At 41.0% G+C, this 59,407-nt stretch overlaps 2 protein-coding genes across 2 annotated transcripts in view; both read right to left on the reverse strand.

Annotated features, from left to right (window-relative positions):
• Positions 1-12,519: 12,519 nt before the first annotated feature.
• LOC131229438 (cytochrome P450 81Q32-like) lies at positions 12,520-38,580 on the reverse strand. The gene is made up of 3 exons (XM_058225399.1): positions 37,569-38,580; positions 24,101-24,596; positions 12,520-12,898 (listed from the first exon to the last, which is right to left on the reverse strand). The coding sequence occupies exons 1-3, from the start codon at positions 38,502-38,504 to the stop codon at positions 12,597-12,599; spliced, it is 1,734 nt and encodes a 577-aa protein (XP_058081382.1). The 5' UTR covers positions 38,505-38,580; the 3' UTR covers positions 12,520-12,596.
• A 20,674-nt stretch (positions 38,581-59,254) lies between these two features.
• The window catches only part of LOC131229172 (cytochrome P450 81Q32-like), an 11,327-nt gene continuing 11,174 nt past the window's right edge, over positions 59,255-59,407 (reverse strand). Inside the window, exon 2 of the mRNA XM_058225062.1 lies at positions 59,255-59,407. This exon is cut by the window's right edge and continues 750 nt beyond it. The gene's annotated coding sequence lies outside the window, so the exon portion shown is untranslated.

Below are 59,407 nucleotides of genomic sequence, written 5' to 3' on the forward strand. Positions count from 1 at the left end.
ATTAATGACTAAAAGAATTTCTTAAATCAAAACAGAGTCAATCAGTTCAGTTCAAATCAAACCTGTAGAAGCTCCCATCACGCCACAAGCTTCACCTCTTAGCCCTAGCTAAGAGGTTTAGCCTAACATAGTCATAGAAAAAAGAAGAAAAATAAAGAAAAAATACATAAAAATTTCAAACACTTCTCTCTCCGCCTCTCTTTCTCTATCTGACGTCCCCTATTCAAGCATACCCTCTTCTCCACGTTTGGAACTCTTTTTATAGCTTTTGGAGTGGTGGAAATCAGATTTGGGAAGCTATCGCACGCGCAGCGAAAGCCTTTTGCAGTCAAGTTTGAGGCTTCATAACTCTCGCGTTCCTTGCATTATTTCTGTAAAATCAGCGTCTCTTGGAAGTATTTTGGCTGGCCTACACGATGGATGGTTCAGATCTGCCATATGATCAAAGATGGTGAGCTACAACTGCCTGGAAAGTCAGATTTCGCGGACGTGCGTAGCCTTTCGCACGTCCGGCGCTGACGTGATCGGTGGGCCCCACAGAGGTATTTTCAGAGAAATCCACCCTGTCCATTAGATTCAGGACGAAATTTCAGTCAAGAATAGGTGATTTTGAACGTCCATTGACGCGATCCAGAGAAGAAATCACCCCAAAAATCGTTTTGAACATCGCAGGACCGCCTGTTTGTGGCCTCTGTATCGCGCACGTGTGCTTGCATGGGTCCAAAAGTTCAGCAAGGTTTTGTAGTAGTCGAGGCCCTTTACACGATGGACGGTTTGGATTGTCCACTGGGACAATGTGTGGGGCCCACTAGCGTCCGTAAAAACGGACAGTTCTGCCGTTTTACAACGCTGAAACGGCAACTGCCATGCTAGGAAGAAGACGCGGGTCAGCAGCGCTGACCCGCCTTACACGGTTCGGTGCGGCTCGGGACGTGTGTACCTCATGTACACACGTTGTATATACGGGGCCCACTGTAATGTATATGCAAGAACCGATCCATCCATTTGTTTCCTAATCTTATTTAAACCGCCGAGACCAAAGTTGAAACAGTTCCAGATATCAGGTGGGCCCAGAATCAACGGTTTATGGGCTGATCTGTCAGTTGGGGTACTTCCATAGTGAACCGAGGGCTGAAATTTGATATGTACGGTTAATTTATGGTCCTCAGGCCATGTATGAAGTTTCGAGTCGAGTGGATGGTGAAAACCCTGTGATCTTGCATTCTGACTAACTTTCAGGCCACTTAAGCTTTAGTTTCTCAATTTTCTCGGATCTCTGGCATATATATCCATCGATCTCGGTCCCCTGGAGTCCATTCTTTGCTCTGGTGACTTCGGAGCGTTAAATTCATGCTTTTAATACTCTTTTTCAATCAAAGCTCCTTATTACATCCTGCAACAAAAACACGATTAAATTATAATATTAGGCATTATCGTGTACGTAAAATCAGGCAGTAATCGGGTTTTGATATGCAATATTCGACCCTCAACACAACCCCTAACTACCATTTTGCTAGTCCCGAGCAAAGTATGCGAAAAATAAGTCGAGAATTACAGGACAATCTCTATGAACTCAAGTGATTTTTGAAAAGCAATCTAGATACGAAAATTCTAAGATGCATGACTGGTGGGCATTACTTCCTCCTGGAATCAAGCGCACAATAAATTTCATAATCAAGTTTAAAGTATTTATGCATTAATTAGAACAATTCTAAACAATGAGTACCATGAGTGTATAATGAAATCTCGGCTTATCATCATTAAGAAATCCAATAGATAATTTCTATGATAACATTGATAATCAAAAGAGCATTCAGGACACTCAAAACCTAAACCAGAGCTTGCCTTACAATTCTTTCTTTTCATTTTTCTCGCTTTTGATTTTTCCATCGAGGGAGAGGAGAATCGAATGCACACCTATAGGGAGCAAACCTATGGTAAAGATCGTACACCCAACCCTTTTCACATATCATCTATGGGGAATTAAATCTACACCTATAGGGAGCAAACCTATAATGAAGATTATTAGTACAACCCTTTACAAAGGTATCTGTTTTTTTTTTTTATAGGTATTTTCTTTTTCTTCAATTGATCATGACGGGCAAATTTTTCAGGCTAGTTCCTTATATGCTTAGTGATTACCAAATTAACCCTTCCATATCAAACTGAAACCTTTATGTGAAATCAAGATGTGTCTTGTGAAATCATGACTCAATCAATGTTTAAAACCTCTAATCATGGATTAACAATTCAAACTTAACTGTGAAATCTAAAAGATACTGAATCCAAGAGTCATAAATTACCAACATCACTTATCTTGTAATTCTAAATCCAAGATGGCCTTCAAAATCACTTCGAATTCATACGAAATTCCAGAAAAATTTAAAAATTTTCACAATTTCTGCTCAAGACCAAGAAAACACTGATTAGGTAGCCCAATCTCCCACCCCCAACTAAAAATCTACATTGTCCTCAATGTAAAAGAAATAAGCATGCAATGCACATGGGACAACGAAAATATAAGAGGAGTGATGGAAAGATAGTACCTGGACGAAAGAATCAAGAGGCTTTCCAAAGATATCTAGGTAAGAAGCGAGTTAGCAAGAGAGAAACCAATATAAGTAAGACAAAAATAATAAAAATAAAATCCTACCTACACCACTTTCGCAGGTGCTCTCGATTGCATTTAGCTTATGCAACAAGCCTTTAAACCCCTAGGTTGCCCCTAGTGGACGAGTTGTAGTCTCGTGAGGGTTTGCAGCAATGTTGCCCACAAACATTGAACTAACTAACTCGAAAAATGAAATGGAATGAAAAGCTGGGTTGCCTCACAGGAGCGCTAAGTTTAAGCCTTCAGCCAGACAACAAATTAACCTAGAACAGCATGAAGCAAACTACCCTAGTCCTATGAATGCAGGGAAAAACTACTCGATCATACCGCAAGGTTCCTCTTCCGGCCAATATCTTGATAAGTTTCTTAGTAAGTTCCTCAACAGGATCATCCAAAAGCCCTTTTTGCAATAGGCTTGGACGCTCTGGAGCATGACTTTCCAGAGAAACTTATGTACCTCATAAGAAATTTTTCACTGAATTGCTTGAGGTATCCAGAGTATATACGATTCACCTGTGACAGAAGAAGTTTCAACGTTAGTATCCCATGGTGAATCAAAGACTACAAGTAAATAAAGTTTAGAAAACTTCTTAAGAAGTGATGTAGTCTCAACACATTCTGAAGTTCCAAACTTCGGTTCAATTTTCAGCTCCTCTTCCTTTACTGGTAGACGTTTAAGATTAGGGGAAGAAGGGGCTTCAGAATAAGGGTTCTCTCGGTCAGTGATGACTACCGAGATGTCGTCTTGCAAGGCATCCACTTTATCTTTTGACATGAGATCATTTGAATCTGCAAGGTATGCCAAGCAATCATCCAAAGAGTTAGGAAGTTCAGCTGAGTGTGACTTATTTTTTACATTGTAGCTCGCGATGATCTGCCTAAGGAAAGCATCATCCTTGAAAGTAACCAGATGTACGCTTTCTTCCTCCAGTCCTACACCGACAGATTGAAAATCAATAGGATAAGCATCGATGTGATCACTTTGTCTATTGAGACTACTCAATCGAGGCGTTGAATTGTTAAACGTGTACAGCTCAGATGATGGCCTCAATTGAGTGGTTTCAAATTCCAGGGTCGTAGCGAGCAACTCGTCCTTCTCTTGAATCACATCATCATTCGATTCAAAGGTGTGGTCCAAACATGTTTTACAAGAGTTAGAAGGGTCGGTTGTAAGGAGCTCATCCTCCACCTTTAAATCAGACATGTCAGGTGAGGGGAGTGACTCATTATGACCGACCACTTTGTGTACATCTTGATCATTGACCTGGACCAAACTTGAGATAGATTCCAGGGGAACTGTGGCTGCACATTCAGGATCGCTGTCCCAATATTCATCATATTCTAGTTTAGTGCAGTGCACATTTGGGATGGGATCGCCTTCCTCACATTCTATTCCTAAATTCGGTTGAGGTTCAAAACTAACCTTTACCTCATCATTGAAATCCTGTGTGTCATGTAAGGAAGGTGTGTCATCATCACTATATTTAAAAGACACCCATGTATCTTCACCATTCCTTTGAACAGTCATCGAGATCTTCTCATCAGGAGATTGAACCGCATGCTCATTAATGGAATCCAACTCCTCATTCCAAATTCCAGATTCCTTCAAAAGTGAGTGAGGATCACTTTCCTTGCATTGTATTTTTAGATTGGGTTGTGGTTGGGATGAGAAAGCTTCCTCTATCTTTTCGAGGCACGAAGTGAGTGTTTCCATTGCTTTTCTAATTTTCGTAAGACAGGCCATGTCATGTTGAAATGAATCCTCTTGGGTCGTTTCTGGTTGGATTTTAAAGGTATGGGATCCAAGAGAATTATTATAACATGTTGATGGTTCATTTACCCAATTTTGATGTTCCCACCGGTTATAGTCATACTGATCATAGGTGGGAGAATCTGCTGGTTGGTAATACTTATTATCGCTCATGATATAATCACGCATTGTTTTCTTTTTATCAGATGGGTGATAATAATTCTCACAACCATAATTATGATAACCCCAATACTCACGTACTGTTTTGTTAATTCGTGGGGTGTATTTGTTCTCCTGCATATAATCACGTAAGGACTTCTTAGCCGGTGGATCTTTATATTCTGATCGGTTCTTACTGATAGTTTCAGAAAAGTTTTGAGGCATAGGTTGATTTATATCTTCATCATCCCAAAATAGGTTATTCTTCTTAGCATACTAACGTTCCCATTCGTGCATATACATGATGAAACCCTTAATCTGAATTTAATCCTAAGAAAAACAGAAGAAAAGATCCTACAACAATGTTTAAAGTAAGAGGAGGAGAAGTTAGAAAGAATGTACCAAATGAGAAGTTCCTATGTTAAGATCCTATAAAAGAAAACAAAAGAGATTAGTTTCTAAAATAGAAAGTCTAAAGTTAGAAAGTTCCTACAATTGAAATAGAAAGTTAGTTTCTAAAAAGGAAAGTTCCCTAAACCTAAAAGCTAAGTTAGTTTCAAAAAAGAAAACCTAGAATTAGAAAGTTTCTAAAATAGAAAATCTAAACCTAAAAATAAACTAATTCCTAAAAATAGAAAAATACTAGAAAATAGAAAATTTCTAAAATTAAAAGAAAGCCTAGAATAAGAAAATTTCTAAAACTCAAATAATAATTCTAAAAATAGAAAAAGTAGAGGAATTAAAAAGAGATTACCAATTTAGAAGTTATTTCAGGATCCTACAAAATAGGAAAACAGGTTAGTTTCTAAAAATAAAATAAAAACTTTTAACCTAAAGTTAGTAAAATCCTAATCTTAACCTAATTCTAAAACTAATTAATTTCAGAAAAACATAGCCGTCAATCCCCGGCAACGGCGCCAAAAACTTGTTCACTCCCCAAGTATAGGGTTGTGATGTAGTAATAAACTCGGTAAGATCGAGGTCGAATCCACAGGGACTGAAACTTGTACGTTTCCTGAAACTAATTAGAAATAGAACTAACCTAAGATGAAATCTAAATCTAATATAAAGTGATGAATAATGGTGAAAGATTAATCTAAAACTTAAGAGAAATCAGAGATAAGAAACTAGGGATTCAGAGGATCCACTTGTAGAGATCAGGGAGATCTTATGCCTGCTTCATGGATATTATACTGAACTTACTTGATGTAGTTTTCAAGAGATGAAAGGTATAAGAATTAGGTATGATTCCATCACAAATTCATGCCTAAGAGACAAGGTAAACAACAGAACTTAGACCAATCCATACCCAACTAAAAGATGTATGAGTGTTAGGAAGGATTCCATCATCCAACCATGTCTATGAGACGATGGTGAACAACAGGGTTTCCGAACATCAAAATAAAAGGAAAGGAATTATTCAAGCCATCACAGATCTACTGTAATTTAAATCACAACAAACCATTAATGACTAAAAGAATTTCTTAAATCAAAACAGAGTCAATCAGTTCAGTTCAAATCAAACCTGTAGAAGCTCCCATCACGCCACAAGCTTCACCTCTTAGCCCTAGCTAAGAGGTTTAGCCTAACATAGTCATAGAAAAAAGAAGAAAAATAAAGAAAAAATACATAAAAATTTCAAACACTTCTCTCTTCGCCTCTCTTTCTCTATCTGACGTCCCCTATTCAAGCATACCCTCTTCTCCACGTTTGGAACTCTTTTTATAGCTTTTGGAGTGGTGGAAATCGGATTTGGAAAGCTATCGCACGCGCAGCAAAAGCCTTTTGGGCCAAGTTCGGGGCTTCATAACTCTCGCGTTTTTTGCATTATTTCTGTAAAATCAGTGTCTCTTGGAAGTATTTTGGCTGGCCTACACGATGGACAGTTCAGATCTGCCATATGATCAAAGATGGAGAGCCACAACTGGCTGGAAAGTCATATTTTGCGGAAGTGTGTAGCCTTTCGCACGTCCAGCGCTGACGTGATCGGTGGGCCCCACAGAGGTATTTTTGGAGAAATCCACCCCGTCCATTAGATTCAAGATGAAATTTCAGTCAAGAATGGGTGGTTTTGAACGTCCATTGACGCGATCCAGAGAAGAAATCACCCCAAAAATTATTTTGAACGTCGCAGGACGACCTGTTTGTGGCCTCTGTATCGCGCACGTGTGCTTACATGGGTCCAAAAGTTCAGCAAGGTTTTGTAGTAGTCGAGGCCCTCTACACGATGGACGGTTTGGATTATCCACTGGGACAATGTGTGGGGCCCACTAGCGTTCGTAAAAACGGACAGTTCCGTCCGTTTTACAACGCTGAAACGGCAACTGCCATGCTGGGAAGAAGACGCGGGTCAGCAGCGCTGACCCGCCTTACACGGTTCGGTGCGGCTCGGGATGTGTGTACCTCATGTACACACGTTGTATATACGGGGCCCACTGTAATGTATATGCAAGATCCGATCCATCCATTTGTTTCCTCATCTTATTTAAACTGCCGAGACCAAAGTTGAGATAGTTCCAGATATCAGGTGGGCCCAGAATCAACGGTTTATGGGCTGATCTGTAAGTTGGGGTACTTCCATAGTGAACTGAGGGCTAAAATTTGATATGTACGGTTAATTTATGGTCCTCAGGCCATGTATGAAGTTTCGAGCCGAGTAGATGGTGGAAACCCTGTGATCTTGCATTCTGACTAACTTTCAGGCCACTTAAGCTTCAGTTTCTCAATTTTCTCGGATCTCTGGCATATATATCCATCGATCTCGGTCCCCTGGAGTCCATTCCTTGCTCTGGTGACTTCGGAGTGTTAAATCCATGCTTTTAATACTCTTTTTCAATCAAAGCTCCTTATTACATCCTGCAACAAAAACACGATAAAATTATAATATTAGGCATTATCGTGTACGTAAAATCAGGCAGTAATCGGGGTCTGATATGCAATATTCGACCCTCAACAGTGGTCGAGCCATGTCGAGCTATGCCAAGCTCGACTCGGTTTGACTTGTGTACACCTCTAACGGTCCACATCAAGGTGGTCCTCACATGATAGACAGTCCGCATCAAAGGTTGGCCCTAATGGAGTGACCCATATCTAAGGCGGGCCCAGCATGATGAACAGTTCACATTAGAGGTGGGGCCCACATGATGAATGGTCCACATCAAAGGTCGGCCCTAATGATGAGTGGCCCATATCCAAGGCTGCCCCTACATGATGGACGACGCACATCATAGGTGGGGCCCACATATGGACAATCCACATTAAAGGTGGGCTCCACATGATGGGCGGTGGATATTGAAGGTTGGCCCCACATGATGGACAATAACATTGATGGTGGTCCCCACTTGATGGACAATAACATTGATTGTGGTCCCCACTTGATGGATAACCAACATCAAAGGTGGGCCATACACAATGAATGGTGACATCCTGCGTGGCAAAACTTTGTGGACCCCACCATCATGTATGTGTTTCGTTTTCGCCAATCATTCATTTTGTCAGATTATTTTAGGGCATGAGGAATAAAAAAGAGAGAGATCCAAAGCTCAAGTGGCCCACAATTGAAATAATGACATCCACCATTGAACCCGCTATTTTATGTGGTGTGGTCCTCTTGAGCTCTGGATTTGCCTCATTTTTTAGCTCAGGTCCTAAAATATTTTGAACAAATGAATGAACTGTGTAGATTTAATGCATTCATCACGGTGTAGATTTAACACATTCATCACAGTGGATTTCCACCTCTTCCAAATAGTTACCAAATCCACCATAGTGTGTTTACCGCCCATTACCATCATTTACCTCTAATCAAATAGGCTCTTAAAGAAACAAGATACTTCCCCATTGATGATGACGGAGAAAGCTAGGCTAGAAATAAAGGAGACAATCCACTCAATCCATCAACTATGGAAGGTGAGGGTTTTAAATGCCTAACAGGATATTTCATTTATCGTGGTGAAAAGCCTTCTTTATATCTACCTTTTAGGCCCAAGCTAAGAGGATAATGCAGGAAGGATATGTTGAGGTCGAGCATAACTATTCTGAATCCACGGAACTTCTCTGGACTTCTCATACCTCGAATCCATGAGAATAATAAGAAAAGATAATAATTTCTAGAAATTTGTAATAAATTGATTGATGATTAAAATGAGCTTATAACCTTCTTAAATAATGACATGAAACCTAGGAAGAAGTTTCGGAATTAAGCTACAACTAAAACTCCTAAAAAATGCGACTTACTATAAATAGTAAACTTACTATTTATATACAGTTGTGATTCCTACTAGACCTAGAGGTGGGCATTGAGTTGAGTCGGACCGGATTGGGTCCAACTTGACTCGGTATGAACTTTTCAACGCACTGACCCGAACTCGATCCAATACAGGACCACGTTTGGGTCCTCTAACTCGATCCGATTTGTTGCACCGTTGGCCTGACCCAAACCAAGTCCGACTCGGTCAAGGAAACCGAGGCGGGTTGGGTATGGTTCGGATCAAATCTTATGTTTTATTTTTTTATTTTTTTGAATTTTTTTTTCACCGTTAAAAAATTCATAGGGCCTACTATAACATTTATTTTTCATCCAATCTGTTAATAAGGTCACAACTACATGGATGAAGAGGAAAAACAAATTTCATATTGATCTGAAACTTCTAGACCCCTAAAAGAGTTTCAATGGTAGACGTTCAACCCCCACTGCCTTTTGCAGTGTGGTCCAATTGATCTTTAGATATGTCTTATTTTTCGGCTCAAGCCTTAAGACAAGCCTGCCAAATGGATGGACAGTGTGGATATAACACATACCTCATGATGGGACCCACAAAACTTGCTAACGTCGATACACTAGCTGGCCTGGTACGTGCCTGCGTGGTACACCTGCCATTCCACTTCCTTTAACTTCTTTCTTTTCTTGTGTCAGGGACGCGGATTTCGAAGTTCCTGCGCAAGGATGCAAGGTGGGGTCCACTGAAATGTATGTGAGAAATCCATTCCTTCCATCTATTTTTTGAGCTCATTCCTTCTACTAAAGCCTAAGAGGATAGATCGGATCAGCTCGATTCTTGGATCAGATTGGTCCAGATTGGCCACTTATCCGAATTCGACTTGATGTACGGTCGGATATGAGTAGGCCTACTCGATCCAACCTGATCCTGGCCTGCGGTTTGGATCGAATTAGGTCGGATCCGTTGGATTGGGTTGGATTCTGCCCAACTCTAACTAGACCTCATGGTTTTCGGCCAAAAATAGTAAGTGTCATATTTGGCTCAACCATATTATTCTCCTAATTATTCTAAGCACTTTTCATGTTGGACGCAACTCCTAAAGCCCAACGGATGAAGAGTTATAATCAAACTAAAACTTACTATAAATAGTAAAAACGAAAATAAAATGGAAATCCAACTATCGATCCGATGGAATCTCGCAAATTCAGTGTGTGCAACCTGGCATAGTGGGGTTGGGTGGCTAAAGTAGCTTGTCCTACCCCAAAATCATATATGGCACGTCGGATATATAGCTCATTCTAGTTTGCGAGATACACCCATTTTAAGGTTTTGACAGTCCGGATCACTTCAGCTTCCGATTGGGCCTTTTCTTGTCGATCTTGGCCATGAAATTGTACGCGACCCGCTCTACATCAAAGGACTAGACTTGAGGTGAATTCCACGCGGAAAATCATGACTGAACATGATGCTACTAGATCTATCTCTACGAGGAATAAAAGCTGACTCGGAGTGGCTGATGATGATGAGGGGCAAAACAGATTTCATCCTGCAAACCATTATTCAAACGATGATATTATATATCTCATTTGTGAGGGAAATTGGCCAAGGGTCATTTGGGGAGGATACAATTTCACCCTTTAGCCTAAATTAATAAAGGCAGTGTTGACTTGTTTTAAGAGCCTGGAAAAGTTACTAAAGAAGTTCAAAATAGCAAATGTACATAAAAGCTATCTTGCCTAGGGCTTTGTTGGGATTGGTACATTTTATAGCCTTCTCAATTTTATGGATGAAGACTGCATTGCAGAGATCCTACCCTTGCTCTTGGCTTAGGACACATTCTCTATTTGGCTCAAGTCTACTACTTTAGTAGGTGAAGATTTAAAGACAAGGATCTCATAAAAATGGTCAACATGGACCTGCACCTTCCAGTCAACAGGGGAAAGGGAAAAAAAAAAGGAGAGAGAGAGAGAGAGAGAGAGAGAGAGAGAGAGAGAGAGAGAGAGACATGGACTCTCTTGACAAGACAACAGCGGCTGTTTGGATGGATGTATTCTGTAAATAATCATAGCCGCTGGTAGTTAATAAAAAAATAAAAAATAAATAGTACATCAAACAAGATGATTGTTGTCCTGTCCTAATGACAACCCTGAAAATGGAATCCATATTTTAGCATTGTTAAAGGTAAAAATCATTAGGTAGTCATGACATCTACACCTCCGATTCATGATATCAAACACCCCTGAAAAGATGAAGAGGTCTGATAATTCCATGCTATATGTTTTGTGTAGTCTAGCCCATCCACATGCACGTGTGCAAGAGCCAATTTAGTGCACGTGTTAGATCCAAGTTGCAGACCAGAATGCACACATTGGCTGGATGTCTTGGCCTAAAGAATCAGGGTCTCTGGCTTGGTATAGTAAGTTACTTTGGATAAGCTACTTATGTCACAGGTAGCTTATCTTGGTTTTTTCTTATTAAGCAAATAAGCGTATTTGGCAAACAACATAATTATCAATCAAAATGTAAAAAAGCATGTTTGGTCTCCAACATCATAAGCATTTTGTTTGGTCCTCCTCACATTCACCTCCATCATGTGGGTCCAACCTTTAAAGTGGACCGTTCATTGTGTGGGCCCCACCTTTGATGTGGACCATCTATCATGTGAGGCCTACGTTGGATGTGGGCCATTCATCATTATGGGCCGATCTTTAATGTGCATCATCCATTATGTAGGGCCCACCTTTGATGTTGGTCATCAACATGTGGGACCCACCATCAATGTTACTATCCATCATTAGAGCCGACCTTCTATATCTATCACCCATCATGTGGGCCCCACCTCTGATGTGGGCTATCCATCATGTGAGATTCATGTTGGATATGGGCCATCATTAGGGCTGACCTTTGATGTCAATCGTCCATCATGTGGGGCCTACCTTGATATGGACCATCCAATGTGGGGCCCACAAGTATTATTTGCCCATCATTTGGAGCCCTCTTTTGATGTGAATTGTCCATCATGTGGGCCACACCTTCAATGTGGGTTGCCATTGTGCAGGGCTTGTATTGGATGTGGGCTATTCATTATTTGTGGGGCCATCTCGATGGGTGGCCAGGTACAAAGTCCATTGACCATCATGTGGAGCTCACCTTGGAAGCCGAGAGTCCATTGTGTGTGCTCCACTTTTGAACTTGGTCATCCTTCAGGCCTGCCCATTTTAGACGTTGGTTATTTATCATTAGGGGTGACCTTTGATATGCACCATGCATTATGTGGGCCCACGTTAATATGGGTGATCCATCATGTGGGGCCACCTTTGATGTGGATGATCCATCATGCGAATCTCACCTTCAATGTGGACAGTCCATCATGTGGACCTCCTTTGATATGGACCCTAGGGAAGAGAGAAAAGTAGAAAAGTTAAAAAGTTAAAAGGCCGTTAAAAACAAGAAGCATAACAAAACTTATAAGGATAAATAGCTTTAAGTAGGTAAGTTACTTTTGCAATCATATTTACCAAACTAAATTAAGTGAAAATATTAACTTAATAGCTTAACATAAATTAAAAAATAACTTATTTGGTGGTATCCAAACATGCCAAAGTGTCCAATTGTTTCATACGAATGTATTACACCTGATGACTAAACGAGTTTGATTTTTGATGGAGCAGTTAGACGGTGGGACCTTCCTAATGAACAGTTTGGGTGTTCAATACTGCCAAATTGGCATGTGCAGTAGCGGGCATAGATGCACACATGTGGTTGTTATACAACAATCAAACATCCAAATCACAGACCAAACTGTATATTGTAGCCCCACTGAGTACATGGACCAGTTCTTACAAAGCGTACAACGTTAGAAGATTAGGCCTGTAGGATGCTTAATACAAGGGATGATCTCACACAGGCGAATGCCGGGTAATATCCTCGGCATGTCAAACACTGGACATAGATAGTCATTACAACTGTAATCTACCATAAAATAACCATATAGGGTCCATATACCATCCAAACCAGCCCAAAGCCATGTATGGTATTCAGAGCTGAGAAAGTACACTGAACATGGTGTGGCGTGGTTTATAGACACCAAAGGCTGAGCCTGAGGCATGGTGAGCCCAGGCCCTTCAGTCATATCCACCTTTTCCTCTCCTACTCTTTCTGACGCAGGGATGAACATGATGAGGATAACTACTCCGAATCCACGGATCTTCTCTGGACTCCTCACAGAGACTTCTCGAATCCACGAGGAAAGAAAGCATAAAATAGAAATAAATTCTAAGAAATTCGAAATTGATTAATTGATGAATAAAAACGAGTTCGCAACCCTTTAAATAGGGGTACCAAGCAATGGGAAAGAAATTAGAATCAAACTACAACTCAAACTCTTAGAATCCGTGACTTACTATAAATAGTAAACTTACTATTTATAGACGGTCATGATGTCTACTAGTGCGCAAGGTTTATGGCCAAAAACAGTAAGTGTCCTATTTGGCTTCACCAAACCGTTCTCCTAATTATTCTAAGCTCTTTTCACGTTGGGCGCAACTTCTAAAGCCTGACAGATGAAGAGTTATAATCAAACAAAAACTTACTATTTATAGTAAAAATGAAACTAAAACAGGGAAACGACAGTCGATCCAGGGGTTTTTCGCAATTCTGGGAAGTGCAACCCGGTGTAGTAGGGTTGGTTGGCTTCAGTAGCTCGTTCTACCCCAAAATCATATATTTTACGTCAGATAACTCATTCCGGATTGCAAGATAACGCCTGATTTAAGGTTCGATGGTCTGGATCACTTCTATCGTCGACCAGGCCTTTTCTGATCCATCTTGGCCATGTAACTGTCCGCGACCCGCTCTACATCAGTCTCCTTTACTTCAAAAGAACTCGTTCTCGAGTTCTCGTCATGCTCTGGTTCATGATACTCAGTCAGATCCGCGACATTGAAAATCCGTGAGATTGACATGTCATCTGGAAGATCAACAACATAAGCGTTCTCATTAATCTTTCGGATGATTGGTATTGGTCCAATATTCTTATTTTTCAACTTATTGTACGTCCCAGTCGGAAATCTCTCTTTACGCAGATGGACCATAACACGGTCGCCTACCTCGCACACTTTTTGTCGTCGATGCTTGTCCGCTTGTTCCTTATACTTTTCGTTCGAGGCATGTAGCTTAGTCTGCACTTCTGCATTGATGCCCATGATCTTATCTGCCATATGTTCTGCTGCAATGCTCGTGCCTCGGTGCTTGGGCAGAGTGACCAAGTCAAGTGTGTGGCGAGGCACTCGTCCATAGATAATCTGGAACGGTAATCTCCCTATCGAGCAGTTCACCATGTTGTTGAATGCAAACTCTGCTTGAGACAAGGCCAAATCTCACTGCTTCGGTTTTTCTCCTTAAATATAGCGAAGGAGGTTTCCCAACGTGCGATTCACAACTTCAATCTGCTCATCAGTCTGTGGGTGGTAAGCACTGCTGAATTGAAGTCGTGTATCGAATCGATTCCATAAAGTCTGCCAAAAGTGGCTAATGAACTTCGTGTCACGATTGGAAGTAATGGTCTTGGGGACCTCGTGTAGTCGTACGACCTCCCTGAAAAATATATTCACCACGTGTGTTGCATCGAGGGTCTTCTTGCATGCGATAAAGTGCGTCATCTTGGAGAAACGATCTTCCACCACGAACACCGAATCTATGCCGTGTTGTGTTCGTGGGAGACCAAGCACGAAATCCATTGATAAATCCTCCCAAGGACCGTTAGGCACAGGTAATGGGGTATAGAGGCCCGTATTCTGAGATTGCCCCTTGGAGGTCTGACAAACATAGCAATGTTGTACGGCTTTTCCCACATCGCGTACTAATTGCGGCCAGTAATACCGCTCTTCCACAAGAGCTCGCATCTTGTCTCGCCCCAAGTGTCCACCGAGGCCACCTCCATGTAGCTCCTGAATAATCTGCTCCCTCAGAGAACTTTGGGGGATGCACAATCCATTCCCTTTGAAGAGAAAATCGTTCTGTATATGAAGGTCACTGGGGTGACCTTCTTGGCACTTCATCCAAGAATCTTTGAAGTCCTCATCCTCGGCATACAACTTCTTGAGACAGTCGAAGCCGACCACCTTGTTGCTCATCGTAACAAGTAGTGATGCACGACAGCTAAGTGTATCAACCACCCTGTTCTGCTGCCCTGACTTGTGCTTCAGAACGAATGTGAATTCCTGTAAAAATGCAACCCATCTATCATGCACACGATTCACGTTAGTCTGACTATTAATAAACTTTAATGCTTGATGGTCAGTGTACAAAATAAACTCTCTTTGAATCAGATAATGCCACCAATGTCGCAGCGCCTGAACAACTGTGTACAACTTAAGCTCATAAGTCGACCACTTCTTTCGGGCTTCGCTGAGCTTCTCGCTATAAAAGGCCACTGGCCTGCCTTCCTGTGATAATACTCCAATTCTGAGGTATGAAGCGTCACACTTAACCTCAAACAATTTGTAGAAATTAGGAAGCACCAAAACTGGTGTTGTAGACGAACGATGCTCGATCTCATGAAAGCTCTTGTCAGCTTTATCGGTCCAGTGGAACGGTCTTTTTTTCATACAATCTGTTATAGGCATGACTATGGTGCTAAAATCTCACACAAATCGACGATAGAAAGTCGTCAACCTGTGAAAACTCCTCACCTCATGAATGTTTGTCGGGAGCGGCCATTTCCTAATAGCTCGCACCTTTTCATTGTCCACACAAATGCCTGTGAACGTTACAACAAATCCTAAAAATAATAGGCTGTCAGTTAAAAAACTACAATTCTTCAAGTTAAGGTACAACTTGTTAATTTGTAAGACCTGCAACACTTGCCTGAGATATTTCCTGTGCTTCACCTCATCCTTGCTATATATCAATATGTCATCAAAATATACTATCACAAATCAGCCAGTGAACGGTTTTAGAACTTGATTCATCAAACGCATAAAAGTACTTGGTGCATTCGATAGGCCAGAGGGCATGACCAGCCACTTATACAATCCTTCCTTGGTCTTGAATGCCATTTTTCACTCATCACCAGGTCGAATACGAATCTGATGGTACTCGCTCCTTAGATCTAGTTTAGAGAACACATTGGCCCCTTCTAATATATCAAGCATGTCGTCCAACAGTGGTATTGGGAACCGATATTTGATGGTAATTTTGTTGATTGCCCGGCTGTCAACACACATGTGCCAGCTTCCATCTTGTTTTTGGCGTTAATAATGCTGGTACGACACATGGGCTCATGCTCTCTCTCAAGAGACCCTTACGGATCAATTCCTCCACTTACCCTTGAAGTATCTCACACTCCTTCGGACTCATCTGATAATGAGGGCAGTTGGGCAGGCTAGCCCCAGGGACGAGGTCTATGTGATATTGGATGTCTCTCATGGGGGGCAATCCATCAGGTAAATCCTCAGGCCAGACTTCTTTGAATTCGTTTAGTAACAGTTTTAAAATTGGAAGGATGTTTGAGGGTTCCACTTCCTCGCCCTTCACCACTACAGCGTATACCTCGCTGGTTTCCTTAGATTCCTCCATAAAATCCTGAATGGTCAAAAGGAAACTCTCCTCCACTTTAGAGGCTTTAGGGTGGTTCTCTGGTGCCATAGGAGCAAGGATTATTTTTCGACTATCCTTGAAGAATACGTAAACATTATCTCGTCCCCGATGGGTCGCATCACGGTCCGACTACAAGGGTTGACCGAGTAACATATGACAAGCTTCCATATCGACCACGTCACAAAGTATTTGATCCTTATAATTTTTGCCAATTGAAAACGAGATAGTGCATTGTTCAGTTACCTTGGTCTCATTCACCTTTCTTATCCAGCCAATTGAGTACGGGGAAGGATGTTTCATTGTTGGTAGCTGTAACTTGTCCACCATCACTCTCGAGATGATGTTCTCGCTACTACCACTGTTTATGATCACATCACAGACCTTTCCGTTGACAGTACACCGAGTACGAAATATATTGTGTCGTTGTGGATGTAATTCCTTTCGTGGGGCATATAGCAATCGCCTCACAACTAGAAATTTGCCACGATCCTCGCTCGTCATTTCATCGCCACATACTATTTCTTCAGTGGTTTGTTCATGTTCATCAAAGCGATGGTCTTCCTCTGCGGCCTCATCTTCAGTGCCCCCTTCATTTATAATCAAGTGTGCTGTGGGACGTTGAGGACAAGTGTTTGATAAGTGACCTGGTTGGCCACTGCGATAACAATTGTTCGACCTTGGCCGAGCATAAGGATTTGGAATCCTACTCGGACCCGCTGTTGTGGGTGATACACGTTGAGGTCTGGATGAGCCTCTCCCCGTATCACGGTTCGCGGTTGTAGGAAGTTGAGGTATTGGGTTTTTTCCTCGTGGCAGCACTGGATCCTGCGTGGGACCCGTCATGGGGGGGTCGAGTTGAAGGATATGGACGAGCAGGAGCTCTTACAAGTTGTGTTTCTGCCCTACCCGCCAATTGAACTGCTTCATCCAGTCTCGACTGGGTACATCTGAACTCGGTCCTGAATTATCGGTCGCAACCCACCTATAAATCGTGCCTCCATCTGTGACTTAGATTCTGACAGATCGTTTTGTGTAGCCAGCCGTTGAAATTCTTCAGTGTAATCTGTGACTGTTCGATTTTCTTGTCTGTAATTTTGATATTGCTGGAATAATATCTGCTCATAATCACTGGGGAGAAATCGAGATCGAAGAAGACATCTCATCCGTGGCCATGATGAGATGGGCGCCTTATTCTGGCGATCTCGTGAGAGTTGTAATTGTTCCCACCATGCAGAAGCACCAGATTTTAATTTAAACGCTACCAATTTTACCTTTTTATGATCTGGCACGTCCATGTAATCAAAATATCTCTCTACTTCGGCTAACCAATCGAGAAAATCTTCTATACGTAATAAACCGTTAAAACTAGGAAGTTCAGCCTTACCTCGATAGTATCTTTCAGCACGATCTAGATGATCACCTCCATGGATTGGTCGTCAGGCAAAACACTCATTAAGGTTCTCGTCGCTAGAACTTGAATCATCTGGTGTAGCCCTACGGTTTGCCATTGGTAGTGCTCTACGAAAATCAGGGTTGCGTCATACACCAACCATGGGTAGTGGAGCCACCATGGGTGGGGGATCAACCAAAGGCGGTGGAGCACCGCCTAGGGCTCGGGACGGGAGTAGCACATTCGCAAGACGGTCGAGAGTTGCCTGTAGCCCTTGCATGGTTAACTGACTCTTGCGGTGGAAAGCTTCCATTCTTTTCGAAAGATAACGAATCCCTGAATCACCGTCCACAGGATTTTGATTCATACCTTCATTGTTTACCATCGGCCCGAGGGGAATCCTCACTTTGATACCAATTGACACAGGGATGAACGTGATGAGGATAACTACTTCGAATCTACGGAGCTTCTCTGGACTCCTCACAGAGACTTCTCGAATCCACGAGGAAAGAAAGCAGAAAATAGAAATAAATTCTAAGAAATTCGAAATTGATTAATTGATGAATAAAAATGAATTCATAACCCTTTAAATAAGGGTACCAAGCAATGAGAAAGAAATTAGAATCAAACTACAACTCAAACTCCTAGAATCCGTGACTTACTATAAATAGTAAACTTACTATTTATAAACGGTCATGATGTCTACTAGTGCGCAAGGTTTTCAGCCAAAAATAGTAAGTGTCCTATTTGGCTTCACCAAACCGTTCTCCTAATTATTCTAAGCTCTTTTCACGTTGGGCGCAACTTCTAAAGCCGGACGGATGAAGAGTTATAATCAAATTAAAACTTACTATTTATAGTAAAAACGAAATTAAAACAGGGAAACGACCGTCGATTCAAGGGCTTTTCACAATTTTGGGCTGCGCAACCCGGCATAACAGGGTTGGTTGGCTTCAGTAGCTCGTTCTACCCTAAAATCATATATTTTACGTCTGATAACTCATTCCGGATTACAAGATACGCCCGATTTAAGGTTCGATGGTCTGGATCACTTCTGTCGTCGACCGGGCCTTTTCTGATCCATCTTGGCCATGTAAATGTCCGTGACCCGCTCTACATCAGTCTCCTCCACTTCAAAAGAACTCGTCCTCAAGTTCTCGTCATGCTCTGGTTCATGATACTCTGTCAGGTCCGCGACATTGAAAGTCCGTGAGATTACCATGTCATCTGGAAGATCAATAACATAAGCATTGTCATTGATCTTTCGGATGATTGGTACCGGTCCAATCTTCTTATTTTTCAACTTGTTGTATGTCCCAGTCAGAAATCTCTCTTTGCGCAGATGGACCATAACACGGTTGCCCACCTTGAACACTTTGTGTCGTTGATGCTTGTTCGCTTGTTCCTTATACTTTTCGTTCGAAGCATGTAGCTTAGTCTGCACTTCTGCATGGATGCCTATGATCTTATCTACCATATGTTCTGCTGCAATGCTCGTGCCTGGGTGCTTGGGCAGAGTGACCAAGTCAAGTGTGTGGCGAGGCACTTGTCCATAGATAATCTGGAACGGTGATCTCCCTGTCGAGCGGTTCACCATGTTGTTGAATGCAAACTCTACTTGAGACAAGGCCAAATCCCACTTCTTCAGTTTTTCTCCTGAAATACAGCGAAGGAGGTTTCCCAACGTGTGATTCCCAACTTCGGTCTGCCCATCAGTCTGTGGGTGGTAAGCACTGCTGAATTGAAGTCGTGTATCGAATCGATTCCATAAAATCCGTCAAAAGTGGCTAATGAACTTCATGTCACGATCGAAAGTAATGGTCTTGGGGACCTTGTGTAGCCGTATGACCTCCCTGAAAAAAAGATTCACCACGTGTGTTGCATCGAGGGTCTTCTTGCATGCGATAAAGTGCGTCATCTTGGAGAAACAATCTACCACCACAAACACCGAATCCATGCCGTGTTGTGTTCGTGAGAGACCAAGCATGAAATCCATTGATAAATCCTCTCAAGGACTATTAGGCACAGGTAATGGGGTATAGAGGCTTGTATTCTGAGATTGCCCCTTGGAGGTCTGACAAACATAGCAACGTTGTATAGCTTTTCCCACATCGTGTACTAATTGCGGCCAGTAATACCGCTCTTCCATAAGAGCTCGCATCTTGTCTCGCCCCAGGTGTCCACCGAGGCCACTTCCTTGTAGCTCCTGAATAATCTACTCCCTCAGAGAACTTTGGGGGATGCACAATCGATTCCCTTTGAAGAGAAAATCATCCTGTATATGAAGGTCATTGGGGTGACCTTCTTGGCACTTCATCCAAGAATCTTTGAAGTCCTCATCCTCGGCATACAACTCCTTGAGACAGTCGAAGCCGACCACCTCGTTGCTCATCGTAACAAGTAGTGATGCACGACGGCTAAGTGCATCAGCCACCTTGTTCTGCTGCCCTGACTTGTGCTTCAGAACGAACGTGAATTCCTATAAAAATGCAACCCATGTAGCATGCACACGATTCATATTAGTCTGACTATTAATAAACTTTAATGCTTGATGGTCAGTGTACAAAACAAATTCTCTTTGAATCAGATAATGCCGCCAATTTCACAGCGCTTGAACAACTGCGTACAACTCAAGCTCATAAGTCGACCACTTCTTTCGGGCTTCGCCGAGCTTCTCGCTATAGAAGGCTACTGGCCTGCCTTCCTGTGATAATACTCCTCCAATTCAGAGGTATGAAGCGTCACACTCAACCTCAAACCATTTGTCGAAATTAGAAAGCACCAAAATTGGTGTTGTAGACAAATGATACTTGATCTCATGAAAGCTCTTGTCAGCTTTATCGGTCCAGTGGAATGGTCATTTTCTCATGCAATCTGTTATAGGCGCGATTATGGTGCTAAAATCTCACACAAATCGACGATAGAAAGTCGTCAACCCATGAAAACTCCTCACCTCATAAATGTTTGTCGGGATCGGCCACTTCCTAATAGCTCGCACCTTTTCATCGTCCACACGAATGCCTGTGGATGTTACAACAAATCTTAGAAACAACAGGCTGTCAGTTAAAAAACTACACTTCTTTAAGTTGAGGTACAACTTGTTAATTTGTAAGACCTGCAGCACCTGCCTGAGATGTTTCCTGTGCTCCGCCTCATCCTGGCTATATATCAATATGTCATCAAAATATACTACCACAAATCGGCCAGTGAACGGTTTTAGAACTTGATTCATCAAATGCATAAAAGTACTTGGTGCGTTCGATAGGCCGAAGGGCATGACCAGCCACTCATACAACCCTTCCTTGGTCTTGAATGTCGTTTTCCACTCATCACTAGGTCGAATACGAATCTGATGGTACCCGTTCCTTAGATCTAGTTTAGAGAACACCTTGGCCCCTTCTAATATATCAAGCATGTCGTCCAACCGTGATATTGGGAACCGATATTTGATGGTAATTTTGTTGATTGCCCGGCTATCAACACACATGTGCCAGCTTCCATCTTTTTTTGGCGTTAATAATGCTGGTGCGACACATGGGCTCATGCTCTCTCTCAAGAGACCCTTACGGATCAATTCCTCTACTTGCCCTTGAAGTATCTCACACTCCTTCGGACTCATCCGATAATGAGGGCGGTTGGGCAGGCTAGCCCCAGGGACGAGGTCTATGTGATGTTGGATGTCCCTCATGGGGGGCAATCCATCAGGTAAATCCTCAGGCCAGACTTCTTTGAATTCATTTAGCAATAGTCTTAAACTTAGAGGGATGTTTAAGGGTTCCTCTTCCTCGCCCTTCACCACTACAGCGTATACCTCGTTGGTTTCCTTAGATTCCTCCATAAAATCCTGAATGGTCAAGAGGGAACTCGCCTCTACTTTAGAGGCTTCAGGGTGGTTCTCTAGTGCCATAGGGGCAAGGATTATTTTTTGACTATCCTTGACGAATACGTAAATATTATCTCATCCCCGATGGGTCGCATCATGGTCCGACTGCCAGGGTCGACCGAGTAACATATGACAAGCTTCCATATCGACCACGTCACAAAGTATTTAATCCTTATAATTTTTGCCAATTGAAAACGAGATAGTGCATTGTTCAGTTACCTTGGTCTCATTCACCTTTTTTATCTAGCCAATTGAGTATGGGGAAGGATGTTTCATCGTTGGTAGCAGCAACTTGTCCACCATCACTTTCGAGACTATGTTCTCGCTACTACCACTGTCTATGATCACATCACAGACCTTTTCGTTGACGGTGCACTGAGTACGAAATATATTGTGTTGTTGTGGATGTAATTTCTTTCGTGGGGCATACAGTAATCGCTTCACAACTAGAAATTTACCACGATCCTCGCCCATCATTTCATCTCCACCTGCTATTTCTTCAGTGGTTTGTTTATGTTCATCAAAGCGATGGTCTTCCTCTGCGGCCTCATCTTCAGTGCCCCCTTCATTTATAGTCAAGTGTGCTGCGGGACGTTGATGACAAGTGTTTGATAACTGACCTGGTAGGCCACAGCGGTAACAATTATTCAACCTTGGCCGCGCATAAGGATTTGAAATCCTACTCGGACCCGCTGTTGTGGGTGCTACACGTTGAGGTCTAAATGAGCCGCTCCCCGTATCACGGTTTGCGGTTGTAGGAAGTTGAGGTACTGGGTCTTTTCCTCGTGGCAGCACTGGATCCTGTATGGGACCTGTCATGGGGGGTCGAGTTGAAGAATATGGACGAGCAGGAGCTCTTGCAAGTTGTGTTTCTGCCCTACCCGCCATTTGAACTACTTCATCCACAGTCTCGACTGGGTACATCTGAACTCAGTCCTGAATTGTCGGTCGCAACCCACTTATAAATTGTGCCACCTTCTGTGACTCAGATTCTGACAGATTGTTTCGTGTAGCTAGCCATTGGAATTCTTCAGTGTAATCTGTGACTGTTCGATTTCCTTGTTTACAATTTTGATATTGCTAGAATAATATCTGCTCATAATTACTGGGGAGAAATCGAGATCGAAGAAGATGTCTCATCCGTGACCATGATGAGATGGGCGCCTTTTCTGTCCATCTCGTGAGAGTTGTAATTGTTTCCACCATGCAAAAGTACCAGATTTTAATTTAAACGCTACCAATTTTACCCTTTTATGATCTGACACGTCCATGTAATCAAAATATCTCTCTACTTCAGCTAGCCAATCGAGAAAATCTTCTATACGTAATAAACCGTTAAAACTAGGAAGTTTAGCCTTACCTCGATAGTCTCTTTCGGCACGATCTAGATGATCACCTCCATGGGTTGGTCATCGGGCAAAACACTCATTAAGGTTCTCGTCACTAGAACTTGAATAATCTGGTGTAGCCCTACGGTTTGCCACTAGTAGTGCTCTACAAAAATCGGGGTTGCGTCGTACAACAACCATGGGTGGTGGAGCCACCATGGGTGGGGGAGTAACCAAAGGCGGTGGAGCATCGCCTAGGGCTCGGGGTGGGAGTAGGGCATCCACAAGACGGTCGAGAGTTGCCTGCAGCCCTTGTATGGTTAACTGACTCTCGCGGTGGAAAGCTTCCATTCTTTCCGAAAGATAACGAATCCCTAGATCATCGTCCACAGGATTTTGATTCATACTTTCATTATTTGCCATCGGCCCGAGGGGAATCCTCGCTTTGATACCAATTGACGCAGGGATGAACGTGATGAGGATAACTACTCCGAATCCACGGAGCTTCTCTGAACTCCTCACAGAGACTTCTCGAATCCACGAGGAAAGAAAGCAGAAAATAGAAATAAATTCTAAGAAATTCGAAATTGATTAATTGATGAATAAAAATGAGTTCACAACCCTTTAAATAGGGGTACCAAGCAATGGGAAAGAGATTAGAATCAAACTACAATTTAAACTCCTAGAATCCGTGACTTACTATAAATAGTAAACTTACTATTTATAGACGGTCGTGATGTCTACTAGTGCGCAAGGTTTTCGGCCAAAAATAGTAAGTGTCCTATTTGGCTTCACCAAACCGTTCTCCTAATTATTCTAAGCTCTTTTCACGTTGGGCATAACTTCTAAAGCTCGACGGATGAAGAGTTATAATCAAACTAAAACTTACTATTTATAGTAAAAACGAAATTAAAACAGGGAAACGGCCCTCGATCCAGGGGTTTTTGGCAATTCCGGGCTACGCAACCTGGCATAGCGGGGTTGGTTGGCTTCAGTAGCTCGTTCTACCCCAAAATCATATATTTTACGTCATATAACTCATTCCGGATTGCAAGATACGCTCGATTTAAGGTTCTATGGTCTGGATTAGTTCTATTGTCGACCGGGCCTTTTCTGATCCATCTTGGCCATGTAACTGTCCGCGACCCGCTCTACATCACTTTCCCACTCAAAGCATTGGATCAAGGTTCCCATTGCCAGGCTCATCATCCGCATATCTAGGCCCATGCTCGGACATGCCCGCCTTCCGTACCCAAATGGGATCAACTTCAAGCCTTCCTTTGCTCCTTCTATGCCTTGAAACCGCTCCAGCTTGAAATTTGTGGGGTCCATCCATACCTTGGGATCTCTATGAATAGCCCACACATTGACCCATAGCATTGTGCCAGGTGGCACATTGAAACCTCCAATGATAGACTCTTCAGATGACTCATGAGGAAGTAGAAGTGGGGCCACCGGATACAATCGGAGAGTCTCGTTGATGATGCAATGGAGGTATGGAAGCTTGGCCAGATCCGATTCGTCTAACGAATGAGGTCCTACATGCATGTCCAGCTCAGCTTTAGCTTTTCCCAGCACGTCTGGATGGTTCAATAGAAGTGACATGGCCCATTCCGTTGTCAGAGCTGATGTGTCCGTTCTAGCGTTCAGTAGTGCCTGATTCATGTATACTGTATGAGGTACCACACGTTGCTGGGATTGGAAGTTTGTACCATAGCATTTGGATTTCAGTTTTACTAATGGGGACCAGATGGCCGAGTGACCCGAACCATTGACATTTGGGTTTCACTGTGGATATCCAATGCACCAACACCCAGATTTAGAAAATAAAATAAAATAAATCTTAGCCATCCATAGGTGTCCAAACAAATGGATGGCTAAGAGAGAAAATATAAGAATGGTTCATATTCATTCTCTCTCTCATGCTTACCTGGCACGTGCGCACCTTTGCACACATGTCATGGGCCCAAAATCCGAACGGTCCATGTAATGCGGCACCTCATGAAACCCCCGGAGGATTTTCACCTTAATCCAAAAATCTACTAGGCCATAGTAAAGAGAGATGCAAATTAAGAGAGGAAATTGTTTTCTTTTGCCATGGTCCACCAAAGTTTTGAATTGGGCGAAAATTGATCCCTGGGAGTTTCACGAGGTGTCGTTCCAAATTTCAACTCACATTACATGTGATGGGTTCTTAAAAAGTTCTCATGAGGTAAGAGGAAGCATTCCTTTGTGTGTGTGTGTGTGTGTGTGATTACATGTGATGGGTTCTTAAAAAGTTCTCATGAGGTGAGAGGAAGCATTCCTTTGTTTTTGTGTGTGTGTGTGTGTGTGTGTGTGTGTGTGTGTGTGTATCATTACATGTGATGGGTTCTTAAAAAGTTCTCATGAGGTGAGAGGAAGCATTCCTTTGTTTGTGTGTCGGGCCCTTGCAATCTCATGAGTGTTGCATCACATGGATGGCTTAAAGTTTTCACTCATATCACATGAGATGAGTTTTTAAAAAGTTCTCATGAGTTCCCATTAGAATTGTGGACCAATTCTTCCACAATTCTAATGTGAACTCATGAGAACTTTTTCAAAATTCATCTCATGTAATATGAGCGAAAACTTTGAGCCATCCATGTGATGCAACACTTATGAGATTGCAAGGGCCCGACTTTCACCCTGATCTAAAACTTTGGTGGGTCATGGCAAAAGAAACCTTTTGCCATGCCCACCAAAGTTTTGGATAAGGGTAAAAATAGGCCTACCCGAGGGTTTCATGGGGTGCTACATCACATAAACCATTTAGATTTTGGGCTTGTACCATGGGACATGAGTTCTGAAAAAGTTCTCACGAGATCCCATGAGAACGGATGCACAGGTGAGCATTCTTCTATATATGTGTGTGTGTGTGTGTGTGTGTGTGTGTGTGTGTGGGCGCATAACACCTAGAGACCATGTTGGAACCATTCCATTGGGCCCATTGGAACCCTAGGTTAATTTTCATTTGGGTCCACCATGATGTGTACATGAAATACATTCCGACCATGCTATCCCATGTTAGGCCAGGGCAAAGAAATTAGGTTGACTCAGGATTAAGGTAGCCCCCACTAAAGGAAACGGTTGGGAGAGATATGCATAATTGATTTTTTACCAAGCTTACCATGATGATCATGTGAAATCCACATAAATCATTATATGGCATGCTAAAATATAGGAATGGGGCTTTAAATCAGGCCCACTTGTGATTCAAGTCCTTGTATATTGGCTAATGCCCAGGAAGTGGTTTCTTGCCTGGCTTCTAGTGATTGGTCAATCCATAGAGGTTAAAATTTCTGATACAACCTACTATAATGAAAAATATCTAAATTAATAAAGTGAAAGAAAAGCTTTTTAAATAGGTATTGGAATGTGAATTCTAAAATAACGAGGTAGTTTTTAATAAAAAAAAATCTCATTGAACATTTATCCAAGTTGGAAGTGAAAAATGTCCAATGATATTATTTTAATGAAGAAAGCAAATTCCATGCCTTCGGAGGCATACATGGCACACATGAATCAGACTTAAACTCTCTATTTCATGATATACGTGGATCAGATTGAAACTGTCCATTTCATCAAAACTTATCCTTTGATGACATCGAACTCACACTAAAACTATCTAGAGACGAGACATGAAAATTGAATTTTTGTTGATTGCAACAAGCCATTTTCGATGTCATCGAACACTCTTCGATGACATCCAAAAAGCACCCAGTTAATCCAGCAACCAACTGGTAAAAATCTAAAAATTCTCGGTGGGATGGTATCGAATGGTTTTTCGATGCAATCAACAGAACCTGATTCTGAATGATTTATGACTTCAAAAAACAACAATCTTCACTGTGTCTTCAATCATCAAATGTAGCTTATTGTCCTCTTCACTCATCTTTACCTTGCATCATAGCTCCATCATCGCTTCTCGTGTACACTTCATCCTCCTTTTATAGCTTCACCAAGCCCAGAAAAGTTGCATATAACTTGAACTTTTCTAAATGAACCACCTTGGTGAGCATGTCCATCGGATTCACGCCTATGTGAATCTTCTCCAAAGTCACGCCTCCTTCCTCAAGAACATGTTGGATAAAATGGTGACGAACATCAATGTGTTTAGTACGTGAATGATAAATAGAGTTTTTAGCTAATTTAACAACACTCTTGCTATCACAATTAACCGGCACGGCCTCCTGTTAAAGCCCCAACTGATTTATCATGTCTTTCAACTAAACACCTCCTTTGAATGCTTATGTCACTGCCATATACTCTGCTTCGGTTGTAGAAAGAGCCACCACGGACTGAAGCTTCGACATCCAACTAATCACTCCACCCGCTAATACAAACGAGTAACCTAAAGTCGACTTTCAAGAATCTACATTACCTGCGTAATCTAAATCCACATACACAACTAACTTAGCCCATGTCTTCGCAAAAGCTAAGTTGTAATCTTTTGTACCGTGATTATATTAAATTAGTTATTTCATCGCTTCCCAATGTTGCTTGTCAGAGTTTGACATGTATCTGATCACAACACCAACTGCCTGTGAATTGTCTGGTCTTGTACAAACCATGACGTACATTAAACTGTCAATAACATTCAAATATGGCACATGTGACATATCATATTTTTCTTCATTTGATTTAGGATATTGTTCTGAGGAAAGCTTGAAGTGAGTCACATGAGGAATGTTGACTGACTTTATCTTGTCCATCACATACTTGATTAACATATTCTCAAGGTATTCTGCCTGAAATAACCAAAGCATGTTCCTCTTCCTATCTTTATGAATATATATGCTGAGAACCCTCTTTGCAGCCCCCAGATCTTCCATCTCGAATGTCCTTGATAATTAATACGTCAGTACATCGATTTTTGACATATTATGACTGACAATCAATATATCATCAATATACAATACTAGGATGATAAACTTACCATCACTCAGTGTCTTGAAGTAGACACAGTGATCATACTCACTCCTAATAAATTTCTGACTCAACATGAAAGAATCAAACTTTTTATACTACTGCTTAGGCGACCGTTTCAGGCCATACAACGACTTCTTTAACCTGCAAACTTTGTTCCCTACCCGTTTAACTTTGTAGCCCTCTGACTGCTTCATGTAGATCTGCTCTTCCAATTTCCAGTATAGAAATGCAGTTTTTACGTCCATTTTTTCTAGCTCGAGATCATATTGGGCAACCAGTGCCAACACGAATCTTATAGATTTTTTCTTTACAATCGGTGTGAATATATCTGTGAAGTCAATGCCTTCTCTCTGAGCATAACCCTTCACTACCAACCCTGTTTTGAATCTATCATGTTTCTTCTTGAAGATCCACTTGCATCTGATCGCTTTTCGAACCAATGGAAGCTCCACCAGCTCCTGTGTTGTTCTTGTACAAAGAATCCATCTCATTGCCCATTGTTACATTTCATTTTTCTGCATCAGACTCATCAAGAGCCTCTTGAATAGTAGACGAGTCTCCCTCATATGTAATGAGGGCATATGCGATATTAGAGTTGTCCATATATCTTGTTGATAATTTGCGATCTCACGGCAGATTTCTCCTAGGTGGCTAGTCCACCTATTCTTGTACCTTTGTTTGTGCATCTATCTTAGCGTGAGTATCATCTATGTCGATCTAAACGTTCACGACCAACCTTTCTGGTTCCTTTTGCTCCTGATTATTCTTGCGGAATAGGGAGCCTTTATTGAATTTAACATCCCTGCTAATAATGATTTTACGTGTGACTCAGTCATATATCTTGTATCCCTTTACATCACCATTATAACCGACAAAGATGTACTTTTTGGATTTATGGTCTAACTTATATTTCTTAACTGACAGTACATGAGAGTAAACCTCATAACCAAATATATACAAATCTGAGTAGTCAATATTGTGACCACTCCATACTGCCTCCGAAATCTTACAGTCAATTGCCATAGAAGGAGACTGATTCACCAAATAGCAAGTTATGTTAACAGTCTCAATCTATAGGTCCTTGCCCAACCCAGCATTACTAATCATGCATCGGGCTCTCTCCAAAAGAGTTCGATTCATCTGCTCAGCCAAACCGTTTTGCTCGAGTGTGTGGGGCACTGTGTTATGTCTAATGGTCCCTTCATATTTACAATACTTATTAAATTCATTGGAATTAAATTCACCACCACTATTAGTCCTTAAAACTTTCACCTTTCGCCTTGTCTATTTTTCCACCATAGCCTTCCATTCTTTGAAATAGGTGAAAACCTCATATTTATATTTCATGAAACAAACTCAAACTTTCCAAGAGTAATCATCAATGAATGTGACAAACCACAATGACCCTCTGGCGGAAACCACCGGCGATGACTTCCATACATCAGAATGCACATAATCAAGCACACCCTTATATACTTTCCAGATTTAAAAGATAATCTAAATTATTTACCATATATACAATGCTCACATATATTCAAATTAAAACTTTTAAAACTTAGAATTAAACAACGATCATAAAGTACATTCATGCCCTGCTCGCTCATATAGCCCAGATGTGCATGCAACATATGTGCAGATGTAGAATCCGCTACAGTCGCTACAGCTCTACATGTTGAAGTGCTCACAATTATCCTGTAAAGATTACCATGCTTCCGTGCTCACATAACTACGAGTGCCCCTTTTGAAACCTTAAAGGCCCCATTAAAACCGGTGAACTTGTACCCATTCGCCTCGAGTGCACTACGAGATATCAAACTTTTCTTCATGTCAGGAACCTGCCTCACCTCAGTCAAGGTACACTCCATCCCATCAAACATCTTAATACAGATAATACCAACAACCACAACGTTATAGGCATTTTCATTACCCATAAATACTTGTCCACTATTGTACTCCTTGTAGCTGGTGAACCAACTCTGATGAGTAGTCACGTGATATAAAGCTCATGTGTCAAGAATCCACTTGTCTCTACGATCATCGTATAAGTGTCCGATCAGGGACACTGTCAACACATCACCTCTGCTTATCTCTTCATCAGACGTGGCAGTATTAGCCTCCCTGGAAGAAGACTCTATATTCTCTTTCTTTGCTTTATAATTTGTACAATCATTCTTCATGTGCCCTGACATCCCACAACTCTAGCACTTTAACTTTCCCTTACCCTTACCCTTGGATTTGAATTTTGATCTATAGGATCCCATGTCCCGCTCAAAATTTCTACCTCTTGTAATCAAAGCATCTGTGGAGGCCCCCATGCTACTATTCTTATTTCTCATCGCCTTTCCCTGAAAGGATGAGATGACGGTATTGACACTAAGGGTCGTATTACCAGTGCACAGGGCATTTTTAAAAGACTCATATGAAGCAAGGGAAGAATTTAACAAGATACGTGCCTGATCTTCTTCAACGACCATTACCTCCATATCCAGTAATTTGCAAATCATCTTGTTAAAATTGATAACGTGAGCTTTAAGATCTCCTCCCTCTGCCATCTTGAAGTTGAATAACTACAGCTTCCAGTGTAAGTGATTTTCAGAGAATTCTTTGTATATATGTCTTCTAACTTCATTCACAAACTTGATATAGTTTTCTCCCTTAAGACATTATAGAGAACCTCATCTGTTAAGCACAATTAGATTAATGATTTTGCTTTCTTATCTAGTTTCTTCCATTCATCATCATCTATAGATTCTGATCACTTCTCAAGGGCCTTATCCAATCCTTGCTGAATCAATAGGCTAGTCATCTTGACCATTTACAATTCAAAATTATTTTTCCTAGAGTATTTCTCAACATCAAACTTAGGATTGGCACCCAGAGTACTCACTTTCATATTCAAGACTGCGCCCCAACCTAGATCTGATACCCCTTATAGGGGGACCGCAGAAGCACACAAAGATGAATCAAGTAGAGTAATCCAATTGCACCGAGCAAGCACAACGCAAACTCTCCAACATTTAATGTGGAAAAACCCTTTCAGAAAAAAAACCCTGGCACAAAGCAACATATATCACTATGAAAGAAGAAAGTTACAAGACTAGAGAAATTACCCAATCCGTACAACCTCAAATCAACCCAAACTACACCCTTGAAACCCTATAACGAATTAGAAAGCTCTAAATACCTCCCAATCCCAATTACACCCCAATATATAGCCTTTGGAAGAATCACAATCGAATTAGGAAACAAATCCTACGAAATTGCAACTCTACGAAATTCTGTGCGAATTTATTCAATGTCATTGAAACTTATCCTTCGATGACATTGAAGCTATATCAATAGCATCGAACTAACACTAAAACTGTACAGGGACAAGACATAAAAATCATATTTTCATTGATTGCATCGAGGTTGAACATATCCTTTGATGTCATCAAACGCTCTTTGATGGCATTGAAAAAACACCCAGCTAGTCTAGCAACCAACTAGAGAAAATTCAAAAAATCTCGATGGAATCGAGCAATGTTCGATGGCATCGAATGACCTGTCAACGCAATTAATAGACCCTGAATACGAATAATTTAAGACTTCAAAATACAACATCAAATAAATTTTACATCAAGCTAATAATTGTTATTTTCCTTTCATCTAGGTCTGCGTGACCTTGTCAATGGATTGGATGTTCAATAAACACTATGGTGAACGGTAAGAAGTTTTTAATGGTGAGTATTCAATGACCACTGTTTCCGGTGTAGTCCACTTGAAATGTGTATCTGCTTCATTTTTGTAACTATATACTAAAATAATATGTAAAACTAGATGGACGGTATGGCTATACGATGAACATGTTGAGGTGGGCCCTACGGTCAGGATCTCACACACCTCGCTCGTTACAGGATCGCAGCCAAATCACGCTATCCAACTCCATGTGTTGGGGTCAACACGCAATCGTCATGCTCAATGTAAAGAATACAATTCTAAGTTCCAAGTGGCCGTGTCAGAGCATTGCCTTGTCCTCGCCATCAAATGACTCCGTTGAGTAGCCGCAGCTGACTTCTGCCAACAATAAGTTTTTCAAATTAGGCTAAAATCGCTGATGTCAGATGTGACGCAAAACTCATCACGTGCTTGAAATGAGGCCTGGCTGATATAATTTTCCCCCTCTTAAGTTTTATCCCACCACCTAATGATCCAGGCCGTTTATAAAAAATGAACAAAAATCTCATAAACAGGAAATTGGACGTGGATTGCTTGTGGCACGATGTGGCGAATTTATGTGGGGCCACAATAATGTACATCCGTTTTGCCAGCTCAATTTAAGCCATAAGACTCAAAACGACGCATCTATTTTGCAAGTTCAATTTAAGCAGCCTGAAAGCAAATCATCCATTTTGCTAGCTTATTTTGGGCCATGAGCCCAATACAAAACCAAAGCTAAAGTATACTACACCATAGAAAATAGTAGGATTGGATACCTACTCTTGAAAACTTCCGAAGGCCTACTCTTGAAACTTGAATGAAGAGGGAAAAAAATGTAAGCTTATACAAAAGTCTTGTGTCCCAAGAAGTTTTCAGCCGTGGGCGTTCAATTTCCAGTGTTTTATGTGGTGGTCTGCTTGAGCTTCGAGTCTGGATCATTACAGTTGGCCCAACAAAGCTGACATAGGGAAGGACATGATGAGGCCGGTCATCATCTTCCTTTAGGAATAATTACTCCAAATCCACGGAGTTCCCTTGACTCCTCACGAAGATTCCTCGAATCCTTGAAGGAAAAGAAATAAATTCTAATAAAATTGAAAATAAATTGATTGATGATAAAAATGAATTTACAATCCTTTAAATAGTGATATCAAACCTAGGAAGAAGTTTCAGAATCAAACTCCCTAAAAACGTGACTTACTAGCAGTAGAAGACCTGCTAAACGACAGATGGGAGGGATTAATGAGTTGCATACCCGAAATGGAAATCAGGTCACAGTTACAACATAGGAGATTTGGCTAGAGGGGGAAGACTCCTATGATTGCCTGGACCCAGAGGTCAAAAGGCGCTTACTAAAAGGGCGGGTGGTGGGAATGTCTTAATAGCGAAATGTTCAAAGGCAAGGGATAGACTCGATCGACTGGAAGGAGTGGAGGGGCGGGGGATTGATCCATACCATACGTTTAAGATAGGCGTTTATGTGCTTGGATCGGCTGCTTCCTCTCTTTCTAGTTCTTTTTTTTCATGATTTCTACCAGATTTCATGGTTTTCAGCCAAAAATAGTAAGTGTCCAATTTGGCCTAACCATGTTATTATCTGAATTTTTCTAAGACCTTTTCATGTTGGGCACTACCCCTAAAACTCAAAGGATAAAAAATTATGATCAGACTAAAACTAACTATAAATATTAAAAATGAAAATAAAATGAACTTTTGACCGTCGATCCGATGGAATCTCGCAAATCCAACATGGGCAACCCATCATAGTGGGGTTTGTTGGCTAAAGTAGCTTCTCTTACCCTAAAATTATCACATATGGTATGTTGAATAACTCATTCTGCTTTGCGAGATATGCTTGCTTTAGGGTTGTAACGGTCCTGATCACTTTCACCACTGATCGGGCCTTCTCTAGTCCATCTTGGCCATAAAAGTATCTATGACCTACTCTACATCAGTCCTCTCCACTTCAAAAGAACTCGTCCTCAAGTTCTCATTCCCCTTCAGTTAATGATACTCGGTCAGGTCCGGGATATTGAAAGTACGCGAGATCTCCATATCATTTGAAATATCAACAACGTAAGCATTGTCGCTGATCTTTTGAAGGATTAATACCAGTCCAATCTTCTTGTTCTTTAATTTGTCATAGGTCCCGGTTAAAAATCTCTCATCGTGTACATGGACCACAACATAGTCGCCCACCTCGAACAACTTTTATCGCTGATGCTTATTAGCTTGCTCATTGTACTTGTTGTTGGAGGCTTGCAGCTTGGTTTGCATATCCGCATGAATGCCCATAGTTCGGTCCACCATATGTTCTTCTGCAATGCTCATACCCAAGAGCTTGGATAAGGGGATCAAGTCAAGTGTGTGGTGAGGCACTCGACCATAAATAATCTGGAACGGGAATTTCTCTATCGAGCGGTTCACCATATTATTAAATGCAAACTCCGCTTGAGATAAGATCAAATCTCACTGCTTTGATTTGTCACCTGAAATATACTGAAGGAGGTTTCCTATTGTGTGATTCACAACTTCAGTCTATCCATTGGTCTATGAATAGTAGGCACCATTGAACTGAAGTTATATACCGAACTGATTCCACGAAGTCTGCCAGAAGTGGCTAATGAACTTCATGTCACGGTCAAAAGTAGTGGTCTTACCAACCCCATGTAGCCACACGACCTCTTTGAAGGATAAATTCGCCATGTGTGTCACATCGAGGGTCTTCTTACATGTGATAAAGTGCGTTATCTTTGAAAATTGATATACCACCATGAACATCGAATTCATGCCGCGTTGTGTTCATGAGAGACCAAGCACGAAGTCGATGGATAAGTCCTCATAAGGGCCGTCAGGCACAGGTAATGGGTATAGAGACCTGTATTCTAAGACTACCCCTTTGAAGTCTGGCAAACAAGACAACGTCGCACCGATCTACCCACGTCACGTACTAATTACGACCAGTAATATATTTCCTCAATAAGAGTTCACATCTTGCCTCCTCCAAGGTATCTAACAAGGCCACCTACATGTAACTCTTGAATAATTTACTCTAGAGAACTTTTAGGGATGCACAGTTGATTCCCTTTGAAAAAGAAATCATCTTGCATATGTAGGTCACTGAGATGACTCTCTTCGCATATAATTCATGCGCCCTTGAAGTCGTCATCGTTGGCATATATGTTTTTGAGGCACTCGAACCCGACAACCTCATTGCTCATGATGACTAATAAAGTTGCACATCAGCTAAATGTATCAATCACTTTGTTCTACTGCCCAACTTATGCTTCAGCATAAACATGAATTCCTTCAAGAATGAAATCCACCTAGCATGCATACGATTCACGTTACCTTGACTGTTAATGAATTTGAGAGCTTGATGGCCTATGTAAAGAATAAACTCCTTTTGAATTAAGTAATGTCGCCAATGTCGTAGTGCCTGAACCACTATGTATAATTTGAGATCATAAGTCGACTACCTTTTACATGTGTCACTAAGCTTTTTACTGTTGAAGGCTACTGGCCAGCCTTCTTGAGACAAAACTCATACAATTCCGACATATGAAGCATCACATTCAAACTTAAACAGTTTGTCGAAGCTAGAAACTATAAAAACCGAAGTTATAGACAATCTATGCTTGATTTCAGCAAAGCTCCTATCAGCTTTGTTAATCCATTAAAATGGTCCATTCTTCATGTAATCTGTAATTGGTGACACAATGGTATTAAAATTCTTCATGAACCAATGATAAAACTTCGTACTTCATGGATGTTTGTTGGAACTAATAATTCCCTAATGGCTCTCACATTTTCATCATCTACCTAGTTACCCATTGACGTTATGATAGAGCTCAAAAACAGCAGGCTATCGGTCAAAAAGCTGTATTTTTTAAAATTGAGATACAACTTATTTTCAGTGAGCACTTAAAGGACCTGTTTAAGGTGTTCCATATGAATTGCTTCATCATGACTGTATATCAAAACATCATTGAAGTAAACTACTATAAAGTGTCTAATGAATGGCTTTATAACTCGGTTCATCAACCTCATCTAGGGGTGCACATGGGTCGGTTCAGTTCAGTTCTGGGTTGAAATCGGAACCGAACCGTTCCTAACAGTTCTAAGATTTTCGGAACCGGAACCGGACTGTTAACGCCCTGGAACTGAACCAGAACCGGACCATTAAAACTAGATCAGTTCCATGGTTTCGGGATTTTTATAATCCAACCTAATTGCATGTTTGGCAGTGGTGAATGGCGAGAGAGAGAGAGAACCTGAGAGATAGAGAGAGAGATGTGGTGGCGGTGGTGAGTGGCGAGAGAGAGAGAGAGAGAGAGAGAGAGAGAGAGAGAGATGTGGTGGCAGTGGTGAGTGGCGAGAGAGAGAGAGAGCAGCAGTGAGAGAGAGAGAGAAAGAGAGAGACAGAGAGAGAGAGAACCACAGTTCGATTCTAGGTTTGGTTCCACGATTCAGATCCACGGTTCGGTTCTATGGATCAGCTTATGGTTCGGTTTAGTTCTACATACCCCCAAACTAAGAACTGAACTGAACTAAACAGTTCTTTAATTTTTAGAACTGGAACTGGTGCACCCTAAAACCAGACCAAATCGGACCATTTGGTCAGTTCTGGTCCAGTTCCATGGTTCTATCGGTTCGATGTGCACCCCTAACCTCATGAATGTACTATGGCGGGTTTGAATAATCGAAGGGCATGACCAACCATTCATATAACTCTTCATTGGTCTTAAAAGTGATCTTCTACTCATCACCTAGTCGTATTTGAATTTGATGGTAGTTGCTTCTTAAATCCAATTTAGAAAATAATTTCACACCCACAAACATGTTCAACATATCATCCAGCCATGGTATAGGAAATTTATATTTTATAGTAATCTTGTTGATCGCCTGACTATTGACACACATGCACCGACTATCATCTTTCTTAAGAGTTAATAACACCGGTGTGGTACATGGGCTCATGTTTTCTCGGATTAGACCCTTATGGATCAATTTCTCCACTTGCCATTGTAGAATATCACACTCTTTCAGACTCATCCAATAGTGAGGACGATTGGGTAACCTAGACCTGGGGACAAGGTCGATATGATGTTAAATATCTCGTATGAGAGATAATCCATCAGGAAGATCAACGGGCCAAATTTCTTTGAATTCATCTGGCAAAGGTTTTAATTTCTCAAGAATGATGGTGGGCTCGAGTTCCTTCCCCTTTACAATTAATGCATAGGCTTACATCATCTCTTTTGATTCATTCACAAAGTCTCATGTAGTTAATAGAAAATGACCTTCCACTTTAGAAGTTTCGGGTAGCTCATCTGAATTCATAGGGGCTATATAGTATGGTTTTTCGACTATCATCAATGAAAATGTACACATTATCTCGCCATTTATGAGTGGCGTCACAATCATATCACTATAGTCGACTGAGTAGAATGTCACATGCCTCCATGTCAATAACGTCGTATACTACTTAGTATTTATAATGTTTGCCCATTAAAAAAGATATAGAGCATTGTGTAGTTACTTTTACCTCATTGGTTTTCATGGCCCCCAAAAAATTTTCAATGGTAAAAGTTCAATTCGCACTGTTTCCTATAGTGTGGTTCACTTGAGATTTGGATATGCTTTATTTTTTAACTAAAGCCTTGAAATTATCTGATAAAATGGATGGGCTGAGGGGATAAAATACGTAAATCACGATGGACCCCACGGAGTTTACTCAGTGCGCCTAGGTTACCCAACACACAATCCGCATCCAAGAGCTTGGGCCACGTCCCCAGCCAATCCGCTTTCCAATACATCGTTGGGTACGAACAAATGCGACTGTGAAATTAACCTTTGTGTGGGGAGATGGTTCCCGCGATCTTTCCCACATCATTACAGGTAAATTAACGATCTAGATCACTATGTAATGGGGAAGATGCAGGTTTGCATAGAAAAAGAGAGAGATGTGATAATTACCCCAAGCATCCCCTTGATGATCTGATCAATGTAGTACTCGGGCTCTGTTTCTTGCAACGACAGCATAACATCTATGAACGTCTTCTTCTTCTTCTTCTTCTTCTCCACCTCAACTTCTTCTTCCATCGAGGAAGAGAAATTGTCGTTCTTCTTTCTCCTCCGATGCTCGTCGATCAGAACCTGCAAGAACTCATCTCTATCTTTCACCATTCTCACCATCCTCTTCTCCACCCCTCCTAAATCCATCCACCCCAAAAATGGCAAGAAATCCCCAATATACGACGCTCCACTTAACACCAATGCTTCCTTCACGATCCCCTGAAACCACTTCGCCTCCTCCAAATCAACTACATTATCACCGTAATACCGTTTCCCAGCAATCATCCCCATCATCACTTTGAGAGTCAGCTCCGAGAACTTCGACTTCAATTCCACTACCGATTTCCCCAATTCTGAATCCCGGAACAGATCTTTCACCAGGGACCGGACCTCTTGGATTCGGACGACAGAGAACATCTGGATGCAGCTTGAGGAGAAGATCTTGATGGTGAGGATGCGGCGCAGGTTGTGCCAGTGGGGGCCGTAGGAGGCAAGCCCAATGGCGGAGTAGTTGTAATTGATGTGCTTGCCGGCTAGGATGTGGGGGCGATTGGCGAAGATGATATCATTCTTGGAGAGGCATTCCTCGGCCAAGGACGGGGTGGAGACGAGGAGGACAGGGCGAGAGCCGAAACAGAGGGAGAGGATGGGGCTGTAATGGTCGGAGAGGGTAGTAAGAGAGCGGTGGAGGGGCTTTTTGATGAGATGGAGATGGCCAAGGATTGGAATGGAAGGCGGTGATGGTGGAAGGTTCCTGCACTTCTGGAGTAGGGGCTTGGAAATTGAGAAGAGTAAGAAGAAGAAAATAAGAGTTGAAATGGGGATGAAGATATCCATGGTTTCGGTGAAGGAAAGAGAAAGCAGGGATTGTATTCACAGCAGAAAAGTATGGTATATATGGATAGGGATTAACAGAGACGGAGCAGGATTGGCTGCTCCCCCTCACACCAGCTCCGTGGCTGGTAGTCGGTGCTTTGTGGGCTCCACCATGATGTATGTATTTCATCCATTTTTACGGATCATTTTATTGCTTGATCCCAAAAATAAGAGGGACATAATATCAGGTGGACCACACCACATGAAAACAATAGTGATTGGATATCAACCATTAAAATCTTCTTAAGGCCCACTATACTGTTTATTTGACATCGAATCTGTTGATTAGGTCATACAGGCACAGATGAAGAGAAAAAACAAAGATCAGCTTGATTCAAAACTTTTCTGCCCCCAAAATGCTTTTAATGGTCAACCCTCGTTCAACACTGTTTCCTATAATGTGGTCTACTTGAGATTTGGATATACCTCATTTTTGGATTCATATTGTAAAGCGATCTGTAAAAATAAATGGATGGCATGGATGAAACACATACATCATGGTGGGGCCCACATAGCACTGACCACCAGCCATTGGATGGTGCCAGGGGGAGTAGTCAGTCCGTTTCCAACAGGGACACCCCCTCCAGATAGATGGGTGCGACCCGAAAGCGGATTGGCTGGTGTACCACACACCAGCTATATAGCTGATGTATTGACACCAGCAAGTTCTGTAGGTTACATCATGAGGCATGTGTTATATACAAACCGTTCATCCATTTTTCGAGCTCGTCTTAAGGCTAGAGCCGAGAAATAAGGTAGATATGAAGATTAAGTGGACCACACTACTAAAACCCTACCATTGAAATCCTTTTGGGGGTCACATAAGTTTTGGATCAATATGAAATTTGTATTTCCTCTTCATCCATGTATTTGTGACCTTATGAACAGATTTGATGGAAAATAAATGTTATGGTGGGCCCTACGAAATTTTTAACAGTAAAAATTATTATCCCCTGTACTATTTTTGATGTGATCCACTTGAGCATTGGATTCGATTCATTTTTTGGCTGATGCTCTAAAATGATCTCGAAAAGTAGATGACGGTGTGGATATAATAAATACATCATTTTAGGGCTATGTAACTTTGATCTCCATTGAACCGTTCATACAACTTGGAGCTTGAGAAGCGTCGACGCTCGTCCTTCGCACAACATGTATCTACATCAGCTATATAATACATGTCGTGCGGAGCTCCAAGCTATACCAACGGTTCAAAGGGGATCAAAGTTACAGGGGCCCTACAATGATGTATTTATTATATCCACACCGTTCATCAGATTTTCAAGATCATTTTTTAGCATTATCCGAAAAATGAATCATATCCAAAACTCAAATGGACCATACCAAAAATAGCAGCGGGGATAATGATTTTCACCATTAAAAAATTCGCAAGGCCCACAATAGTGTTTAGTTTCCATCTAATCTGTTCATAAGGTCACAAATACCTAGATGAATAGGAGAAACAAATTTCATATTGATCTGAAACTTCTATGACCCCAAAAGGGTTTCAATGGTAAATGGTCAATCTCCCACTGCTTTTTACAATGTGGTCCACTTTAACTTTAGATCTATCTTATTTTTTGGATCAAGCCTTAGGACAAGCTCGCCAAATAGATGGACGGTTTGGATATAACACATACCTCGTGATGGGACCCACAAAACTTGCTGACATCAATACACCGCTAATACAGCTGGTGTCTGGTACATCAGCCAATCCGCTTCCGTCTATGCGGTGTACGCAAACCGAGCTAGCTCGGTTAGCTTGCTCGATTCGACTCGAAAAAGCTCGATTTAACTCAGTTTGAAGCTGAGTTTGAGCAAAGTCGAGTTGATTTTTTGAGCTCGAAAATGAGTTCGAGCCGAGTTCGAGTTGGCCCCAGCTCGACTCGACTCGACTCGGATCGAACCCAGCTCGAATCGAACTCGGATCGAACTAGTTCGGTGACTCGATTACTTTGATATTGATGTTGCTCACCAATTGTTTGATGAAATAACTCAAAGAAGTGTGGTTGGTGGCAAGGAAGGTATGTATATGAAACTAACACCCTTTTTTTCTTGATTTTTATGTTGCTTAAAAGGTGTTTGATAAAATACCTGTAAAACCATTGATGTTGTCTCAAATAGAGTGAGATTTTAAAGGTGTAACCAATGTTATCGAATAGCATATGCGATCGTGTGCGATTACATATGCGTGTGCGCATATGCGATCGTGTGTGATTGCATACGCGTGTGCGCATATGTGATCGCACAATCGCATATGCAGTCGCATATATATATATATATATATATTCACATTTTTCAAAAAAAAATTTTAAAAAAAAAGAAAAATAAGGAAAAAATTGGAAAAAATCAAAATAAATTATTATATGTCACTTGCCCTTGAAATACATTTAATTTAAGTAAAATAAAACCAATTACATTTACATTTACAATTTTACATAAGGAATTAAATATTAAGTTAAGTCATCATCATTCATCAACAATTCTATTACATTCTACGATATAGTTAACTTCTTAACAATTAACATTTAACAAATATGAAATATCAATATTCAACATTCAACACTATATGATATACATCAACAATCAACATCAATACACTTAGTAAACATTAAACAAAATTAAAAAGTTATTTATTTATTAATAATCATATACATTGATCTAGTAGCCATTGTGGCATATCACCACCAGGTCCACCACCACCACCACCACCATCATCATCATTCGAGTCATCTCCTTCTTCCACATACACTTCTTCTTCTTTCATTTTTTTATCATCTGTACATACTAATACTTCATCAACATCTAATGGTGGATGATCTTCAGCTTGATTATCATTATCACCATCTCCTTCTTCAATCTCCTCAATCTCATCTGGGACTGTACACGAGTTAAGCTAGCTCGAAAAGCTCGCTCGACTCGGCTCGATTCAGCTCAGATTGACTCGGCTTGAAAGGCCGACTCAAGGCACGTCAAGCTTGTGCATTAAAGCTCGAGTTGAGTTCAAGCCAAGTTCGACCATGGTGTATTTCAACTCGACTTGACTCGAAGCTCGACCTCGAGCTCGACTTGGCTCGAGTAATATATTTTAATAATATATATTAATATATTATATTAATATTAAATACATATATATAAGTTAAAAAAAAGAAGTTAAAACTTTAAAGTTTTTACTAAAAAACTCTACCTGACCCTACCCGTCCCCATTCCCTCTTTTTCTTTCCCTTACCCTACCGAGGTAAACTCGACTCCACTCAAGATAAACTCGACTCAACTCGAACCACTAGCTCGACTCGAACTTGACTCGAAAGCTTTGGCAAACAAGCCAAGCTTCAATGTTGAGCTTAAGGGTGAGCTCGAGCTCGAGCTCGAACTCTAGTATAGCATGGACGAGTCAAGCCAAGTTTGGCCCACCTCGACTCGACTCAGCTCGATGTATAGCCCTAATCTCATTAATGGGTTAGCGGCTAGTACTCGCCCCCCGACTCCCCCGTCCTTCGCCTTCGAGTGGTACTACCTTCACCAAGTATCGATCTGTATGCGACATCTTCAACTTGTTCCCATGTCAGCTCCTCTCCAGCAAATACTGGGTCCTCTATCTTTATGAGCCACTCGTTATCTGCATCCAACTCATCTAAGCAGATAGGGTCAAAGAAACCAAGCTTTTCTTTCTTAGTTTATAATCGTTCTTGCAATTTTTTATTGTATTGAACAAAAACCAAATCATTAAGTTTTTTTTACTTAAGACGATTCCTTTTCTTGGTATGAATCTGTAAGAAAGAAAGTGCATTTGGCATTAGCTATTTAGGTAATTAATTTAGCTTAGGCCACTAAAAAATAAAGTTTACAAACAATTACTAAACAGTCTAAACTTACTGCCTCGAATGTGTTGTAATTACGCTCGCAACCACTGGCAGAACACGTGAGTCCAAGAATCTTCATAGCCAGCTTCTTTAGAGCTGGATTCTTTCTGTTCGGGTCCACTCCATAGGCAGCCCACCAGTCAGCTGAGAAAAATAGTTTAAGTAGGTTAGAGACACTTTGTAGAAAAACTATTTGTAAGAGTACACAGTACACTAACATTCATAAAAGTACTTACTAGGTAATTTCACTGTCTGATGCCTTATTACAATATCCCTTGAGAATATCCCTTCACTTTTTTTTGTAGAAGTCCAGCAAAGTTGAGATCCTATCCTGTTCTCCTCTATCTGCAATCATTCTTTCTAAGACATCAATAAATCCAATCATATGCATAGTTAGTGCTTCTGCTGGATCAGCAGAAGCGAATAAACAGACTGGATTAAGGAGGTAAGCAGTCGAATACAATGGGGATGACATTTGGCTGCCCTATCTTCTATCTATAATATCTAAAATTGGCTTATAATCACGTTCTCTATAGTTAAAATGGTTCATGATCTTATTTTTCGCCCTCTCCATCGCATCATATACATAACCCATTACAGACTTCTCATCCCCATCCACCAATCGCAATATAGTGACTAAGGGCTCGGATGATTTTAGTGCCTTTACCACTTAAGTCCAATAACTTTGAGAAAGAATTGTTTGTTGAACTCGTTTCCCTTCAGCCTTCTTTGATCAAGGCCCACTTGTAAAATCGGCCGACACTACAAAGCTTCTAAGTTCTAATTTGTTTAGGTGTAGCCTTTGTAGTGTTAAAAAGGCTGTAGCGAAACGGGTGACTGCTGGATGTAGCAAATTACTTCCAATGTGTTTTCTCATTCGACTGAGAAGAAATGCATGTTTGTACATAAAGACCGTGATTCTTCTAGCCCATGCAATCATATTTATAAATAATCTACCTATATCTTCTAACATAAGATCAATACAATAGGCCGCATAAGGGGTCCAAAATAAACATCGCCTCTTCTCCATAAGAAGACGACCGACCATTACATACGAGGCTGCGTTATCTATAATTACTTGTACAACATATTCCTCACCTATTTCTTCAACTACACTATCTATAAAGTTAAACAAATATTCTCTTATGTGTGAATGGCCTGACGCATCCATTGACTTGAAGAACATTGTCCCAGCTGAACAATTTACCAAAAAGTTAATGAGAGACCAACCAGATCTATCGGTCCATCCATCGGGCATTAGTGAACAACCATATGTTTTCCACAATTTCTTATATTCAGTTATGAAGGATTGTTTATATTCAACTTCAATTTTTAGGCATGTCTCCCTTATTTCATGATATGAATGAGATTTAAGCCCAGGTCTAAATTGACCTATAGCCTCAACCATTACTTTGAAGCTTCTCGATTTAACGGCGTTGAAAGTAATGTTGGTTTGGTAAAACCACTTAGCAATATATTGAATTATGGTTTTCTTATCCTTTTGTTTATAACAGTTCTCTAAAGTTATTTGAGCCGACCTTTTCCCTCTACCCCTTTGGTCAATCACATCCTCAGGGTGTGATATACACCATTTATCCATGGGCCCAAGCCCTCGGGCTCTTTTCAATGATTGTACTTGTGGTTTAGAGTGGCCTGTCAAAGTATGGAGAGTGAGACTAGCTTTATCTACATTAACTACATTTATATCTTCATATGCATCTTGTTCCAGATATTCCTCCTGATGTAGCTCACTATCGCATTTATTTCTTAATTGTTTTTCCATATACTCTACGATCTCCCTTTAGATTTCTGGAGTAATTTTATCGCATGGTTTTGCATTTAACCCCGGTAAATGTGTAAGGTGTTGCTTGTGCCTTGCAATGTCACCGGAACTCACAGACCCACATAACTTACATTTTATGTGAGTCTTTTCCGTAGTACTACGGTAGTGCCCATACTTCCAACCTGGGTCATTCGACTTGGGTTTCAAAGAGGAAGATTGGGAAGAAGACATTATGATGGTAGTGTGTGTATTATTAATTGCTAGTAGCCTAATACTAAAAAGTAACTACTAACTAGAAATTAGAAAGTAAACAAAAAAGTAAAGTAAGAGACTAAAAAGTAAGATCTAAGAGAGTAAGAGTAAAGAGACTAAAGAGATGGGACTTGGGAGAGAGAGAGAGAGAGAGAGAGAGAGAGAGAGAGAGTTACACTTCCACACTTTACACTAGTCGTAGTAGTCTAGTAGAGAGAGAGAGAGAGAGAGAGAGAGTTACACTTCCACACTTTACACTAGTCGTAGTAGTCTAGTAGAGAGAGAGAGAGAGAGAGAGAGAGAGAGAGAGAGAGTTGAGTTACACTTGTGGAAAGAGAGGGAGAGAGAGAGAGAGAGAGAGAGAGAGAGAGATTCACACACAAGCGAAATTAAAATAACAAATCTAAAAGAGGTTCCAACTTCCAAATTCTTGTCTAAGTTGTCTTCACTTCACCTTTGCCCCTTGACTTGAGTATTGATCTTGAATTCTTGTTGTACTTGTAAGTTGTAATTTGTAAAAGTTGTAACAAAGTAACAATTAACAAACAAACTAAAAAAAAAAATGATAGAAGTTGTTAGAAGTAGAACTTAGAAAACTTACAACTTGGATATTATGAAACTCTAAGTGAAAATGAGATAGAAAGAGAGATAGAAAGAGAGAGTGATTGTTGAGGGTCAAATATTGCATATTAGACCCCAGTTATTATCTGATTTTATGAACATGATACTGTTTGACAGCCTATTTTCATCGTATTTGTGTTACAAGGTGCATTTAAGAGCCTGGACTGAAAAAAGGTACTAAAAGCATAGATTTAACGCTTATAAATCACCAAGGCAAGGGATGGACTCCAGGGTACCAAGATCGAAGAATTTACACGCCCGAGGTTTGAGAAAATCTAGTATTTCATGCTAAAGAAGCCTATAATTCGTCTAGAATGCAAGACCACAAGGTTCCCATCATCCGTTCGGTTCGAAACTTGATATTTGGCCTGAGGACCATAAATTAACCGTACACGTCGAATTTCAGCCATTGGATCCTCGTGGAAGTGGATCAACGGACAGATCAGCCCATGAATCTCTGATTTGGGGCCCGCCTGATATGTAATGCCCCAGTTTTCAGAACTCGAGTACATGACTCGCATTCTAAAAACCCAAGAGTTAACTAATAATAATGGTAATCAATAGGTAAAGCAAAGCGCAAATAGCAGAAATGAAACATAGCATAGATATAATCTAAAATGTGAACAATATCCTGGCCTACTCAGCTGGGGGTCAATTACAAACTTCAAGTTCAATGCATCAATTGTAAATAAATTATCAAAGGAAAACTACTGGTTGAAGCAATAATACTCCGTCGCCTCCTGATACGGCTCCTCGTCACAAGGCTCCTTTACGCCTGCAGCCTCCTCCTGATCTATCGTGAGTCCATCTGTCCCTGTATCCGCTGTACGGTTAAACATTGATGAATGAGTGGCCAGCTCAGTGTGATCTCCTCTCAAGATTACACACCGCCGCCATAGAGAAGAAATAACATAAAACACCCAGCCAAATCAAAACATAACAAATACAGTCTTATTTTATGCATAGATGCGTGGAATGCAATCATTGTCCTGGGGATGCTCATCCGTACAGACAGTGAACTCGTCACCCATGTAATCATCGACCTGGGAAAACTCATCTAGTCGGACAGAATACGTACATCACGTACGATAGCAATAAATGTTAGTCTGTGCCATGAATGCATGATCAGTTAATCCGTTATTAGTCCAATTACACTCAGCCAATTTAATTAAGCTTACGGTCACTACAGGGAGCTCGTGGCCCAGCGTAGGCCGATGACTCGGGCATAGTTTCCCATGACCACCATCCCTTGCCCATGAGACTGCCGCCTTAGGGTGTGTGTAGTACCCACCAACACGTGGTCAATCAACTTAATATGAAAGGACCACCACCAATGTTGATTGGGAATGAAAGGTTGAAATTACCAATTATGGCAATTAAATATGGCGGCATGAATGGTTCAAAGATGAGTAAACAATGGTGTTTAAAAGGGTGCAAAGATCATCCCAAATTAGTTAGGTGAAACCACACATGGATGGTAAGCCCCATAGTCAATTACCACAACCAAAACCTCCATGTTAGGGGCCTACTCGTATCACAACCAGTCTTGTTACACCCTAAGCATGGACTCTCCTTAGTTAGAGTTTTCCATGGAGAGATTCCAACAATGTGTGTGTCATAACAACATGGATCTCATTGTGAATAGGAATTCGAAGAACAATATCGTAACAATAACTTGGATCTTACTATGAATTAAGAATTGAAGAACAACATATGTATTTCTACAAGCACATACTAAATGGGCTGACATAAGGTACATGAAATGAATAGTTAGTTTAATCACCTAGGCCGTTCATTGCACATATTCAGTCTAAACAACAATAAGCATGGAAGTCATTATGCTAAACAAGTATGTCAGTTAAATGCAGTATAATCCCATACAATTCATCATAAGCCTAACTAACCATCAAACCCTTATGTTAACTACTTCTAGTCTAATTGGAGATGGAAAGCTCAAGGGGAAGAAAATCATTACCAGACAAGTCGTAGAGCACTTCTAGATGCAAATTTCCTCGAGAAGATAGTGACTCCACACCACTCAAGTAGTCCCCTATATAAATTTATTTGCATTAGACAATGAGTTCCATGGTTTAAAGCATAAGGATTGGTGGAGGGTTAGAAGGCCCTAAATTAAGGTCGTTTGGGCTGCCATTAAGGGACAATCAAGCCCACCAAACACTGCCCCTATTTTCGTATAAACTGGGTCCAATCAGGGCCCACATCTACTGCTCCTAAACAGCCCAAAACTGGGCCATGGTGGGCCCTGTTTGGCCTGAGCACGGCAGCCCACGTGCTGCATATGCTGCCCATAGGCACTAGTGTGGGACCTGCTGCTTTAGGTGGGGCGGGCCATAGAATTTTTAAGTGGTGCAGCCCGCCTGGATTTGAATCAAGCAGGGCCCATTGCACTTTGTGGTGTGGTCCGCCTGGATCAAATCGAGCAGGGCCCACAGTACAAAACTTTGCGGCCCACAAAAATCCGAGTGAGGCCCACTGTGCAGAATCCTACGGCCCACCTGGAATTTGTTTTGGGTCCAGGTCCATTTTTGGGCTTGGTTCAAACTGCAGCCCACTGTGCTGCAGCCCACCTGAGCTTTATACTAGGTGCGGCCCACTTGTGTTGCGGTTCGGTCCACCTAGGATTCATGTGAGGCCCACTGCATGCATGCATAGTGCGGCTCACCTCGTATTCACGTGAGGCCCACTGCATCCATGCATTGAGCGACCCACTGTATAAAACAGTGCCGCTGCAGTCATGCAGCCCACCTGAAATCCACCTGGCTCAGATCTGTTTGGTCCAACTGAGGCCCGCCTGAGACTTAGCTAAGGCGAGGCCCACCTGCTATGGTGCCCTTAGATGGTTTGGCCCACATACCAAACAGGAAACCCATCTAAATTTATCAGTGGCATATTTCAAGTGAACTGAGGCTGACAATGAACCTGTCAAGCAGTTCATACATCGGATTCCAAATGACCACCGTTTTGCTTGCTGTCCTTAGATGGTTCGGCCGCATGAACGGATTGCAGTGAGGGTTCAAGCCCAACTGCTGGAGGTTTCTATGGCCTAAAACAAAGCCTCTCAAGGCCTATTTTTTGCTGTGATTCAGAGCTTATGCAGGGGCTGATTTGAGCCCATTGTAGGGCCCAGACAAGGGGCATTTGCAACTCAGATTCACGGCCCTGATAGAGGTCTAACTGAGGTCAGTTTCTGGCCTGGTTTAGAGCCAATCTGAGGCCAGAACATCGGACGTTCTCAGCTTAGGTGGGGTGCTCATTCAGGGCCTGTTATTAGCTGAGCCTATGGCCTGGTTTGCAGCCATTAAATGAGCTTTATCCCAGTCCTCAAAATGCCGCTATTCTAGCTCTGGTTGGGGTCCGAACTACAGCCATAGATTGGCTTGGTTCCAACCTGAACTCCTGCCATTGTTTGGTCTGTTCTCGGCCTGAAACACGGCCATTCCTCGTCCTGCTTTCAGCTCAAAACAGAGTCTCTGTATAACCGAACCTCAGCCCAAACACAACCATTATTTGGCTTATTTCTGGCCTAGATTCGCTGCTTCATTCGAGCTTGGCACGGCCTGACTTCACGGCCTGAAGGAGGTCGTGCACCGCTCTCTGAAATCAGGTTGCAAGAAGGAAAACACGCACCTGACTCACGACTCAATGCTAGACCGAGTTGAGTAGCAGGTTGGGTCCTGGCAGCACACTCCTCTCTCTCTCTCTCTCTCTCTCTCTCTCTCTCTCTCTCTCTCTCTCTCTCTCTCTCTCTCTCTCTCTCTCTCTCTCTCTCTCTCTCTCTCTCTCTCCTCCTTTCTCTCTTTGATGCGAATCCCAAGGTCTACAGGACGCTTTTTATAGCCAGGGAGGAGGGAGCTACAACGGCTGGAAATGGTCTACCTTGCAACGGTTGTGATCGAAGATTGGCCTTGTATGGGGTCCATCCACTCGTTTGGATGGATAGACAATGCCCAGGCCCACTAGAAAAGTAATTTTTCTGATCAGGTGGCGCCCATCTCGTCATTTCGTCTGATGATTCATAGGGGAAGATGATCTGTCCATTAATGGCAGATCATCACTTGATGTATTCGAGCATAATCTGGTCCGTTTGATCAGTCCGGATGATTCCTTTGATCAATGTGGGGCCCACTTCTAGGGCTCCAAACGTCAGTTTCGAATCATCTCACGAGAATCTCCAATTCTCATGAGATGGTACGTTTTCTCATCTCCTTCTCATCTCGTCCATAACCAGTGGTAGGGATGGCGCCATGTGGCCCCACGAACAGCTAGAAACGAGCCAGCACTCCTTTCCTGAAGTGGAAATTTACTTTTTGCTTTACCTTGGGCAAGCCTTGCTCGGCCATTTTTGGAAAAAAAAAAGAGCACGACTCTCCCAGGCGATGGATGGCTGAGATGACCTGATCAGGACGATCACAGGCCACCTAGAAGGTCCCAGATGGGTCCCACCTTGCGGACATCCACCACATGCACAACTTTAGATGGTTACAATCTACCCTCCACGTCCCTTTGCATGGGCTAAAAATTCCATACGGTTTTGCTTAGATGGGGCCCACGAGTCTAATGGACGGTTTGGATCACTCGGAAAGTGCCCAGGGTGGGTCACTTTGGGGATCAAAGATTCCCAGTTTCAAATTTCGTTTTCGCAGGAGAAACCTTCATTTCTCTCGTTTTGCAAGGAGCTCGGTCAAAGCTCATTTGACCGAGCCCATCGTTCCGGTGCACATCGTGCACAAGTGCATGTGATACACATGCAATCGTGTGGGGTCCACCGTGATGGTTGTGATGAATCTGGTCTATCCAATCATCTTGGGGGCATCCACAAGGGGTACTGGCCCATTTTAGGGCCGACCCGAGGCCCAGGTGGGCCGTACCACACATACCAGACTCCATTTAGCCCCATGACCACTGATCTGATAGTTGGATCGGTTTGATATTAAACTTCAATGGCTTATTGTGGACTTAGAGCGTAATGGGTGTTCAGTTGGCTATTCACTAGCCTTTGAAGGTTGATCCATCGTATATCACTATATTTAGTTGAGTTAGAACTACTCTGATTTGAGGTGTCTAATCAAAGTTACCTTCTAGACGGACTTGGGGTTCATCTTAGCTCCTAGGTCCCCCTGATGGATGGCTTTATTGGCGATTGGAAGTCTCGTCCTGCATTTGTTTGATTCAAGTCAATTATCAGTCAAGCTTTGATATCCACTGCTTTGGGTTCAGATGCTAACACCCGTGTAGCAGAGTGCGGGGTGTTACATGATATCTGGATATACCTCAATTTTGGTCCCAACCACTTAAAAGAGGTGGAAAAATGGATGGACGGATCAGATTTCTCATACGCATCAAGGTCGGACCCACTTTGCGTGAGTGGGCGTGCACACCGACTATGCATTTGCGGTGCACCGAGCCAATAAAGAATTCAAATTGCATTTGACCGCAATTTCTCTGCCCGATTTCAAATCGACTGCGACACAAGAACAGGGACTTGCAACCCTTTTTTGTGGGCCACCATCACGATTCAATGGTCCGATCCGGACCGTCCATCAGAGTCCTACAGGCCCACTGACCAAGACCTACGTGAAAAATTTTCAAGAAGCAATGAGGATCTGATTTCAGCCATTCAAATGGAGGATAAACGGTGCAGTAAAATTCTTGTGGGCCACACCGAAACCACTTAAAAACAGTCCATTCTCGGTTTTTCACCAGGAATCTGGTGGATGATTTGGATTTCTAAAATGACACCGATCATGGGCCCCAATGACGTCGGAAAAATCTGTTTTCTGGATTTCTTACATAGCACGTGTGTCGGATGATGCCGACCAACATGGGCTGTTTTGCGATCATAGTGGTGGTCGGATGTACCATCTGAACCGTCCAGAAGAGAGAGAAACTGGCCACGACTACTGCCAAGGTGGTAGATACCAAGGATAGGTTGTACGGCCGTCCCAAAAATCCACCAAACGCAACTTGGTTGTGTCTCTTTCTTGTGGTTTTTGGATGTGTAAAAGCTACGCACACACCATCTTATGCATTCCAACTTCTCCACCGCCCATGCTGGCTATAAAAAAAAAAGGAGAGAGAAGACGTGAGAGGCCATCCAGAGAGACGGGCAGCCATGGAGGCATCCACATGTGGAGGAAGAGACGTGTGAAGAAAGGGAAGAGAGAGAGAGACATGGAGTACAGCCAGTTTTTCAAGAGTTCTTCCCTCTTTCTTTGTTTTTCTTTGTTCATTCTTTTCTTGGTTGTAGCATGACCATGTCAAGCTAAACCTCTTAGCTAGGGCTAAGAGGTGAAGCTTATAGCATGCTTGGGGTGTTAGCTTTGCTTTATTTATGTTTATTGAACTCTCATGGATTCCAGTTTGATTATAAGGAATGTTTTTAGTTTTAATGGTTTGTTGTGACTCAAATTACAATAGATCTACAATAGCTTAAGATATTCTCTTTTCATGTATTGAGATTGTGAACTTGAGAACCCTGTTGTTCACCATCGTCTCATGGGCATGGTTGGATGATGAAACCCTTTCTACATTCATATATCTCTCAAACTGGTTGTGGATTGGTAAATTGCTGTTGTTTGCCATTGTCTTCTGGGCATGGTTAGGTGAGGTAATCACTTCTAACTCTTCACCACTTCTATCTATTGATGATTAGATCCATGAGAAGTTTAGAGATCTGACAAATCTCCTCCTACCAATTAGATAAGATAGGACTCTGATTCCAGTTGTATCCTTGAATCAATGTAAGGTAGCTTCCCAATTGCTACAAGTGAATCCTTGACATCCTAGTTTCCATCTTTATTTTTATTAGTTTTTAATTAATCTATTCACAATTATTCTCTTAATTTTCTCTGATTTAGATTACATCTTCGCCTAGTTCTAATTTAAGTTACTTTTAGATTACGTACAAGGTTCAGTCCTTGTGGATTCGGCCTTGGTCTTACCAAGATTATTACTACATCACAACCCTATACTTGAGGTGTGAACAAGTTTTTAGCACCGTTGTCGAGAACTGTCGGTTACATTTTTATGAAATTAACTAGTTTTAGAATTAGGTTAAGACTGGTTTTTTTTTTTTTCTAATTATTAGGTTAGGATTTTTCTATTTGATTTTTAGAAACTAACCTAACTTTCTTGTTTTGTAGAATTTTGAAATAGATCTTCTAAATTGGTTTCTAACTTAGGAACTTCCAATCTGATAACTTCTTTCTAACTTCTCCTTTATCTAGATCTCTTAGTTCTATAGGATTTTTTTTTCTTTTATTTTCTTTTAGGATTAGCTTTAGAGTTGGTTTCACCATGGAAGAGTGGGTATGTCATTATGCTGAGATGGACAAAAGATATTGGGGAGGAACGTACAATGATTATGATATAATTCAACCTATATCTCAAGATTTTTCTCAAACCATCGCCGAGAACTGACTGGAATATTATGCTCCATCAGTTAATAAGTCCTTACGCGATCATAATTATAGGAATAAGGACTATTATCAACCATTATATTCTCCCACATATGATCCGCATGACTATAACCAGTGAAAACATCAAAATTGGGAAGATGAACCAACAACATGTTATAATGATTACTCTCTTGGATACCCTACCTTTGAAATCCAACCAGAAACGAGCCAAGAGGACTCATTTAAGCATAACATGGCCTGTCTTGCGGAAATTAGAAAAACGTTGGGAGCGCTTAATTCGCGCCTCGATAAGATAGAGGAAGCTCGTTCATCCCAACTACAATCCAATCTAGAAATACAATGCGCGGAAAGTGATCCTAACTCGTTTTTGAAGAACTCTGGAATTTGGAATGAAGAGTTGGATTATGTTAATGAGCATATGGTTCAATTTTTCAAAGAGTCGATCTCGATGATGGTCCAAAGGAATGATCAAGAGATGTGGTTGTCTTTCAAATATGATGATAATGACACACTTCATTCACATGACACACATGATTTCAATGATGAGGGAGAGGTTAGTTTATTCGAACTTCAACCTAATTTAGGAATAGAATGCGAGGAAAGCAATCTTATCCCAAGTGTGCACTACACTGAATTAGATGATGATGTGTATTGGGATGACAATCATGATTATTCAGCCAAATTCCTTTGGAATCAATCTCAAGTATGGTCCAGGTCAGTGATCAAGAAGTACACGAAGTGATTAGTCATAAAGATCTATTCCACTCATCTGACATGCCGGATTTAAATGTGAAGGATGAGCCCCTTACAACCGACCCTTCTAACTCTTGTGAGACATGTTTGGACCACTCCCTTGAATTAAATGATGATATGATTCGGGAGAGGGACGAGTTGCTCGTTACGACTCTGAAATTTGAAACTACCCAGTTGAGGTCATCATTTGAACTGTACGCATTTGAAGATTCAATGCCTCGACTGAGTAGTTTCAATGAATAAAGCATTCACATCAATGCTTCCCCTAATGATTTTTCAATCTGTTTGTGCAGGGCAAGAGTAAGAAAGCATGCGTCCATCCACTTTCTGAGATAATGGAATCCTTGGACAGATCATCACGGGCTTCAATATGGAAAGTGAGACACTCTCAGCTGAATTTTTCATCTCTTTGAATAATTGTTTGGCACACTTTGCAGATTCAAACGATCCCATGATAAAAGAAATAGTGGACACCTTGCAAAACAATACCTCGATAGTTGTCACGGACTAAGGGAACCCTTATTCAGAAATCCTTCCCTCCATAAAGCTTGAACGCTTACCATTAAAGGAGGGGCTGAGAATTGAACCAAAGTTTGAAACTTCGGACTGTATTGAGACTACATTACTTTCTAAAATTTTTTCTAAATTCTCTTTACTTGTACTCTCTGATTAACCATGGGATACTAACTTTGACACTTTTTCTGTCACAGATGAATCATATATACTTTGGATACATCAAGCGATTGAACGATAAATTTTTACTGAGGTACATAAGTTTCTCTGGATATTCATGATCGAGGGCATTCAAGCCTATTGTAAAAAGGGCTTTTGAATGATCTTGTTGAGAAACCTACTGAGAAATTTATCACGATACTGGCCAGAAAAGGAACCTTGCAGCATGACTGAGTAGTTTTTCCCTGTTTTCATAGGACTAGGATAGCTTGCTTGATGCCGTTCTAGGATAATCGGCTTTATGCCGTTAGGTTAGTTTGCTTTCCAGTTGTTTTAGGATAGTTTGCTTTTGTTGGTTTCACTCTTGTACTGACCCATTCTTACGCTAATATCTTTTTGGAATGGCCGTTCAATTTCCTCATCAGGTACTATCTTTCAATCACTTCTCTTTTACTTTTGTTGTCCTCTATGTGTATTATATGCTTATTTTTTTTACATTGAGGACAATGTAGATTTCAGGTTAGGGATGGGAGATTAGGTTACTTAATTAGTATTTTCTTGGTCTTGAGCAAAAATTAAAAAAATTTGAAAATTCTTATGGATTCAAAGTGATTTTGACGGCCATATTTGATTTAGATATATAAGATACTTAATGTTGGTAGTTTATGCCTCTTGGATTCGGCTATCTTTAGATTTCACAGTTAAGTCAAATTGTTAATCCATGATTAGAAATTTTAAACATTGATTGAGTCATGGTTTCAGATATCACACCTAGCTTACACATTAAGGCTTCAATTCGATATTAAATTGTTAACTTGACGTTCAATAAGCATGGAAAGAACCGACTTGGGGAATTTGTCCATCATGTTTAATAAAAGAATTGAAGAAAAAAAAAAGAATGAATACCTAGCTAAAAAAATAATTGTCTTCGGAAAGGGTTGGGCGAATGGTCTTCACCATGGGTTTGATCTCTATAAGTGATGATTCGATTCCCGTCCTTGGCTTTACCTTTAAAAGGGTGATATAGAGTGAAAGCCATTGATGGAAAAATTAAAAGCTAGAAGAATGAAAAGTTGAACTGTAAGACAAGTTTTGGTTTAGGTTATAGTTATCCTGAATGCTCTCATGATTATCAATGTTATCATGAAAATAAAGAATTAGTCTTTGATTGTGAAAAGTTTAGGTTTTATTATACACTCATAAAACTCAATGTTTAGAATTCTTCTAATCGATAGATTAATACTTTGAACTTGACTATGAAGTCTATTGACTTGAATTACTTTTCAAAAATCACTCGAATTTATAAAAATTTATTTTGTGATTCTCAACTTATTTTTCGCATACTTTGCTCGGGACTAGCAAAATACTAGTTGGGGATTGTATTGAGAGTCAAATATTGCATATTAGACCTCAGTTATTACCTGATTTTACGAACATGATACTGTTCGACGGCCTATTTTAATCGTATTTGTGTTGTAAGGTGCATTTAAGAGCTTGGACTAAAAAAGGGTACTAAAAGCATGAATTTAATACTCATAAATCACCAAGGTAAGGGACGGACTCTAGGGGACCGAGATCAAAGAATTTACACGCCCGGGATTCGAGAAAATTCAGTATTTCACGCTAAAGAGGCCTAAAATTCGTCCAGAATGCAAGATCACAAGGTTCCTACCATCCGTTCGGTTCGAAACTTGATATCTGGCCTGAGGATCATAAATTTACCATACACGTCGAATTTCAGCCATTGGATCCTTATGGAAGTGGGCCAACGGACAGATCAGCCCATGAATCTTTGATTTAGGGCCCACCTAATATCTAGATATGCCTTAATTTTGGTCCCAACTGCTTAAATGAGGTGGAAAAATGGATAGACAGATCAAATTTCTCATACGCATCAAGGTGGGACCCACTTTGTGTGAGTGGACGTGCACAACCGCTATGCATTCGCGGTGCACCGAGCCAATAAAAGAATTCAAATTGCGTTTGACCGCAATTTCTCTGCCCGATTTCAAATCGGCTGCGACACAAGAACAGGGACTTACGGCCCTTTCTTGTCGGCCACCATCACGATTCAACGGTCCAATCAGGACCGTCCATCGGAGTTATACAGGGCCACTGACCAAGACCTAGGTGAAAATTTTCCAAGAAGCAGCGAGTATCTGATTTCAGCCATTCAAACGGAAGAAGACGATACAGTAAAATTCCTGTGGGCCACACCGAAACCACTCAAAAACAGTCCATTCCAGACTGGTTTTTCATCAATAATCCAGTGGACGGCGTGGATTTCTCAAATGACATCGATCATGGCCCTAATGACGCAGGAAAAATCTGATTTCCGGATTTCTTATGCAGCACGTGCGACGGACAATGCCGGCCAACATGGGCCATTTTGCAATCATAGTGGTGGTCGGATGCACTATCTGAACCGTCTAGAAGAGAGAGAAGGTGGCCACGACTATTGCCAAGGTGGTAGATACCAAGGACAGGCTGTACAGCCGTCCCAAAAATCCACCAAACGTAACTTGGTTGCGTCTCTTTCTTCTGGTTTTTGGATGCGTAAAAGCTACGCACGCACCATCTTACGCATTCCAGCTTCTCCACCGCCCTATGCTGGCTATAAGAAAAAAAGGAGAGAGAAGACATGAGAGGCCATCCAGAGAGACAGGTAGCCGTGGAGGCATCTGCATGTGGAGGAAGAGACGTGTGAAGACAGGGAAGAGAGAGAGACGTGGAGTATAGCTGATTTTTCAGGAGTTCTTCCCTCTTTCTTTATTTTTCTTTATTCATGCTTTTCCTGGTTGTAGCATGACTGTGTCAGGCTAAACCTCTTACCTAAGGTTAAGAGGTGAAGCTTGTAGCATGTTGGGGTGTTAGCTTTGCTTTGATTTATGTTTATTGAACTCTCATGGATTCTAGTTTGATTATAAGGAATGTTTTTAGTTTTAACGGTTTATTGTGACTCAAATTACAATAAATCTACGATAGCTTGAGATATTCTCTTTTCATGTATTGAAATTGTGAACTTGGGAACCCTGTTATTCACCATCGTCTTATGGGCATGGTTGGATGATGAAACCCTTCCTACATTCATATATCTCTCAGACTGGTTGTGGATTGGTAAATTGTTGTTGTTTGTCATCGTCTCCTGGGCATGGTTAGGTGACGGAATCACTTCCAACTCTTCACCACTTCTATCTATTGATGATTAGATTCATGAGAAGTTCAGAGATCTGATAAATCTCTTCCTACCAATTTGATAGGATAGGACTCTGATTCCAGTTGTGTCCTTGAATCAATGTAAGGTAGCTTCCCAACTGCTACAAGTGGATCCTTGGTACCCTAGTTCCCACCTTTATTTTTATTAGTTTTTAATTAACCTATTCATAATTATTCTCTTAATTTTCTTTAATTTGGATCACATCTTCGCCTAGTTCTAATTCAAGTTACTTTCAGATTACGTACAAGGTTCAGTCCTGTGGATTCGACCTCGGTCTTACCGAGATTATTACTACATCACAACCCTATACTTGGGGTGTGATCAAGTTTTGGGCGCCGTTGCCGAGGAGTAACGGTTGCATTTTTCTGAAATTAACTGGTTTTAGAATTAGGTTAAGATTATTTTTTTTTTTCTAATTATTAGGTTAGGATTTTTCTGTTTGATTTTTAGAAACTAACCTAACTTTCCTATTTTGTAAGATTTTGAGATAGATCTTTTAAATTGGTTTCTAACTTAGGAACTTCCAATTTGATAACTTCTTTCTAACTTCTCCTTTATTTAGATCTCTTATTTCTATAGGATTTTTTTTTCTTTTATTTTCTTTTAGGATTAACTTTAGAGTTAGGGTTTCACCATGGAAGAGTGGGTACATCATTATGATGAGATGGATAAATGATATTGGGGAAGAATGTATAATGATTATGATATAATTCAACTTATATCTCAAGATTTTTCTCAAACCATTATCGATAACCAACTAGAATATTATGCTTCATCGGTTAATAAGTCCTTACGCGATCATAATTATGGAAATGAGGAATATTATCAACCATCATATTCTTTCACACATGATCCGTATAACTATAACCAGTGGAAACATTAAAATTGGGAAGATGAACTAACAATATGTTCTAATGATTATTCTTTTAAATACCCTACCTTTGAAATCTAACCAGAAACGATCCAAGATAATTCATTTAAGTGTAACATGGCTTGTCTTGCAAAAATTAGAAAAACAGTAGAAGTGCAATTTATAAATCAATTTGTTAAAGTTACTAATTTGGGCCTTAACATCAGCCCAATCTGCCATCTTCAAATTGAACAATCAAAGCTTCAAGTACAAACGATTTTCAAGAGATTTTTTTTTTTTTTACATAAATGATCTCTAATTTCGCTCATATACTTGCTACAATTTTCTCTCTCATGACATTATAGAGGACCTCATCCATTATGTACAATTGGATAAAGGTTCTTACTTTCTTATCTATCTTGTTTCATTCATATTTAGTCATAGATTCCGGCTACTTTTCAATGAGGACATCGCCCAAACCTTGCCAAACTAAGAAACTAGTCATCTTGACATTCCATAGTTCAAAATTATTTTTCCTGAAATATTTTTCAATATCGAACTTTGAATTAGAAGTCATTGATACTATGCTTTCAAGTTCAATTTGCTTCTCAACGTTAAGCTTTGATATCACTTGTTGGGGAACCGTGGAAGTATACAGAGATGAATCAAGAAAAGTACCTCAAACACATAATTACGTTTAAACACAAACAATCCGAATTGTACATGGAAAAACCCTTACGGGTAAAAAACATGGCACAAAGGGACAGTAATACACTATGAAAGCAGAAAATTACCAGAGATAAAGATTACTCGATTCGAACAAGCCTCGAACCACCCTTACAAGCCGTTGAAACCCTTTGCAACTAATTAGAAGGCTCTAAGAGATACACCATATTCCCGATTTTATGTATATATATATATATATATGAGAATGGATGCACAACACCAAAACATTTCAACAATAAGACATGGATTTTTTGAATTTTTCCAATGACACTTCAATGGCATCGACGGCCCGCTAATGGCATCGAACCCCTTTAATGGTATCGAGCAGAATACTACCAAGTGTCAAGCAACCAACATGAGATTTTCAGATTTTCTCAATAACATCGAGCAAATGTCGATGACATCAAACAGTTTGTCGATGGCATTAAATGATCTATCGATGGCATCAAACAGCTCTCGATGACATCAAACGGTCTGTTGATGGCATCGACATACCCTGTTGTTGCTGAAGGATTTAAGACATCAACAACAATAGTTACACAACAATCAAACCATCCAAATCGTTGATTCAACTCTCAATGGAGCATCGATACATGGATCAAACCTCACATAAGCATACAACAACAGAGAGGTGGTGGGTGTGTGGCGTTATTAATATAAGGCATAATCTCACAAGGGGTTGTGCCTA

This window comes from Magnolia sinica, chromosome 16, assembly GCF_029962835.1.
Source record: "Magnolia sinica isolate HGM2019 chromosome 16, MsV1, whole genome shotgun sequence".
Classification (NCBI taxonomy): domain Eukaryota; kingdom Viridiplantae; phylum Streptophyta; class Magnoliopsida; order Magnoliales; family Magnoliaceae; genus Magnolia; species Magnolia sinica.

Coding starts and splice junctions, on each gene's coding strand:
- LOC131229438 (XM_058225399.1), bottom strand. CDS start 38,504: ATGGATATCTTCATCCCCATTTCAACTCTTATTTTCTTCTTCTTACTC. Junction 24,597..37,568: donor TCATCAAGGGGATGCTTGGG/GTAATTATCACA, acceptor TACATGAATCAG/GCACTACTGAACGCTAGAAC. Junction 12,899..24,100: donor CCAATGCTTTGAGTGGGAAA/GTGATGTAGAGC, acceptor TCCCTGCGTCAG/AAAGAGTAGGAGAGGAAAAG.